Source organism: Nomascus leucogenys, chromosome 10 (genome assembly GCF_006542625.1).
Source record: "Nomascus leucogenys isolate Asia chromosome 10, Asia_NLE_v1, whole genome shotgun sequence".
Taxonomy (NCBI): domain Eukaryota; kingdom Metazoa; phylum Chordata; class Mammalia; order Primates; family Hylobatidae; genus Nomascus; species Nomascus leucogenys.
Window position 1 is genome coordinate 97972942 of NC_044390.1, and position 56469 is coordinate 98029410.

General features: G+C 46.0%; 1 protein-coding gene and 2 pseudogenes across 1 annotated transcript; 1 reads left to right on the plus strand and 2 right to left on the minus strand.

Annotated features, from left to right (window-relative positions):
* Positions 1 to 20760: 20760 nt before the first annotated feature.
* LOC115837104 lies at positions 20761 to 20859 on the minus strand (annotated as a pseudogene).
* A 2185-nt stretch (positions 20860 to 23044) lies between these two features.
* RAN (RAN, member RAS oncogene family) lies at positions 23045 to 28613 on the plus strand. The gene is made up of 7 exons (XM_003276124.3): positions 23045 to 23143; positions 23634 to 23679; positions 23887 to 23971; positions 24054 to 24179; positions 25486 to 25673; positions 26552 to 26722; positions 26822 to 28613. Exons 2-7 carry the CDS (start codon positions 23644 to 23646, stop codon positions 26864 to 26866), a joined length of 651 nt encoding a protein of 216 aa, XP_003276172.1. The 5' UTR covers positions 23045 to 23143; positions 23634 to 23643; the 3' UTR covers positions 26867 to 28613.
* An 11583-nt stretch (positions 28614 to 40196) lies between these two features.
* On the minus strand, positions 40197 to 41052 carry LOC100582660 (annotated as a pseudogene).
* Between the last annotated feature and the right edge of the window lie 15417 nt (positions 41053 to 56469).

The window sequence follows — 56469 nt, forward strand, 5'->3', positions numbered from 1 at the left end:
CAGACCCCACAGGTCAGGGACTCAGCCCACAAGACGGCCCCGCCCTTCAGATGCCAATCACAGGTCAGGGCCTCCAGTGCGTCTGACTGACTGGCCATTAATAGAAGGCTCCTACAGCCCCTCCCTCCTCAAGTTTGATAATTTGCTAGAATGGGTCACAGAACACAGGGAAGTGCTTTACTTACTATTACCAGTTTATTATACAGGCTTCAACTCAGGAACAGCCACAAGGAGAGGTGCACAGGGCCAGGTAAGGATGGGAGGGGTGTGCAGGGGGTCTCGGGACCGGACTAGGCAGCACCTCTTGGCCTGCTGAAATGCTAAATCTGAAAATGATCTTGAAGATGAATCCTTGTGTGTGTGTCTGTGTGTGTGTGTGTGTGTGTGTGTGTGTGTGTGTGTGTGACAAGGTCTCATTCTGTCACCCAGGCTGGAGTGCAGTGGTGCAATCGTGGTTCACTGCAGCCTCAACCTCCTGGGCTCAAGCGATCCTCCCACCTCAGCCTCCCAGGTAGCTGGGACTACAGGCTCATGCCACCACCCCTAGCTAATTTTGTTTTTCTGTAGAGATGGGATCTCACTGTGTTGCCCAGGCAACAATGCATTGCCCAGGCCTTCTCCCTACCAGCTGCTCCTCTCAGCGCCTCCTGGCATTCACCAACCCAGAAGCTCGCAAAGCCCCATAGTTTAGGGTTTTACGGAGAGCCCATTCCGTAGACATGATTGCTGTCATTGGCCAGTGGTGATTAATGCAATCTGCAACCACCAGAGATCAAGGGTGGAGCTGAAAGTCCCAACCCTCTAATCCCAAGGTTGGTTCCCCTGGCAACCAGTCCCCATCTGGGGGCAACCTAAGACCCTCCAGGAGTCACCTTATTAGCATAAACACTAGAAGGGGTGAAAGGTCCTCTTATGAATAACAAAAGCCGCTATTGCCCCATCACTTGGAAATTCCAAGGATTTCAGAAGCCCTGTTTTGAGAACCCAGAGGAAGACCGAATGCACGTTATTGCCCACCTGGGACACCCTCACCATCACCTCCCCTGTGCGCTTTTCCCGCTGCACTTGCGACCTCCTCAGGCTCTGCTCAACACATGGACGTCTGCTGTTTCTTACCTGCCTTCCTCCTCAAAAACCTACGGGCAGGGATTTTTGTCTGCTTTGTTCACAAATTATCTTCCATACCTAGAATGGTGCCCGGCACAGTTAAGGTTTTTTGTTTGTTTTTTGTTTTCTGGTTTTTTGGTTTTTTTTGACAAAGTCTCGCTCTGTCACCCAGACTGGAGTGCAGTGGTACGCGATCTTGGCTCACTGCAACCTCCGCCTCCCAAGTTCAAGTGTTTCTCCTGCTTCAGTCTCCTGAGTAGCTGGGATTACAGGCGCCCACCACCACACAGGCTGATTTTTGTATTTTTAGCAGAGACACGGTTTCGCCATGTTGCCCAGGCTGGTCTTGAACTCCTGACTTCAGGTAAGCCACACACCTCAGCCTCCAAAAGTGCTGGGATTACAGGTGTGAGCCACCACACCCGACACACCTGAGGTTTTTAATATTTTTTGAGTGAATGAATAAAGAAAAAGGTTACACTGCAAAATTTGCTTAGTACGTTTATCCATTCAAAAGTAAATGGGTGAGCAAATGTGGCGGGTGAGTTACAGCAAATTACAAGTCTGTGAACTTCACAGCCTTAATTTGCAGAGTGAATACTTTGGTTCCGATCACATTCATGGCTTAATTTAATGAGCGCTCACCCTGTGTGGGTATCACAGGCTGACGGGTTCTTCTTGCCTGCTGTCCTGGAGGAGCCAATGAGAACAGCAGGTGCCGCAGCAAAGAATGAGTTAATCACCAGAGGGCCAGCCACACGAGGGGAACTGGGAGAAACTTCTCAAGCTCCTCTCCCTGCGACTTGGAGGCTCAGGTTTTTAAAAGATACTTTGACAGGCAGGGGTCTGGGGAACTGGAACAACTGATTGGCTGGGTATGAAATCCCAGGGGTGTGTTCGCATAGGTGAGTCCGTTCCCAGGAGGGGAAGGGGATTCTCAGGACTAGGTGGCATCTCTTGGTCTACCAAAATGAAAAATCTGAAAATGATCTCGAAGACCAATGCTTTTTTTTTTTTTTTTTTTTTTTTTGAGACAGGGTCTTGCTCTGTGGCCCAGGCTGGAGTGCAGTGGTACGATCTTGGCTCGCTGCAACCTCTGCCTCCTGGGTTCAAACAATTCTCCTGCCTCAGCCTCCCAAGTAGCTGGGATTATAGGCACCCACCACCACGCCCGGCTAATTTTTTGTATTTTTAGTAGAGACAGGGTTTCACCATATGGCCAGGCTACTCTCAAACCCCTGACCTCAGGTGATCCGCCCACCTCAGCCTCCCAAAGTGCTAGGATTACAGGCATGAACCACTGTACCAGGCTGTCTTTGTTCTTTTTCTTTTTCTTTTTTTTTTTTTTTTTTGAGACATGGTCTTTCTCTGTTACCCAGGCTGGAGTGCAGTGGTACAATCATGGCTCACTGCAGTCTCGACCTCCTGGGCTCAAGTGATCCTCCCACTTCAGCCTCCCAAGTAGCTGGGACTACAGGCGCATGCCACTACACCTGGCTAATTTTGTTGTTTGTAGAGATGGGGTTCTCACTCTGTTGCCCAGGCTGGTCTCAAACTCCTGAACTCAAGAGATCCTCCTGCCTCAGCCTCCCAAAGTGCTGGAATTACAGGCATGAGCCACTGCATCCGGCCTAAAAGACCAGTTCTTTAGGATTCGCAATAGTAATGTCATCGATAGGAGTAGTTGGGGAAGTTACAAATTTTGTGACCCCCCCACAACCCCCGCCAGGTTATGTGATTCTGGGGCAGTCAGCAACTTCTAGGAAAAGACACCAAGCAGTCGGAGGTCATCCTTTAACTGTGCCTATTCTTTAGCAACGTCCAAGCCACTACCATAATTTTTAACTTTGCCTCATGAATGAGGCTTCAATCTCCAGACAAGAGGGGCATCAGTTTCCCTAGCCTCCAAGTTTCATAAACTAAATCCCTTTCATAGTTATCATGGCCTCTGTGCTAGAATAAGAAAAAAAAAATATTTAGCCTGTGAAGTTAGAAGCCAGATGGAGCCTGTCATGTTAGGCTTCTCTCATTGCTTATAATTCTGCAAAGGCAGTTTCTGTATACAGCCTTCTAACCCATTCAATCTCCTGTCACCCCTAGGAGGAGGCTTCTGTTTGGCAGCAATTTGGATAGAAACCCAGCAAGGTTCCTATTTTAAAATCCTGGCTGAGAGCAGTGGCTCATGCCTGCAATCCCAGCACTTTGGAGTCTGAGGTGGAAGGATCTCTTGAGGACAAGAGTTCAAGACCAGCCTGGGCAACATGGAGAAACCCGTGTCTACAAAAATGTTTTTAGTTAAAAATAAATAAATAAAATTCTGTAATTTCAAAGCATTACATTTCTCTGGACTTATGAAATAATAGGGAAAATTTAAAATTCATCCCCATTCCCCCATTCACGGTGCTAAAGAATTGAGAATATCAGTCAACCACAGCAATGTTTTTTCTGCTTGTAAGTTCAAGGCTGGCTTAGAATTCATTGTGTCTTCTCCTCATCCTGGATACAGAATGTAAATTTAAGTGGGTATAAAGCTTTAATGATATCTGAAAATCCAATCGCCTTGTTTATCATTATTATAGAATATAATAAATTCTTCTTCAAAGGTTTTAGCCTGTACATTGTTTAGTATAATGAGTTCTGAGATCCTCTCCAAAGAACCAATGTATCCATATGTTCAGCTCCCCTGTTCTTTGTTCTTCATTTTAAAGTTTAACTTCCTCGTTCTCTTCGTCTGCTTGCCCCTAGTTTCAATAAACAACCCCTGCCTAGCCTCTATCACCTGCTCTGACCTTAGTCACCCTTGTCCCCTGCTCTGACCTTAGTCATCCTTGGTGACCTGCTCTGTTCTTAGTCATCTTGAGTCACCTGTTCTGTAACCATCCTTCTCGCCAAACTATTCCCCTGCCGCTCCTACTCGTACCCCTGCTCTCTTTATTTTTATTTATTTATTTATTTATTTTGAGAGGGAGTCTCGCTCTGTCACCCAGGCTGGAGTGCAGTGGCGCGATCTCGGCTCATTGCAAGCTCCGCCTCCCGGGTTCACGCCATTCTCCTGCCTCAGCCTCTCCGAGTAGCTGGGACTACAGGCGCCCGCCACCACGCCCGGCTAATTTTTTTGTATTTTTAGTAGAGACGGGGTTTCACCGTGGTCTCAATCTCCTGACCTCGTGATCCGCCCACCTCGGTCTCCCAAAGTGCTGGGATTACAAGCATGAGCCACTGTGCCCGGCCACCCCTGCTCTCTTTAAAATAGCCACTCAGAATTAGCTTAGACTGTGCAGTCCAACCCTAGCCAATAGGAGAGCCACACAGCAGTAGGGGCTGCCTGTGTCAGGGATAAGAACCCCGTCCCCTCCCTTGCCCAGGTGTGCTCTCGCCATTGCCCCATCTGTGAGATGCACCCTTCTATAGTAGTAAATTGCCTTGCTGAGAAAATTTATGCTCTAGTACTATTTCTTTTGTGTCACCAAAAATTTATTTCTAACAATTATGCAAAGTTTAAGTTTAGAAATAAGCTATCCTAGGCTGGGCACAGTGGTTCACGCCTGTAATCCCAGCACTTTGGGAGGCCGAGGTGGGTGGATCATGAGGTCAGGAGTTCAAGACCAGCCTGGCCAAGATGGTGAAACCCTGTCTCTACTAAAAATACAAAAATTAACTGGGCACAGTGGCAGGCGCCTGCAATCCCAGCTACTCGGGAGGCTGAGGCAGGAGAATCACTTGAACCCGGGTGGCAGAGGTTGCAGTGAGTGGAGATCGCATTGCACTCCAGTCTGGGCAACAGAGTGAGACTCCATCTCAAAAAAAAAAAAAAAAGAAAAGAAAAGAAATAAGCTATCCTTTTTAAAGATGAGGCCGAATACATTATCTGGAAATGGCTTTCAAAGTACAATGTCACTTGCTGTATCAGGTTCGTATGCCTGCTGTCAGAAATGGCTGCAAAGTTAGTGGCCTAAAGCAACCCGGATTTGCCATCTTGCAGTTGGCGGGGGTCAGATGTCAGGTGCGGGCATCCGTGGAGTGAAGGGGGCTGCTTTCTGCCAGCTCCCAGAAAGAATCCATTTCCTTGCCTTTCCTGGCCTCCAGAGGTGCCCGTACGTCCTAGCTCCTGACCCATCCTCCGTCTTCAGCGCCAGCAACGCGCCACCACTTTGACCCTTCTCCATGCGTGTGTTTCTCTCACCACAGTCAGAAACAGGCTCCACTTTTGAGGAGTGAACCGATTAGACAGAGTAGAGTTGCACAATCCAGGATCATCTCCCCATCTGAAAATCTGTACCTGTCATGCAAATACAAATTCTCTCTCGCCATAGAAGGGGACATTGAGACTTTCCGGCGACCAGGGCAGGGACCTCCTTGTGGCCATTATTCGCGAACCACAATTTTCAAAGAATTATTTCATGTATCAGTTTATGTGAATGAGAAGGAAACAGTATGAAATTCTTCATACATCTTGACTTTTGTTTAACTTGTTTATTTATTTGCTTACTTATTTATAGAGGCTGGTCTCGAACTCCTGGGCTCAAGTGATCCTCCCACCTTGGCCTCCCAAAGTACTGGGATTACATGCGTGAGCCACCACACCCAGGGACTTTCCACGTTAACCAATCAAATATTTTCTATTTATTTCAAATAGAATTTAAAAATTGAAACCATGGTGTGACACCATTTTCACAACTTCTAGTGAAAGCAGAAATAGAAAACACACACTTTCAGTTGGGCATGGTGACTCATGCCTGTAATTCCAGCTACTCAGGAGTCTGAGGTGGGAGGATCCCCTGAGCCCAGGAGTTTCAGGGACACCTGGGCAACACAGTGAGACCCCACCTCTACTAAAAAAAAAAAAAAAAAAAAAAAAAAAAAGGCCAGGCACTGTGGCTCACACCTGTAACCCCAGCACTTTGGGAGGCCAAGGCAAGAGGATCACTTGAGGTCAGGAGTTCAAGACCAGCCTGGCCAACATGGCAAAACCCCATCTCTACTAAAAATACAAAAAGATTAGCCAGGCATGATGGTGGGTGCCTGTAATCCCAGCTACTTGGGAGGCTAAGGTGGGAGAATTGCTTGAACCCAGGAGGCAGAGGTTGCAGTGAGCCAAGATCGCACCACTGCACTCTAGCCTGGGCGACAGAGCAAGACTACCTCTGGAAAAAAAAAAAAAAATGCACACTTCTTTGACCTAGCAATTTCCCTTTAGGAATCTAAAGGTCCATAAAATAAAAGCCCCGGTGTGCAAACATACATGTTTAAGGATATTAACTGCTGCATTGTGTTCGTGGGAAAGCGAGCTAGAAAAGCCTGAAGGTCTATTGGTAGTGGAAGGTCTGAATAACTTGGGCTTCAGCAATGCAGTGACTCTTATGCACAGCAGAGAGTCATATCAGATGAGTCAGCAGTGCTGCGGCTTCCCCATCTCCACCCAGGTGAGGTCATGTACCAGGCTCCTGAAACACACTGTGAGGACCCACAGGGGAAGGCGGCCATCCGGCTAGCCTTCAACTCGTGCCCTAGTTCTCAACTATTCTACCAAAGTATATTCTAAATTTATATATAAGCAAATATAATATATTTACATGTGTATGTAATACACATATATTTATTTCATTTTGTTTTGTTTTTTGAGGTGGAGTCTCCCTCTGTCACCCAGGCCAGACTGCAGTGGCACGATCTCGGCTCACTGCAACCTCCTCCTCCCGGGTTCAAACGATTCTCGTGCCTCAGCCTCCTGAGTAGCTGGGACTAGAGGAACATGTCACAACACCTGGCTAATTTTTGTATTTTTAGTAGAGATGGAGTTTCACCATGTTGGCCAGGCTGGTCTCAAACTCCTGACCTCAGGTGGTCTGCCCACCTAGGCCTCCCAAAGTGCTGTGATTACAAGTGTGATCCACTGTGCCCGGCCAATATACATGTGTTTATGTATTTATTTTTATTTTTTTGAGGTGGGGTCTCGCTCTGTTGCCCGGGCTGGAGTGCAGTGGTGCAACCTTGGCTCACTGCAACTTCTGCCTCCCATGCTCAAGCGATTCTCCTGCCTCAGCCTCGCAAGTAGCTGGAATTACAGGCACGAACCACCACACCCGGCTAATTTTTGTATTTTAGTACAGACGGGGTTTCACCATGTTGGCCATGATGGTCTCAAACTCCTGACCTCAAGTGATGCACCCGCCTCGGCCTCCCAAAGTGCTGGGATTACAGGTGTGAGCCACCATGTGCCTGGCCAGTATACACATATTTCTAAAACCTGTGCTGTGGGTTGAATTGTGTCCTCTCAAAGATGTGTTGAAGTTCTTCTCCCCTGTACCCGTGAATGTGGCCTGTTTTGGAAACAGGATATTTACAAAGGTAATCGAGTTAAGATGAGGTCATCAGGGTGGGCCCTAATCTGGTGACTGGAGTCCTTCTAAGGAAAGACAGAGACAGAGATACATAGAGACAGAGACGCCTCACGTTCATAGGCCACAGGGAGACACTCAGGGAAAAGACTGCCATGTGACTGCAGTGATGTGTCTACAAGCCAAGGAGAACCAAGGGTTGCCCGCAACGCCAGAGGCTAAGAGAAAGGCACGGGACGGAGTCTCCCCTTGAGACGCCGGAGGGCCACGGCCCTGCCCACACCTCAATTTCAGGCTTCTACCCTCCTGAACTGTGAAAGAATAAATTTCTGTTATTGTAAGGTACCGGTGTGTGGTGTTTTGCTACGGCAGCCCTGGGAAGGTGATGGTACCCTGTAATTATCTTATGAATAGCACAGTTATGTTGCACTGGGTGTTGGTATGTGTTAGAAGAGTCAATTTATTAAAAGCAAGCATTCAAAATGGCCCACAATTTTTGAAACCCTAAAAATAATACTGAAAATTTAACGACACAGTGGAAAATGTAACAGGTAAAGTTTGAAACTCTGTGTCTGTGAAGTATCCTAGGCATCTCTCAACCTTTGAGAAGTTCTGTTATATTCTTATGTTTTCCTACATTTTTTTCTGTCCTCCTTAATTAGACTAGATTCTCCTAAAGTGACAGGTAACACCGAATGAAAGACGTTACTGGCTGGGTGCCATGGCTCACGCCTGTAATCCCAGCACTTTGGGAGGCCGAGGAGGTCGAATTACTTGAGGTCAGGAGTTCGAGATCGGCCTGGCCAACATGGTGAAACCCCATCTCTACTAAAAATACAAAAATTAGCCAAGTATGGTGGGATACCTGTAATCCCAGCTACTCAGGAGGCTGAGGCAAGAAAATTGCTTGAACCCAGGATGGGGAGGTTGCTGTGAACTGAGATTGTGCCACTGCACTTCAGCCTGGGTGACAAAGCGAGATTCCATCTCAAAATAAAAAATAAAAAAGACATTACTGTTGTTCCTAACAGGGGCGGTTGTCTTACTCCGTTTAGGCTGTTATAACAGAATACCATAGACTGAGTGGCTCATAAACAATAGAAACTCCTTTCTCATAGTTCTGGAGGCTGGGAAGTCCAAGATCAAGGCATCAGCACATAGGGTGTCTGCTGAGGACTGGCTGTCTGGTTCAAATATGGTGCCTTCTGGTTCATAGACTTTTCACTGCTATAGTCTCCATTGGATTTGATAAATTGAAAAAAGTGAATTATAGATTATATAATTCATAAATGTATTGTTAAATATACTTTAAAAGATTACCAAAAACAGCAATATGTGGAAATAGTCAAAGAACCCAGAAAAATACACCCAATAAGTGAATTAATAATAGAGTTCATTTAACAACAACATATACAGAAATAAAAGCACTAGCAATGAAAACACACAAAGTTGTAAATTATATTGTGCCATGCACAAAATTAAGAATTTTTTTTTTTTTTTTTGAGACAGAGTCTTGCTCCGTCACCCAGGCTGGAGTGCAGTGGTGTAATCTCGGCTCACTGCAACCTCCACCTCCCGGGTTCAAGTGATTCCCCTGCCTCAGCCTCCCGAGTAGCTAGGACTACAGCCATGCGCCACCTCACCCAGCTAATTTTTGTATTTTTAGTAGAGACGGGTTTTTACCATGTTGGCCAAGATGGTCTCGATCTCTTGACCTTGTGATCTGCCCACCGCAGCCTCCCAAAGTGCTGGGATTACAGGCATGAGCCACTGCGCCCAGCCAAAATTAAGAATTTTTAACATTCATTCATTGACGGGTTTTGCCATGTTGCCCAGGCTGGTCTCAAACTCAGGTGGTGGAATGGGCGAGGGAGCTCCCTGGGGTCCCTTTGTTAAAGGCACTGATCCTATTCATGAGGGCCCCACCCTCTTGACCTAATCACCTTTCAAAGGCCGCACCTCTTGGTACCATCACCTTCAGGGTTAGGATCAGAACAGATGAGTTTTGGGGGAGGAAACATTCAGACCACAGCAGAAGCTCCTTGCCTCACCCTAACCCCGAGCTTCCACAACAACAAAGCCAGCATGTTCTCCTCTCTGCACCTGGCTGAGCCCTCCTCCTTCTCTCCTGTGTGTGCTCACCTGCCTCAGCCAGCTGGGTTCCTTGCTGTCCTAGGACAACTTCTCCCACCTTGGGGCCTTTGCACTTGCCCCTCCCTTTTGCTGGAATTCTCTTCCTCCAAATATCTGCATGGCTCCTTTCTTTGCCTTCTGTGGGCCTCTGCTCAAACATTACCATCTTAGGGAAGGTCTCTTGGGCACCCGACCTGCACAACCACCTCCTTCCTTTGACCTTCTGTATGTTTTTTGTTTGTTTGTTTGTTTTGAGATGGAGTCTCCCTCTGTTGCCCAGGCTGGAGTGCAGTGGTGCAATCTCGGCTCACTGCAACCTCCGCCTCCTGGATTCAAGCAATTCTCCTGCCTCAGTCTCCTGAGTAGCTGGGATTACAGGTGCTCGCCACCACACCTGGGTAATTTTTGTATTTTTTAGTAGAGATGGGGGTTCCACCATGTTGGCCAGGCTGGTCTTGAACTCCTGACCTCAGATTATCCACCTGCCTCGGCCTCCCAAAGTGCTGGGATTACAGGCGTGAGCCACCGCGCCCGGCCTGTATGTTCTTTTTTATACAGAGTCTCACTCTCTGTCGCCCAGGCTAGAGTGCAGTGGCGGGATCTCAGCTCACTTCAACCTCTGCCTTGCAGGCTCAAGTGGCTCTCCTGTCTCAGCCTCCCGAGTAGTTGGGACTACAGGTACACACCACCATGCCCAGCTAATTTTTGTATATACTGTAAAGATGGAGTTTCACCAGCCCAGGCTGGTCATGAACTCCTGGCCTCAAGTGATCCACCCACCTCAGCCTCCCAAAGTGCTGGGATTACAGTTGTGAGATCGGCCTGTATTTTCTTTAACTGCTTTATTTTTCACCTTAGTAATCATCACTGTTTCATAGATGTTACTTAATTCTCAGGTTCATTTTCTGTCTGTTTTACTCAATGTCCCAGTCCCTGGAGAGTGCCTGGTACACAGCAGATGCTCAATAAATATTAGGTGGGTGAACTAATACATCTGTGCATTTTTCATCCCTCTTAGACTCAGCAGAGTTTTACAACTCAAACAATTCAGGGCTCAGGCAGATAAGCAAATACGCAGAAAAGGCTGAGCATCAGATGACAAGGGGCAAATGGCTTGAGGCCTGCGTCTGAGATTTAACAGAGAATGGCAGGCTAGCGGCAATGGCAGCTGGCAGCATTTGCCCCGTCTGTAGGGGGCAGTGGCTATATACCTCCAGAAGGTTGTAGCCACACAAGAAAGGAGGCTCAATGCCTCCCAATCTTATTATGATTTTCAAAGGAATCCAGATACCTGGATTTTATGTGAAATATCCTTTTCTTTCATATTAGTTATCTATTACTCTAACAAAGTACTCAGTACATTAACAAAGTTAATGGCTTGAAACAGCAATCAACCCTTTTTATCTCACACAGTTTCTATGTGACTTAACTGGATCCAGGTCTCACGAAATTTGCAGGTGAGATGTCAGCTAAGGCTACAGTCACCTGACGGCTGGACCAGTGCTGGAAGATTTTATTTCAGGATGGTGCGCTCGTGTGGCTGGCAGGTTTTCTGGTTTGTTTTGCTTTGTTTTTTTGAGACCAGGTCTCTCTCTGTTGCTCAGCCTGGAGGGCAGTGACAGGATCATAGCTCACCGCAGCCTGGATGTCCTGGGCTCAAGCAATACTCTGGCCTCAGCCTCCTGCACCTACAGGTGCAGGCCATCATGCTCAGCTAAATTTTTTTATTTTTATTTTTTGTAGAGACAGGGTCTCACTATGTTGCCCTGGCTGGACTCAAACTCCTGGGTTCAAGTAATTCTCCTGCTTTGGCCTCCCAAAGTGCTGGGATTACAGGGATGAGCCACCACACCTGGCTGGCTGGCAGGTTTATATAGGCTCTTTGCAGTGGACTTCAGATTTTTGTCACAAGAACCTGTCCGTAGGGCTGTGTTTGTCCTCACAATATGGTGACTGGGTCCCCACAGAGTGAGTGATTCTAGCCACAGAGCCTCTGTGACCTAGTTTCCAAAGTAACACACTGTCAATTATGACATATTCCACTTGTTATAAATAAGTTGCTAAGTCCAGCCCGCACTCAAGGAGACATTAATTAGAATCAACCTTTTCAATGGAGGGGGATCAAAGAATTTCCAGACATAAAACCATCCAATCTTAAAACGCTGTCAATGAGTTCAGATGGAGAGCATGCTGTGACTCACCCCAGCACAGGTCAGATGATGCCCTTGAAGGTTCTGTTTCGTATGGGCCACCAAAAAGTACACTCAGCACTATTTTCCCCTTTTTATGTACTTTTTATTTTTTAAATATTTATTTTAAATTTTTTTTTATTTTTAAATTAAAAAAAATTACAGGCCGGGCATGGTGGCTCATGCCTGTAATCCCAGCACTTTGGGAGGCCAAGGCGGGTGGATCATGAGGTCAGGAGTTCGAGACCAGCCTAACCAACATGGTGAAACCCCGTCTCTACTAAAAAAAAAATACAAATATTAGCTGGGCGTGGTGGCGTGCACCTGTAATCTCAGCTACTTGGGAGGCTGAGGCAGGAGCATTGCTTGAACCTGGGAGGCGGAGGTTGTGGTAAGCTGAGATCGTGCCATTGCACTCTAGCCTGGCAATAAGAGCGAAACTCCGTCTCAAAAAAAAAAAAAAAAAAATTACAGGCTGGGCACGGTGACTCATGCCTGTAATCCCAGCACTTTAGGAGGCCGAGGCGGGTGGATCACCTGAGGTCAGGAGTTCAAGACCAGCCTGGCCAACATGGTGAAAACCCGTCTCTACTAAAAATATAAAAATTAGCTGGGCATGGTGGCACATGCCTGTAGTCCTAGCTATTTCAGAGGCTGAGGCAGGAGAATCGCTTGAACCCAGGAGGCAGAGGTTGCAGTGAGCTGAGATTGTGCCACTATACACCAGCCTGGGTGACAGAGTAAGACTCTGTCTAAAAAAAAAAAAAAAGATAAAATAAACTTTTAAAAGATTATAAACAATTCTATTCAAACATTTTATTAAAAACTTAAGGGCTGGGCAAGGTGGCTCACACCTGTAATCCCAGCACTTTGGGAGGCTGAGGCGGGCGGATCACAAGGTCAGGAGATTGAGACCATCCTGGCTAACACGGTGAAACCCCGTCTCTACTAAAAACACAAAAAATTAGCCGGGCGTGGTGGCGGGCGCCTGTGGTCCCAGCTACTCGGGAGGCTGAGGCAGGAGAATGGTGTGAACCCGGGAGGCGGGGCTTGCAGTGAGCCCAGATTGCGCTATTGCACTCCAGCTTGGGCAACAGAACGAGACTCCATCTCAAAAAAAAAAAACCTTAAAAAATTATAGAGCCGAGGTCTCACTATGTTGCCCAAGCTGGTCTTGAACTCCTGAATTCAAGTGATCCTCCCACCTCAGCCTCCCAAAGTGCTGGGATTACAGGCATAAGCCACTGTGTCCAGGCTTTATTTTTAAATTAAAAAAAAAATTTTTTTTGAGTGAGGGTCACGGTCTGTCACCCAGGCTGGAGTGCAGTGTATGCAAAGATTAGACTTTGCCATGAAGTACCATTATTAACATTCAGTAGGCCTGCATATTTATTATTTTTTATTTTTTTATTTTTTTGATAGAGTGTTGCTCTGTCGCTGAGGCTGGAGTGCAGTGGCTCGATCTCAGCTCACTGCAACCTCCGCCTCCCAGGTGTCTCCTGGGTTCAAGCAATTCTCCTGCCTCAGCCTCCCGAGTAACTGGGATTACAGGCACCCGCCACCACGCCTGGCTAATTTTTTGTATTTTTGGTAGAGATGGGGTTTCGCCATGTTGGCCAGGCTGGTCTCGAACCTCTGGCCTCAGGTAATCCACCTGCCTCAGCCTCCCAAAGTGCTGGGATTACAGGCGTGAGCCACCGCGCCCGGCCTGTATGTTCTTTTTTATACAGAGTCTCACTCTCTGTCACCCAGGCTAGAGTGCAGTGGCGGGATCTCAGCTCACTTCAACCTCTGCCTTGCAGGCTCAAGTGGCTCTCCTGTCTCAGCCTCCCGAGTAGTTGGGACTACAGGTACACACCACCATGCCCAGCTAATTTTTGTATATACTGTAAAGATGGAGTTTCACCAGCCCAGGCTGGTCATGAACTCCTGGCCTCAAGTGATCCACCCACCTCAGCCTCCCAAAGTGCTGGGATTACAGTTGTGAGATCGGCCTGTATTTTCTTTAACTGCTTTATTTTTCACCTTAGTAATCATCACTGTTTCATAGATGTTACTTAATTCTCAGGTTCATTTTCTGTCTGTTTTACTCAATGTCCCAGTCCCTGGAGAGTGCCTGGTACACAGCAGATGCTCAATAAATATTAGGTGGGTGAACTAATACATCTGTGCATTTTTCATCCCTCTTAGACTCAGCAGAGTTTTACAACTCAAACAATTCAGGGCTCAGGCAGATAAGCAAATACGCAGAAAAGGCTGAGCATCAGATGACAAGGGGCAAATGGCTTGAGGCCTGCGTCTGAGATTTAACAGAGAATGGCAGGCTAGCGGCAATGGCAGCTGGCAGCATTTGCCCCGTCTGTAGGGGGCAGTGGCTATATACCTCCAGAAGGTTGTAGCCACACAAGAAAGGAGGCTCAATGCCTCCCAATCTTATTATGATTTTCAAAGGAATCCAGATACCTGGATTTTATGTGAAATATCCTTTTCTTTCATATTAGTTATCTATTACTCTAACAAAGTACTCAGTACATTAACAAAGTTAATGGCTTGAAACAGCAATCAACCCTTTTTATCTCACACAGTTTCTATGTGACTTAACTGGATCCAGGTCTCACGAAATTTGCAGGTGAGATGTCAGCTAAGGCTACAGTCACCTGACGGCTGGACCAGTGCTGGAAGATTTTATTTCAGGATGGTGCGCTCGTGTGGCTGGCAGGTTTTCTGGTTTGTTTTGCTTTGTTTTTTTGAGACCAGGTCTCTCTCTGTTGCTCAGCCTGGAGGGCAGTGACAGGATCATAGCTCACCGCAGCCTGGATGTCCTGGGCTCAAGCAATACTCTGGCCTCAGCCTCCTGCACCTACAGGTGCAGGCCATCATGCTCAGCTAAATTTTTTTATTTTTATTTTTTGTAGAGACAGGGTCTCACTATGTTGCCCTGGCTGGACTCAAACTCCTGGGTTCAAGTAATTCTCCTGCTTTGGCCTCCCAAAGTGCTGGGATTACAGGGATGAGCCACCACACCTGGCTGGCTGGCAGGTTTATATAGGCTCTTTGCAGTGGACTTCAGATTTTTGTCACAAGACCCTGTCCGTAGGGCTGTGTTTGTCCTCACAATATGGTGACTGGGTCCCCACAGAGTGAGTGATTCTAGCCACAGAGCCTCTGTGACCTAGTTTCCAAAGTAACACACTGTCAATTATGACATATTCCACTTGTTATAAATAAGTTGCTAAGTCCAGCCCGCACTCAAGGAGACATTAATTAGAATCAACCTTTTCAATGGAGGGGGATCAAGAATTTCCAGACATAAAACCATCCAATCTTAAAACGCTGTCAATGAGTTCAGATGGAGAGCATGCTGTGACTCACCCCAGCACAGGTCAGATGACGCCCTTGAAGGTTCTGTTTCGTATGGGCCACCAAAAAGTACACTCAGCACTATTTTCACCTTTTTATGTACTTTTTATTTTTTAAATATTTATTTAAAATTTTTTTTATTTTTAAATTAAAAAAAATTACAGGCCGGGCATGGTGGCTCATGCCTGTAATCCCAGCACTTTGGGAGGCCAAGGCGGGTGGATCATGAGGTCAGGAGTTCGAGACCAGCCTAACCAACATGGTGAAACCCCGTCTCTACTAAAAAAAAAATACAAATATTAGCTGGGCGTGGTGGCGTGCACCTGTAATCTCAGCTACTTGGGAGGCTGAGGCAGGAGCATTGCTTGAACCTGGGAGGCGGAGGTTGTGGTAAGCTGAGATCGTGCCATTGCACTCTAGCCTGGGCAATAAGAGCGAAACTCCGTCTCAAAAAAAAAAAAAAAAAAATTACAGGCTGGGCACGGTGACTCATGCCTGTAATCCCAGCACTTTAGGAGGCCGAGGCGGGTGGATCACCTGAGGTCAGGAGTTCAAGACCAGCCTGGCCAACATGGTGAAAACCCGTCTCTACTAAAAATATAAAATTAGCTGGGCATGGTGGCACATGCCTGTAGTCCTAGCTATTTCAGAGGCTGAGGCAGGAGAATCGCTTGAACCCAGGAGGCAGAGGTTGCAGTGAGCTGAGATTGTGCCACTATACACCAGCCTGGGTGACAGAGTAAGACTCTGTCTAAAAAAAAAAAAAAAGATAAAATAAACTTTTAAAAGATTATAAACAATTCTATTCAAATATTTTATTAAAAACTTAAGGGCTGGGCAAGGTGGCTCACACCTGTAATCCCAGCACTTTGGGAGGCTGAGGCGGGCGGATCACAAGGTCAGGAGATTGAGACCATCCTGGCTAACACGGTGAAACCCCGTCTCTACTAAAAACACAAAAAATTAGCCGGGCGTGGTGGCGGGCGCCTGTGGTCCCAGCTACTCGGGAGGCTGAGGCAGGAGAATGGTGTGAACCCGGGAGGCGGGGCTTGCAGTGAGCCCAGATTGCGCTATTGCACTCCAGCTTGGGCAACAGAACGAGACTCCATCTCAAAAAAAAAAAACCTTAAAAAATTATAGAGACGAGGTCTCACTATGTTGCCCAAGCTGGTCTTGAACTCCTGAATTCAAGTGATCCTCCCACCTCAGCCTCCCAAAGTGCTGGGATTACAGGCATAAGCCACTGTGTCCAGGCTTTATTTTTAAATTAAAAAAAAAATTTTTTTTGAGTGAGGGTCACGGTCTGTCACCCAGGCTGGAGTGCAGTGTATGCAAAGATTAGACTTTGCCATGAAGTACCATTATTAACATTCAGTAGGCCTGCATATTTATTATTTATTATTTTTTTATTTTTTTGATAGAGTGTTGCTCTGTCGCTGAGGCTGGAGTGCAGTGGCTCGATCTCAGCTCACTGCAACCTCCGCCTCCCAGGTGTCTCCTGGGTTCAAGCAATTCTCCTGCCTCAGCCTCCCGAGTAACTGGGATTACAGGCACCCGCCACCACGCCTGGCTAATTTTTTGTATTTTTGGTAGAGATGGGGTTTCGCCATGTTGGCCAGGCTGGTCTCGAACCTCTGGCCTCAGGTAATCCACCTGCCTCAGCCTCCCAAAGTGCTGGGATTACAGGCGTGAGCCACCATGCCTGGCCTATTATTTTTATTATAATCTAATGCTGCTGTGTCTCATTCCTCTTTCTGTATTCAGAAGGAGTCAAGAGTCATTCATTCACCCAGGAGGCACACACCTGTAATCCAAGCTACTTGGGAAGCTAAGACAAGAGGTTCATTTGAGCCCAGGAGTTCGAGGCTGCAGTGAGCTATGATCACGCCACTGTACTCCAGCCCGGGCAACATAGCAAGACTGTGTCTCTAAAAAACAAAAACAAAACAAAAAAAGTAATTCATTCTATATTTCATTAAATATTGTTTAAGCATACATTATATGACAGGTGCTGCGCTAGGTACTTTGAATGTCATGACATGGTATGCCACTTATTTTAGTGAAGGAAAGAAAGATTGAAAAACGAGCATGTAAATAATTAAGCAATATGTTCTCAATAGTGTGCTCTGAAGAAAAGAAAATGGGTGCTGAAGTGGAGAAAGCCTGGGGGTGGTCAGGGGCCTGAAAGGTGAGAAGGAGCCAGCCAGGCTAAGATGTGTGGAGAAGGGCATCTTGATTATTTGTTGATTTGAGACAGGGTCTTGCTCTGTTGCCCAGGCTGGAGGGCAGTGGCTCGATTATGGCTCACTGCAGCTTCCACCTCTCAGGCTGAAATGATTCTCCTGCCTCAGCCTCCCAAGTAGCTGGGATTACAGGTGTGCGCCACCATACCTAGCTAATTTTTGTATTTTTAGTAGAGACGGGGTTGCACCATATTGGCCAGGCTGGTCTTGAACTCCTAACCTCAAGTGATCTACCTGCCTTGGCCTCCCAAAGTGTTGGCATTACAGGCATGAGCCACCATGCCCAGCCAAGGTAAGACACTTTTTTTTTTTTTTTTTTTTGTATTTTTAGTAGAGACGGGGTTTCACCGTGGTCTCGATCTCCTGACCTCGTGATCCGCCCGCCTCGGCCTCCCAAAGTGCTGGCATTACAGTCATGAGCCACCATGCCCAGCCAAGGTAAGATACTTTTAAACAGAGGGACCAGTAAGTGCAAAGGCCCTGTGGCAGGAACAAATTTGGCTGGGGTAAGATACAGAAAGTCTTGTGAGGTTACAGGGAGAGAGGCAGGAGATGAGGTGGGAGAGGTAGGCATGAGCTAGAGCCCATAGTACCTCCCTGGCTACAGATTTCATGGATCTAAGTGAGACAGATAGAAAACTACTGCAGGTTTTACCAGTGGCAGAGGATGATCTGATTTTTTTTTTTTTTTTTTTTTTTTTGAGACGGAGTCTCGCTCTGTCACCCAAGCTGGAGTGCAGTGGCGCAATCTCGGCTCACTGGAAGCTCCACCTCCCGGGCTCACGCCATTCTCCTGCCTCAGCCTCCCGCGTAGCTAGGACTACAGGCGCCCACCACCATGCCTGGCTAATTTTTTGTATTTTTAGTGGAGACGGGGTTTCACCGTGTTAGCCAGGATGGTCTTGATCTCCTGACCTCGTGATCTGTCCGCCTCGGCCTCCCAAAGTGCTGGGATTACAGGCGTGAGCCACCACACCCGGCCTCTGATATGGTTTTAAAAGATCACTCTGGGTCACATGCAGTGGCTCACACCTGTTAACTCAATACTTTGAGAAGTTAAGGCAGGAAAATTGTTTGTGGCCAGAAGTTTGAGATAAGGCTGGGCAATGTAGCAAGACCCCATCTCTACAAAAAGGAAAAAAAATTGCTGGGTGTGGTGGTGCGTGCCTGTATTCCCAGCTACTCGGGGGGCTGAGGTGGGAGGATCATTTGACCCCAGGAGCTCAAGGTTGCAGTGAGTCATGATCTTGCCACTGCACTCCAACCCTGGTGACAGAGAAATACCCTGTCACTACAAAACAAACAAAATCCACCCTGTGCCTCCTGATCTGAGACACTAAGAAGGACACAACATTACTTTTGTGGTTTTCCTACCCAAACTGCATAACCTGTATCTAATCATGAGAAAGTATCAGAGAAATCCAAATGAAAGGACAATCTACAAAATAACTGGCCTCTAAAATCCTCTGCAAGGCCAGGCGCAGTGGCTCACGCCTGTAATCCCAGCACTTTAGGGGGCCCAGGTGGGTGGATCCCCTGAGGTCAGGAGTTTGAGACCAGCCTGGCTAACATGGTGAAAACCCATCTCTACAAAAAATACAAAAATTAGCCAGGTGTGGTAGCAGGCAACTGTAATCCCAGCTACGCAGGAGGCTGAAGCAGGAGAATCACTTGAACCCGGGAGGCAGAGGTTGCAGTGAGCTGAGATCGCACCACTGCACTCCAACCTGGGCGACAGAGCGAGACTCTGTCTTGGGGGAAAAAATACTCAGCCGGACGCGGTGGCTCATGCCTGTAATCCCAGCACTTTGGGAGGCTGAGGCGGGCAGATCATGAGGTCAAGAGATCGAGACCATCCTGACCAACATGGTACATGGTGAAACCCCGTCTCTACTAAAAATACAAAAATTAGGTGGGTATGGTGGCGTGCGCCTGCAGTCCCAGCTACTCAGGAGGCTGAAGCAGGAGAATCGCCAGAACTCGGGAGGCGGAGATTGCAGTGAGCCAAGATCATGCCACTGCACTCCAGCCTGGCAACAGAGCAAGACTCCGTCTCAAAAAAAAAAAAAAAAAAAAAAACTCTGCAAAAAGTGTCAAGGTCATGAAAGATAAAGAAAGGCTGAAGGACTTGCAGATGGAAAGAGACTTAAGGAGGCTGACAAGCAAACGTTCCATGCAATCCCGGACTGGATCCTAAACCAGACAAATGGCATTAGTGAGACAACTGACAGTTAAAGGTCGAGATTAGATAATCAAATTAGAGCAACGTTAACTGCCTGATTTTGGTAAGTGTACAGTGGTTATGTAACAGAATGTCCTTGGTTTTAAGAAATGCACATCAAAGGGCATCCTGTTTGCCACTTACCTCAATTCAGAGAAAAAAAGTCATATATATACACACACACCTAATTATGTCTTTATAAAATCACATATAGGCATATAGGCGAGATCAGCCGGGGCAACACAGTGAGACCTCATTGCTACAATAAAATAAATAAAAAATTAGCTGGGCCTGGTGGCACATGTCTGTAGTTCCAGCTACTCAGCAGGCTGAGGTGGGAGGATCACTTGAGCCCAGGAGTTCCAGGCTGCAGTAAGCTATGATTGGGCCACTACACTCCAGCCTGTGTGACAGAGACCCTGTCTCTAAAAAAAACCTAGAGACTAAGGAGGCCTGAGAAACAAGTTAAAAGTGTAACATGCAATCCTGGACTGGATTCTTGTAGGGGAAAAAATGCCAAAAGGTATAAACACTGATGTTCTCATCACCCAGAATTTTACAAATGGTTAATATATTGTCACCTTGCTTTGATTACCATTTTTTAAATTAATTTTCTTTCTTGTTTTTTTAGAGACATGGGTTTCGCCATGTTGCCCAGGCTGGTCCTAAACTCCTGGGCTCAAGTGATCCATCTGCCTCGGCCTCCCAAAGTGCTGGGATTACAGGTGTGAGTCACTGCACCCAGCCTGATTAGATGGAGTCTTGCTCTGTCCCCCAGGCTGGAGTGCAGTGGTGCGATCTCCACTCACTGCAAGCTCCGCCTGCCGGGTTCACGCCATTCTCCTGCCTCAGCCTCCCGAGTAGCTGGGACTACAGGCGCCCGCCACCACGCCCGGCTAATTTTTTGTATTTTTAGTAGAGACGGGGTTTCACCGTTTTAGCCAGGATGGTCTCGATCTCCTGACCTCGTGATCTGCCCACCTCAGCCTCCCAAAGTGCTGGGATTACAGGCGTGAGCCACTGCGCCCGGCCCTGATTACCATTTTTTAAAAAAAGAAATGGAACATTGCAGGTAAGGTTAAACTCTTCTATGACCTCTCTCCCCAGTTCCTGGGCGACAAGAGCGAGACTCTCTCCCCAGTTCCTGGGCGACAAGAGCGAGACTCTGTCTCAAAAAAAAAGAAAAGAAAAAAAATTGTCATCCTTGCGCGGGGGCCATGCTAATCTTCGTATCATTCCAATTTTGGTATACGTGCTGGCGAAGTGACCACTCGATTACCTATTCCAATATAATGAAACCCCGTTTCTACTAAAAATAAAAAAATAAAATAAAATAAATAGCTGAGTGTGGTGGCGCATGCCTGTAATCCCAGCTACTCAGCAAGCTGAGGCAGGAGAATCACTTGAATCTGGGAGGCAGAAGTTGCAGTGAGCCAAGATCGCACCACTGCACTCCAGCCTGAGTGACAGAGTGAGGCTCTGTCTCAAAAAAAAAAAAAAAAAAAAAAGAAATAGAACATTGCAGGTAAAGTTAAAGTCTTCTTTGACTCCTCTTCTCAGTTCCATCACACTCCTTTCTACCCTTTCTTAGAAGCAATAACCATCAGGATGTGGTATATAGATCCTTGCAGTCAATTTAAAAAAAACAAAATACATATATATCCAATAGCCAATCTGCTTTTGTTTTATGTGTATTTGTAAAAAACTTACATAAATAACATTATACTATATATACAATCCCTCTAGATAAAGTTTCATATAGTGTTAGGCTTTATGTATTAATTTTTGAAAACAGGGTCCTGCTGTGTCCCCCAGGCTGGAGTGCAATGGTGAGATCATTGCCCATTGCAGCCTGTAACTCCTGGATTTAAGGGATCCTCCTACCTCGGGCTCCCAAAGTGCTGGGATTACAGGTGGCCTAGACTTTATAAAGCTGTTATCACCTCTTTCTTCTTTTCTCAACACTATCCTTTTAACATCTCTCTAACCCTGTTGAAAGAGATGACCGTCATTCCTTTTAAATGTTACACAGCATTAAATGTTGTGCACATGCGTGAGGCATGAGTTTAACTCTGGGGCCTCTCCCTAGAAATGGAAATCCGGGGTCACAAGCAACGGGCATTTCCGTTTTACTGTTAGATTCTGCTCTCCCGCCAGCAGCGTCTGAGAGGTGCTTGGCGTTCCCCTGAGGGTTCTGGGGGAGCTCGGACTTGCGTTCCCAGCAGGCCGGTTCTCGCCTGCGTTGTGCCCCATTTGCGTCACTGGGGTTCCTAGCGGACTCGCCTGCAAGTGTGCTCAGGACTGCAGGGAGAACTTCTCGGTCACTGCGGCTCTTTCCCCATGGTGGACTCCTCTGAGGCGCCCGACGGTGCTGATTTGGGTCTTTGTCTGCATGTCGGCAGGGGTGCCCAGGAAGTCGGGTCCCTCTAGCTCAACCTTGTTTGGGCTCTTACAGCTTCAGGCCAACAGGGGGCTGGGAAGCTGAGCACTTACTCATTCCGTCCCCGTTGGTAACTAGGGCTGGAAGACGCGTCCAGACTGCAAACAATATTTCATCATTTTGTCTGTAGCATGCAGCGGCCAAGGCAGCCAACCTATGAAACGCTTTGAGAAGCGGGACGCTTTGGGAGGCCGAGGCGGGTGGATCCCGAGGCCAGCCTGGGAGACATAGTGAGATTGTCTCTCAAAAAAATTTTTAAAAAACTACCCCGGATGTGGTGCACGCCTGCAGTCCCAGCTACTCGGGAGGCTGGGGCGGGAGGATCGCTCGAGCCTGGGAGTTCGAGACCAGCCTGGGCAACATAGCGAGACTCCGTCTCTTAAAAAAAATAAGCAGCCGTTTTTCTGGGTGGGTGCATCCCTCTCTGGTTCCTCGCTCTCCAACTGGCCCTGGTCCTGGGGGCGTGAAGGCTACGATCTGGAGAGACGGGCTGACTCTGGAGGACGGGCCTAGAACCCATTCATTCATTCATTCGTTCTGCCACCCACCCGTCCTGCGCGCACGCCAGCGCCACCCTATGCCCCAGGACCTCAAGAACCCCCACCCCACGGGGCACAGACAAGGACAGGCTGGCCAGCGCCTGGAAGCCGCGTGCCTGACCGCGTCTGCCCGAGCGAGTACCGCCTCCCACCCGGGGAGGCAGCAGGGCCGCGACTGTCGGAACGCGCCCAACGTCTCCCGCCCAGGGGCGCGCCGACTCGCTTTCAGCGCATGCGCGCCCGGGAGCCCGCCCTGGGCGTCGGCGCACGTGGTCCCCCCACTGGCCGGCTTGCGTGCGCGCTCCCGGCTCGCCCTCCCACGCCGTCCACCGCGCCTCCCGCCCCACCCTAAGCGCAGCGCCCGCCGGAGCGGCCGACCCAACGGGGTTGCGTGCGTGCGCGCACGCGCGGGCCACGTGGGCGGGCGCCTCGCCGTTGCCCCGCCCCTTGCAACCCCGCCCCGCGCCTGCCCCGCCCCTTCTCGCGCGCCGGCGTCGGCTGCGTCTCCGGCGTTTGAATTGCGCTTCCGCCATCTTTCCAGCCTCAGTCGGACGGGCGCGGAGACGCTTCTGGAAGGTAGCGAGACCTGGTGGGCTGGGCTGGGCTGGGCTGGGCTGGGCCGGGCAGGGCCGGGCGGGGACAGGGGCAGGGGCGGCGGCGGCGGGATAGGGGCCGGAGCCGGGGCCAGGGCCGGGGCGGGCGGCGGGCCCAGGGGCAGCGGGCGGCTGTGAGTAGGTGGGTGGTGCGGGCCCGGCCGGGCCGGGGCAGGAGACGGGCGTGGGGTCGGCGCCAGCCCCCGCGAACCCCCGTTTCGTCCTCCGCTCGCATCCCCGTCCCGGTCCCAGTCCCGTTCCCTTCCCGACACCTCCGTCCGCCGTTCTCCGGGCCCCGCCGTCCCGGATGCCGGCCCCGCCCGCTGCCTTCCCGCTCCCAGGCCCGGCCGCCATGGCGCCGCGGGCGAGAGGCCTTTGTGGGGCGGGCACGTGGGGCGCTGGGGGCGCGGGAGCGGGGCCGCCATGGGCTGCGGGGCCGCGCGAGCGCTCGCCTCCGTCCTCTGCCTCCGCAGGAACGCCGCGATGGCTGCGCAGGGAGAGCCCCAGGTCCAGTTCAAAGTAGGTAACCCTGCGGGGCGGGAGGCGGCCGAGCCCGACCGCGTGCGACTCGCGGGTCCCTCCTCCCGGGGCCCACGATGGCTGTAATGGGGCCCCGCATCCACATTCTTTGTTTTAAGTGAGCCTGTGGTGGTTAAAGTTCCGTGACTCTGGGATCTTTAGAGGTGAAGTGTTTAGGGTTTACTTCCAAAATATGTTCTCCAACAGCTTGTATTGGTTGGTGATGGTGGTACTGGAAAAACGACCTTCGTGAAACGTCATTTGACTGGTGAATTTGAGAAGAAATATGTAGGTATGTGCTGGAAAACTTTGCTTGTGGAAATATGTGAGAAATCGGTAAATTTATCTACTCAATCGCATCGTTTCCGTTTCAGCCACCTTGGGTGTTGAGGTTCATCCCTTAGTGTTCCACACCAACAGAGGACCTATTAAGTTCAATGTATGGGACACAGCCGGCCAGGAAAAATTCGGTGGACTGAGAGATGGCTATTATATCCAAGGTAGGCATTTGTAACTTGCTGAACAGTTTTTGAGAGGTTTTGTGTACTTCAGTCTTAAAGGTTATAGAAAATCAGGTCTGTTCCAACCAATAGTGTCATTTTTGGGTTAAAAAAAGACGTGGACTTCAGGGAGTTGACCACCATTTTGGTGGCAAAGAAAATTTTATTAAAAGTTGTGTCATTTGCATGCTGTGTCATGCTAGGCATGGTTTAGAAAAAACTATGACTTACAAGTCATATTTAACACAATAATAGGCTGTTAACAGCAGTTTCACTATTTGAAAACTTAGGCTCATTTATGTATTTTGGTGTGGTGATCAATGAATGTTTCTACTGTATGAAAACAATGAACACCAGATAGTAGACCAGAAGAGATAGGAGATCTTAACAAGTGTTGTAGGAGACTAGCTGATTTCTTGTTAAATTGTTTGTGCTAAGTTGTGCAGAGTATTTTTCTCTAATAGTTTGATTTGAAAATTGCAAAGAAAATGTTCATTGTACCAAAAAGAGGAATAAAGAAAATACTCATCTCTCTTGGAACTTCATGTTGCTGATAACATATTATCTGGAATCATTCCATGCCTTTTGCTTTCCTTGAGCATGTACAAATAAACACAAGAATTTCCCCCAAAAGAATCATTTAACCAAAAAGTTGTGGTTTCTTGCCTTACTAACTGTGCCGTAGTTATTCCTGCAGGTGAATATAGAGACTTTATCTGGGTTATTTATTTATTTAATTTTTTTTTGATACAGGGTTTCGCTCTGTTGCCCAACCTGGAGTGCAGCTTCCGCCTCCTAAGCTCAAGCCATCCTCTCACCTCAGCCTCCTGAGTAGTTGGGACTACAGGCACGTGCCACTATGCCTGACTAATTTTTGTATTTTTTTGTAGAGATGGGGATTCACCATGTTGCCCATGCTGGTCTGGAACTCATGAGCTCAGGTGATCCACCCACCTCAGCCTCTCAAAGTGCTGGGATTACAGGCGTGGGCCCTATCTCAGAATATGAAAGCTTGGTTATCCAGAATCTCAGTTAGTATTAATTACTTCAGATACTTTTTTGGGATGAGGGGAGTATTAATGGTGAAGTATATCAGGGAGATTTGACAGGGTCAGCTCATCTCTCTTGGGAGGAATCGTGTATTAACATTTTTAGAATTGACAGAGACCTTGAAAGTGAGGGGAGATAGACAGGTGAGTCGGTGAGGTCTAAGACTATAACTAGTTGAATCCTAGTCTGTGGTTCTTAGCATTCTTCACTTGTGCAGTAAACTGAGTGTTCTGATTACCACAAATGTTTCTTTCAGCCCAGTGTGCCATCATAATGTTTGATGTAACATCGAGAGTTACTTACAAGAATGTGCCTAACTGGCATAGAGATCTGGTACGAGTGTGTGAAAACATCCCCATTGTGTTGTGTGGCAACAAAGTGGATATTAAAGACAGGAAAGTGAAGGCGAAATCCATTGTCTTCCACCGAAAGAAGAATCTTCAGGTGTGTAAAATTAAAACTTCCTGAGTTATTTCTCTTAGCGGAGATTATATGTAAGACCATGAAATTAACCAGTGTCTATTATATATGGAAATGATTTTTTTTTTCCTCAAGACGGAGTCTTCCTCTGTCCCCCATGCTGGAGTGCAGTGTCGCAATCTTGGCTCACTGCGACCTCTGCTTCCTGGGTTCAAGCAGTTCTCTCCTGTCTCACCTCCCCTAGTAGCTGGATTACAGGCGTGTACCACCACACCTGGCTAATTTTTGTACTTTTTTTAGTAAAGACGGGGTTTCACCATGTTGGTCAGGCTGATCTCCAACTCCTGACCTCAAGTGATCCACTGGCCTCGGCCTCCTAAAGGGCTGGGATTACAGGCGTGAGCCACTGTGCCTGGCCGGAAATAATTTTGTCTTTTTTATACTATTGTTGTGAAAGAATGATAGAGATGGGGTTTCACTGTTGGCCGGGTTGGTCAACTGAAATGTGTATTTATATGTTCTTTGTTGTTCAAGACAGGGTCTTGCCCTGTTGCCCAGACAGGAGTGCAGTGGCATGAACATAACTCACTGCAGCCCTGAACTCCTAGGCTCAAGCAGTGCTCCCACCTCAGCCTTCTGAGTAGCTGGGATCCCAGGCACTCAACACCATGCCCACCTAATTTGTTTTTTTGTAGAGATGGGGTCTTGCTCTGTTGCCCAGGCCTGATCGTGTACTGTTGACCTCAGGCAATCCCACCTCAGCCCCCAAAAGTGCTGGGATTTCAGGCCTGAGCCACCATGCCTTGCCAAGAGTCTTAACATTTTCTTATGTTGCAATGTCCTAGAAAAATCGTTATCTTAATAATGAATTTTAAAAATAATTTTACTTTTCTTTTAAACAGTACTACGACATTTCTGCCAAAAGTAACTACAACTTTGAAAAGCCTTTCCTCTGGCTTGCCAGGAAGCTCATTGGAGACCCTAACTTGGAATTTGTTGCCATGCCTGCTCTCGCCCCACCGGAAGTTGTCATGGACCCAGCTTTGGCAGCACAGTATGAGCACGACTTAGAGGTATTGTGGCCACTTTGCTGTTCAGGTTGTTCTGTTTGGCTTGTTTATTCCTGGCAGTTTTGATCTGGAGTGTTCACATTTTTTCATCTCTTCGTCTAGGTTGCTCAGACAACTGCTCTCCCGGACGAGGATGATGACCTGTGAGAATGAAGCTGGAGCCCAGCGTCAGAAGTCTAGTTTTATAGGCAGCTGTCCTGTGATGTCAGCGGTGCAGCGTGTGTGCCACCTCATTATTATCTAGCTAAGCGGAACATGTGCTTCATCTGTGGGATGCTGAAGGAGATGAGTGGGCTTCGGAGTGAATGTGGCAGTTTAAAAAATACCTTCATTGTTTGGACCTGCATATTTAGCTGTTTTGGAACGCAGTTGATTCCTTGAGTTTCAAATATAAGACTGCTACAGTCACATCACAATATTCAGTGGTGAAATCTTGTTTGTTACTGTCATTCCCATTCCTTTTCGTTTAGAATCAGAATAAAGTTGTATTTCAAATATCTAAGCAAGTGAACTCATCCCTTGTTTATAAATAGCATTTGGAAACCACTAAAGTAGGGAAGTTTTATGCCATGTTAATATTTGAATTGTCTTGCTTTTATCACTTAATTTGAAATCTATTGGGTTAATTTCTTCCTATGTTTATTTTTGTACATTTGAGCCATGTCACACAAACTGATGATGACAGGTCAGCAGTATTCTATTTGGTTAGAAGGGTTACATGGTGTAAATATTAGTGCAGTTAAACTAAAGCAGTGTTTGCTCCGCCTTCATTGGCTAGGTAGGGTCACCTAGGGAAGCACTTGCTCAAAATTTGTGACCTGTCAGAATAAAAATAATGTGGTTTGTACATATCAAATAGATATTTTAAGGGTAATATTTTTTTTTATGGCGAAAGTAATCATGTTTTAATGTAGAACTTCAAACAGGATGGAACATCAGTGGATGGCAGGAGGTTGGGAATTCTTGCTGTTAAAAATAAGTACAAATTTTGCACTTTTTTGTTTGAATGTTAGACGCTTAAAGTGTGAAGTTGATATGCAAGGAAAATGGTCCATGTTTACCCAGTTTTCAGGTACTCCCAGACTTCAAAGATGTCTTGAACATTAAGTTCCTAAGCAGTACACACTACACCATTTGGTTTTTTTTTCTCCCCCCCGGAGGATTTTTTTTGTAGGGCAGCACAGCAGAGCAGGACACAGATGAAATACTAGGAATATGCACAGTGGGGCAGTGTGGGGGCTTCTCAGTAATGGAGAACAGTTGGTGAAACCTTTTTTTTTCTAAACTAAGCATTTAATTTATATATTTTCCACATTTAAAAATGAATTAGGTCTATTAGGATAATTAGGAGTTTGATCCCATCAACACTATTCTTGTAGCAGTTAGGAATCTTAAGAGCTATTTTTTTCTCATACAATTACAACTATAGTCCTGCTTACTAGTTTTCTTTAGATGTCTGATTATCTTGAGATGATTGCTTACCTTAAAAGGTATAGAAAGGATCACTTAAATATATGGAAAATGAAATAAGGGTGAAGCTGAATAAAGTTCTACTTACTGTATTAACTGGCAACAGTTTAGTTTCTTAAGATCTGAATTGCTGTGTATGTTACGCTGTATTCAGAACCAGTTTCTAACCAGCCTGTGAGATGGGAAGTTTTTTTCCCATAATTGGGATGAAACCTTTCATTCAGATATTTTGAATTGAAGGTGTATGTGTTGTTTGTAACCTTGTGGAGATTGCAAGTGGTGTTGACATTCTGGATCTTCTATGTAACAGTTGAAATTTGGAAGTGACGTCACTTACCTGTCTAACGTGGTGTGGGAGAGAATTTACAAGTCCTTTATTGAAAGAATAATTGTTGCAAAATATATTGCTTCTACTTTGCCTGGATTTTTTGAATCATCTCTAGTATTTGCTTTAGGAAATATTGAATAGTTAGCAGAGATTATTATCTCTTGGTGGGGGGTGGGGCGGGGAAGGGGTCAGTTCTCTCCAGGTTGTACAAATGGGAAAAGTCTGCTCTCCGTTTTTTGAAATCTCGTGTCTAATGGAAGCCTTGAAAGCTTTATACGAAGTTACTGCAAACTAGTAATAGCTTATTAGAGCAAAGTCATTAAGAAAAAGCATAGTTAATGCATAGGTCTTGTGTGGATATAATGTGAAACACTGGTAAATTAGTAGTTTCAATTTACGTGAGAGCCAGGTTTAAAAAAAAAAAATGGTTTTTTTTTTTTTAAATTGTATCAATCATAAAATGTCTGGAAAAGATGAGACTCCAAAATAGCCTCCAAAGAGGACTGGTTTCCTGGCTAACTGTTCACCTGAAGGAACTCAAGTACAGCGAATTTCTGGTTTCTTTTGCAAAAACAGATCAGAAACACAAAAGATTACCTGCTGAGCAAATGGGGTGAGGGTTGGATTCAGCTTTTCATGCCAGCAAACTGACGGACATCGTCTATGATGTCTTCTGCCACACTGGGGCTATACAGGGCTATCCTGCCCAGCAGGATAACATGAGACTAAGCTCTCCCTGTGCGAGGCAGACCCTGTACTAGGACAGCACCCATCCTAACTCCTTGCAGCACCTTTTAACCCTTGAAGCCGAGGGTATGGTGGGGAGAAACCGCAGCTAACCATGGAAACCTTATCTTTAGTTAAGGGGTCAGAGTCCTATTCAAAAAACGTGATGCATCTCCCCTGCTCCACATTTCCTACAAGGTCCTGCAGGCTCTGGTCACACGTGCATCCTGAGATCACCTGTGTGCATGCTGCTTTCCAGAACTCCCCCTTCCCTCTCCTGAAGTCAGTCCTACCAGTTAATGCTTTAGCTCCTTTAGAGTTCACTCTGGTTTTTACCTTGAGTCAGATGTCCGACTACAGACATCACAAGATTGCCCTCAGCCCTAGTCAGCATGGCAAATTTGCGATTGCGACTTTCCCTTCCTAGTCTAATTGCCACAAGGGCAAGGGCCATGTCGCTGCTCTCTCATGTCCCTGGTGTTTATTAAATGTTATATGGGCACCGAGGAACAGAGAACTTGGGGGTTAGAGAGAGGGTGGGATTGATGGAGGTGGGTGGAGAGGAGCTGGGAGAACTTTATACACCATTCGGTCTGACTATTCTGAAGTCATGCTGGTATTTCCTTCCTGAGGTTTGTAGCCTACACTATCTTTTTAATTTTATTTATTTATTTATTTAATTTTATTTTTTTTAGAGTCTCGCTCTATCTCCCAGGCTGGAGTGCAGTGGTGCCGTCTCGGCTCACTGCAACCTCTGCCTCCCGGGTTCACGCGGTTCTCATGCCTCAGCCTCCCGGGTAGCTGGGACAGGCATGCGTGTACGCTGTCTTTTATCCATTTATTCTGGCTTGTTTCTTTGGTGTACAGGAGTAGAGAGAGCCAGTGTGGACAGTCGGGAAGCTTGCGGGTTGGAACTCAGTTAAAATGGTGCCGTCAGCAGGTGTTGGGGCTGTGATGCTTGAAGTTTAGTCACAGGCATTGGAAGAGGCACCTTGGATTTAGTTGGTTTTCTGTTCCCTGCCTTGAAGAAGCAAAATAGAAACCATTCCGTATACCTCGGTTTTTGGTAATGTGGACAGTTGAGTCCTTCTGTCAAGTCAGCTGTGCTCAGAGATAGACTGTGCGGTGCTGCAGTGGCTTTGCTCATGAAGCCTTCGCCTGGGGAGACAGGGAGTCGGGTTCCTGGGATGAGGCTGAGCGCCGCAGTGAGTGCGAGGACGGACAGCTGAGGCTCTGGGAGCATCGCAGGGGCCTGGTCTGAGGCCTGAGAAGGAGGGCTGTGGAGTCCAGGAAAGACCCTAAGGGGAAGCACCCCTGGAGAGCAGGAGGGAAGGTGGGGTGCGCAGGTGGAGGCTCTCAACCAGATGTGTGGGTTTTTTATAAGCCGCTTTACAGGTGTGGTATTTAGAACACAGTGGGAAGCCACAGAAGGCTCAAGCGTCATAAGATTTTGACAACAGAAGTGGGTGCCCAGGGTCCAGGGCACCCAGCCTTGCCCCCGCCAAGCCTGTGCTCCAGGAAAGGGAGGGTCGCACCGTGGCCACCACAAAGCCTCGTCGTCCAACCCCTCAGCAGACTCATCCCTTGCGTGAGTGCCACTGCGAATGCCAGGCGCGGGCCCCACCCACGCAGGTGGGCTTCTTAACGAGGCAGGAGAAAAGGATTCGGGGCTTCTCCAGTAGTCAGTAAGCGTGAGGTGTGAGCTGCGGTGCCTAAAGCCACCAATACCTGCGGTCAACGTCAGTTTCCAGTGACAAAACCATGGGTCAGGCAGGTGGCAAGTGGCTGTGACAAGGTAGCACTGTGACCGCCCCCCAGGCATGAAGGACGGGAACCGAATTGCCGGGAATAGCAGCAGAAAGCCGGGCAGGGGGAGCCCGGGGGGCAGAGCTGCAGGTCTTGGGGAGAAGCGTTTGCTTCTTGCTTCCTCCCTCCTCTGATGTCTGACCTCCTTTTCCCCCACCCAGGGAAGAAGTCGTACATGCTGGGTATTGACAGTGTGGGGATTGGAAGAGTTAAAACAGACACAGTCGGCACAGTTCCCCCACTAGAGGTAACTTGTCGACATTTTGTCATCTATCCTTTCAAATGTTTTCTAAAAAGAGAGGATTATACTATCATGCAGTTTCCTAACCATTTTTCACTTTGTGTGACGGGCTTTTCTATGTCAGTGAGTTTTACAGCACTGTTCATAATTACCTAGTGATCCAGAGCGCAGCCAGGCCGTCATTTAGTGTGACAGCCTCTGTGGTTCCTGTCAGATCGCGTTGCTGTCTAGTCCCGCTCCTCTGCATGCCGCGTAGCGGAGTGGGTTTAACTCTTGCAGGGAAGTTTATTTCCAGATGTGTAGACCATCCGTGGTCTTTTTCTTCCACGTGCTTCTCAGGCTGTTGTGTTTGTTACTTTTTTTTTTTCTCTTTTGAGTCAGAGTCACACTCTGTCACCCAGGCTGGAGTGCAGTGGTGGGATCTCAGCTCACTGCAGCCTCAACCTCCCAGCCTCAAGCAATCCTCCCACCTCAGCCTCTGGAATAGCTGGGACTACAGGTGTGTGCCACCACACCCAGCTAATTTTAAATTTTTTTTGTAGAGACGGGGTTTCACCATGTTGCCCATGCTTTGGTCTTGAACTCCTGGGCTCAAGCAATCCTCCCGCCTCGGCCTCCCAAAGTGCTGGGATTACAGGCGTGAGCCACTGTGCTGGCCATATGTTTGTTACTTTAAACTTCTGAGGGTGTGTCCTGCTTTATAAACTCCTAATAGATGGAAAACCAAACTTACTTTTAAAGTAAACTCTGTGTGTGTGTGTGTGTGTGTGTGTGTGTGTGTGTGTGTGTCTGTGTGTGTGTCTTTGTGCATGTGTCTTTGTGTATCTGTCTCTGTGTGTGTTTCTGTGTGTGTCTGTGTCTGGGTGTGTGTGTCTGTGTCTCTGGGTATGTCTGTGTGTATGTGTCTCTGAGTGTGTGTGTGAATGTGTGTGTCTCTGGTGTGTGTGTGTGTGTCTGTGCGTGTGTGTGTGTCTCTGTGCGTGTCTGTGTGTGTGTGTTTGTTGATTTTTGCCATGTGAGCTTCCACTTTGCATCCCCAGCATTGGACATGGGGAAGAGGCAGAAGTCCTAACACATACTGAATTACACACATTTTATTACATGGTTCCCTTCATGTGATTTATTCTATAAATTCACATTTATGGCCATGCCCAGTGGCTCACGCCTGTAATCCCAGCACTTTGGGAGGCTGAGGCAGGAGGATTACTTAAACCCAGGAGTTTGAGACCAGCCTGGCAACATAGTGAGACCCCATCTCTAATTTTTTAGAAGTAAAAAATATATTTTTTTATTTAAAAAATTCACATTTAATTTTTCAGAGATGTGCAAGGTCAGTGTATGCTCTTACCCCTTCTCACATATTCATATTCTGTGATGCTCCAATTTGGAGCTCAGAAAATATTGATTGACGATGTTGGATTTGGACTTATAAGAACAGGCCGGGCGTGGTGGCTCACGCCTGTAATCCCAGCACTTTGGGAGGCCAAGGCAGGTGGATCACAAGGTCAGGAGATGGAGACCATCCTGGCTAACACAGTGAAACCCCGTCTCTACTAAAAACACAAAAAATTAGCCGGGCGTGGTGGCGGGCGCCTGTAATCCCAGCTACTCGGGAGGCTGAGGCAGGAGAATGGCGTGAACCCCGGGGGGCGGAGCCTGCAGTGAGCCGAGATCGCGCCACGCGCCACTGCACTCCAGCCTGGGCGACAGCGAGACTCTGTCTCAAAAAAAAAAAAAAAAAAAAAAAAAAAAAAAAAAAATCTGGGGAAAAATAGTGTTAACCAAAGGATAATGTCATAATAGGAGGAAACTGAAAGCTTAAATTGCAAAAATAAAAAGCACATAATGGTCCAGATCCCAGGAGGCCCAAATGTGAGAATACATTAGAGATCAATCGATTAGAGATGGGGTCTCACTCTGTTGTCCAGGCTGGAGAGCCATGGTGTCGTGATCACAGCTCACTGCAGCCTCGACCTCCTGGGCTCAAGCCATCCTCCAGCCTCCCGAGTAGCTGGGACTACAGGTGTGCACTGGCACACCTGTCGTTCTTGCTTTCCTTTTTATACAGATTTCTCACCTCTAGGTACTCCTGTGAATGCCTCCTCCGTCTGTGGATCTGCGTGGTCTCCATCACTGATGTCACCTCTAGGTACTCCCGAGAGCGCCTCCTCCGTCACTGTGGATCCACGTGGTCTCCATCACTGATCTCACCTCTAGGTACTCCCGAGAGCGCCTCCTCCGTCACTGTGGATCTGCGTGGTCTCCATCACTGAGATGTGTCACGTCATTTCTGTCTTCCTGTTGTGCGTTCCTTTGGCTGCAGTGTAGAAACTGCATAAATCCACTGCCTTTCACCCCCGCGAATATCTTCCTAGGGCCACCGTAATAAATTACTACACACTGGGGGGCTTAGAACAATTTTATTCCTCAGCCTCCTGGAGGCCACACGTCTGAAATCAAGGTGTCAGCAGGGCGGTGCTCCCTGTGAAGGATCCAGCGAGAACCTGTTCCACGGTGTTCTCTTAGGTCCTGGTGTTGCCGACCGCCCTTGCTGACCCTCGGCTGACAGACACATCACTCCCATCTCTGCCTCCATCATCACAGGGCCCTCTCCGTATGTTGTGTGTCTGTCTCTGTGTCGCCTCTCCTAATAAGAACACCAGGAATACCCACCCACATGCCAGCACGGTGCTCCATGCCTGTAATCCCAGCTCTCTGGGAGGCCAAGGCAGGCAGATCACTCGAAGCCAGAAGTCTGAGACCAGCCTAGGCAAACTGGCAACACCTCCTGTCTACAAAAAACAAAAAAATTAGCCAGGTGTGGTGACCTGCACCTGTAGTCCCAGCTACTCAGGAGGCTGAGGTGGGAGGATCACTTGAGCCCTGGAGGTCGAGGCTTCAGTGAGCCATGATTGCACCACTGCACTCCTGCCTGGGTGACAAAGCAAGACCTTGTCTCAAACAAAACAAAACAAAAAAACTGAACCACACTACTCCAGTATGGCCTCATCTTAACCAATTACATCTACAATGACCCTCTTTCCAAATAAAGTCACATTTTGAGATTAAAGGGGTTTGGATGTGAACATGTCCTTTTGGGGGACACAGTTGAACCTACAGTTGTGGTGAGTGAGTGTCTCCAGGCTTTTGATCTCCAGAAGCGTGTTACTACATTCTCCTTTCCGTTTTGTGTTATACATGTGCAAGAGTTTCTCTTGGCTGGACACACACACCCATACACAGAATTGAATGGCTGGATCAAAAAGACATTTACAACACATGCTCACCAAAGGAATGTTACAAAATGTTCCCCAGTTTGTAACGTCTCTTTTCACTTAAAGTCTTCCTGATTCACAAAAGTTGTTAATTTTAATATGTTTCAACTTATTGGTACTTCTTTTAGTTCACATTTCTATGTTTAAAATATCCTTTTCTATCCCATAGTTGAAAAGATATTCACTTAAATTTTTATTTTTTTTGAGGTGGAGTTTTGCTCTGTTGCCAGGCTGGAGTGCAATGGCCCGATCTCTGCTCACCACAACCTCCGCCTCCCAGGTTCAAGCGATTCTCCTGCCTCAGCCTCCCGAGTAGCTGGGATTACAGGCATGCGCCACCACTCCCGGCTAGTTTTTGTAATTTTAGTAGAGACAGGGTTTCTTCATGTTGGTCAGGCTGGTCTCAAACTCCCAACCTCAGGTGATCCGCCCACCTTGGCCTCCCAAAGTGCTGGGATTACAGGCGTGAGCCACCGCACCCAGCCTTTCACTTACATTTTATACTAGGAATTTTTAAGTTTTGTTTTTGACAGATGAACCTTGATCCATCAGGAGTTGCTTTTTGCATATGTGTAAGATAGGGATTTTCTTTTTCTTTTCTTTTTTTGTTTGAGACAGAATTTCACTCTCACCCAGGCTGGAGTGCAGTGTCGTGATCAAGGCTCACTACAGCCTTGCCCCTGCAGTGTCAAGCAATCTTCCTGCCTCAGTCTCCCAAGTAGCTGGGACTACAGGTGTGCACCACCATGCCTGGCTAATTTTTTTTTTTTTGGTACAGGTGGGGTTTCACCATGTTGTCAGGCTGGGCTCAAGTGATCTGCTCACCCCAGCCTCCCAAAGTACTGGGATTACAGGTGTGAGCCACCATGCCCAGCTGTAGATATGGGTTTGATTTTGTCTTTTTTTTGTGGATGACCAGTTTTTCCAGTTCCAGCTAATGAATGGTTCCTTCTCCTGTGCTGATCTGACATGCCATCCATCCCACGGTCACATCCATAATATGACTGTTGCTGGCCTCCCTGTTCTCTTCCATTGGTCAGCATGCCTTTTCCTGGGCCAGTATCCACTGTCTTAATTCATTACTATAGGCTGGGCTCAGTGGCTCACGCCTGTAATCCCAGCACTTTGGGAGGCCAAGGTAGGTGGATCACTTGAGGTCAGGAGTTTGAGACCAGCCTGGCCAACGTGGTGAAACCCTGTCTCTACTAAAAATACAAAAACAAGCCGGGCATGGTGGCACATGCCTGTAATCCCAGCTACTTGGGAGGCTGAGGCAGAAGAATCACTTGAACCCGGGAGACGGAGGTTGCAGTGAGCCAAGACTATGCCATTGCTCTCCAGGCTGGGCAACAAGAAAGAAACTGTCTCAAAAAAAAAATTTACTATACTTTGATAAGTACTTATATTTGATAAACCAAGTCCTATCTCTCTGTTCTTAAGAAGAGTTTGGCTATGTTCAATGCTTCCATGAAAATTCCACAAAAATCACTGGGAATTTTGATTGAAATCACACTGAATATACAGCTATTTTTGGGAAGTTGACATATTTCCTAGGATGAATTTTGAGGAGCCAGATTGCAGGTCAAAGACTGTATGAATACAGGGACTTTGGACAGACATCGTCCAGTTGCTTTTCACTGGCTATACTAAGCTACGTATGGGCAGGAACTTGGCCGGCTCACCTTTATGTCTTGAGCTTCTAGCTCAGTGCCTGAAACACTTATCAAACCAGCAATGTCTCTTATGCCAGCTGCACCCCAACTTCTCCAGTATAATTTTGTTTTACTTTTTATTTTTATTTTTATTTTTTTTGAGATAGAGTCTCACTCTGTCACCCAGGCTGGAGTGCAGTGGCACGATCTCAGCTCACTACAACCTCCACCTCCCAGGTTCAAGCGATTCTCCTGCCTCAGCCTCCTGAATAGCTGGGACTACAGGTGTGCGCCACCATGCCCAGCTAATTTTTCTATTTTTAGTAGAGACGGGTTTCACTCTGTTGGTCAGGCTGGTCTCAAACTCCTGACCTCAGGTGATCCTCCCACCTTGACCTCCCAAAATGCTGGGATTACAGGCATGAGCCACTGCACCCGGCCTCTAGTAGAATTTTGAAATGTGTAGCTACTTTTTATCATGACTATCTCTAAACATAACCGGAAGAAAACAGCACCTTCTATTGGAATGGTGAAAATTCAGGACACGGACAACACCAAATGCTGGCGAGGTTGTGGAGCCACAGGAACGCTCCTTCATCGCTGGTGGGAATGCAGATGGTGCAGCCACTTTGGAAGACAGTTTGGCAGTGTCTTACAAAACTGAATAGTATCTTACCATATGATTCCTCCATCCTGTTCCTTGGTATTTACCCAAATGAGCTGAAAGCTTAGGTCCTCACAAAACCTCCACCTGGATGTTTATAGCTGCTTTCTTCATAAATGCCAAAGCTTGGAAGCACCCAAGATGTCCTCCAGCAGGTGAAAGAATAAGCTGTGGTGCATCCAGAAATGGAACATTATTCAGCACTGAAAAGAACTGAGCCATCAAGCCATGGAAAGACATGGGAGAAAAATGCACTTTACCTGAAAAGGCCACAATACCAACTATATGACATTCCAGAAAAGCCAAACCACGGAGACACTAAAAAGATCAGTAGTGACGGTGCGGGTAGGATGAGTGGGTGTCATGCCGAGGGTTTTTAGGGCAGTGTATAACATGATCACAGGGATACATGTCATTTCACATTTGTCAAAACCCACGAAATGTGCACCACCGGACTGAACCCCAGTGTGAACTGTGGGCGATAATGGTGTGTCACTGTAGGTTCATCCATTGTAACAAATGGACCACTCTAGGGGGATGCTGATATGGGGGAGGCTGTGCATATGTGGGGGGTAGGGTGTGTGCTAGAATTCTCTATACTTTGCACCCAATTTTGCTGTGAACCTAAAACTGCTCTAAAAAAGTCTATTTAAAGTGACTTACAAAACTTGTTTTATTGAGGTCAGGTTAAAGCCATCTCAGCAACAAGTAATGGAGTTGCCAGTCTCCAAAATAAGCCACGTGGGTGGAGAGCAAATCGTTAATAACTTCAGCATTTCTATGCATAGAACCAGGGAAGTAATGTCTTTAAATACATCTGCATCCTGAACTATCTGCCGCTAATTTAGGCACATTGACTACTGAACTATAATAGAAGCCTCTGCAGCCTTTATTCTGAGTTTACTGATCCTATTTATAGCAGAGCATCAGAAAAAAAATGTAGTACTATCTGCTGTACTAGGTGACTGTGGCAGTGATGTGTGTCTGATGTAACAGGTGACCATGATGGTGATGGTGACCATGACAGTGATGTGTGTCTGGTGTAATAGGTGACCATGATGGTGATGGGTGACCATGACAGGGATGTGTGTCTGGTGTAATAGGTGACCATGATGGTGATGGTGACCATGACAGTGATGTGTGTCTGATGTAATAGGTGACCATGATGGTGATGGGTGACTGTGGCAGTGATGTGTGTCTGATGTAATAGGTGACCATGATGGTGATGGGTGACCGTGACAGTGATGTGTGTCTGGTGTAATAGGTGACCATGATGGTGATGGGTGACTGTGGCAGTGATGTGTGTCTGATGTAACAGGTGACCATGATGGTGATGGTGACCATGACAGGGATGTGTGTCTGGTGTAATAGGTGACCATGATGGTGATGGGTGACCATGACAGGGATGTGTGTCTGATGTAATAGGTGACCATGATGGTGATGGGTGACCGTGACAGTGATGTGTGTCTGATGTAATAGGTGACCATGATGGTGATGGGTGGCCGTGGCAGTGATGTGTGTCTGATGTAATAGGTGACCATGATGGTGATGGGTGACCATGACAGGGATGTGTGTCTGATGTAATAGGTGACCATGATGGTGATGGTGACCATGACAGGGATGTGTGTCTGATGTAATAGGTGACCATGATGGTGATGGGTGACCATGACAGGGATGTGTGTCTGCTGTAATAGGTGACCATGATGGTGATGGGTGACCATGACAGTGATGTGTGTCTGATGTAATAGGTGACCATGATGGTGATGGTGACCGTGACAGTGATGTGTGTCTGATGTAATAGGTGACCATGATGGTGATGGGTGACCATGACAGGGATGTGTGTCTGGTGTAATAGGTGACCATGATGGTGATGGTGACCATGGCAGTGATGTGTGTCTGGTGTAATAGGTGACCATGATGGTGATGGGTGCCATGACAGGGATGTGTGTCTGATGTAATAGGTGACCATGATGGTGATGGGTGACCATGACAGGGATGTGTGTCTGGTGTAATAGGTGACCATGATGGTGATGGTGACCGTGGCAGTGATGTGTGTCTGGTGTAATAGGTGACCATGATGGTGATGGTGACTGTGACAGGGATGTGTGTCTGGTGTAATAGGTGACCATGATGGTGATGGGTGACCGTGACAGGGATGTGTGTCTGGTGTAATAGGTGATCATGATAGTGATAGATGATCATGATAGTGATGTGTGTCTGGTGTAATAGTCGACCGTGATGGGTAGGTGATGGTGACAGTGATGTGGTCTGGTTTAATAGGTGACCGTGATGGTGATAGGTGACCGTGACAATGACGTATGTCTGATGTAATAGTTGACCGTGATGGTTACAGGAGAAAGTTGTACTGTCTGTTTCCATGGGAACATCTGTAGAGCATGTTTAGCTAATGTTTCTCTTAATGCACATTGGAACCACACCACGCTGTTTTCCCTGCCCCCACATGACGGCACAGTGCCCGGCACACATGACTTACTCAATAAAACATTGAATTTTTTAAAAAATTAAGCATTTTAAGTGTACGATCCAGTGATGTTTAGTGCAGCCACAGTGCTGTGCGAACACAACTATCTAATTCCAGGACATTTGCTTCGCCCCCAAAGGAAACTCCATACTCATTGGTAATCACTCCTGTGGCCCCCTTTCTTCTGCCCCTGGCAACCATGAATCTGCTTTCTGTTTTTATGGACTGGCTTATTCTAGACATTTCATAGAAATGGATTCTTGCAATGTGTGGCCTTTTGTGTCTGGCTCCTTTCATCAGCATCATGTTTTCAAGGTTCATTCACGTTGTAGATGAATCAGTACTTCATTTCTTTTTTTATTTTTAATTTTTTTTATTTTTAATTTTTTGCAGACAGGGGTCTCGCTGTGTTGCCTGATGAACTCCTGGCCTCAAGCAGTCCTCCCACCTTGGCCTCGCCAAGTGCTGGGATTATGGATGTGAGCCACTGCACACTTTTTTAATTTTTAATTTTTTTTTGTAACCAGGAGGTGAAACAATTTTATTTCACAGTTGTCTTTAAAACTACATAGATACCTTTTCTTCATATACAAACATTAGTACAGATACCTATACTTTTTAGAAAATGATTATACAGACACTCTCAAAGAAAAATGTATTCTGTGATACGGTTTCAGTGAGGTTGCTTGAAAAAACCCACATCTGGACTGATTCCTAAAACATAGCATTCCACCACTCTGCAACTTTTGGTTCAAAGTACAGATTATTGTCATCAGTGTGTGGTGCCTGCTTTCTAAAATATTTGATAATACATACATAGGTTGGCTTATCACCTAATGTTCCATTGGTTTATCAGCCTTTTCTGCAGGTTTGTCAGCAGGTTGAGCAGCTGTGCCTTTCTCTGTGGCCTTTCTTCAAGACCTTCAGGAATGGAGACACATCATCATCATCATAGATTGTAAACTCCAAGTCTTTACCAACAATTCCAATGGAAACATTCTTTATAGTTAGGTCCCGTTCTGCAGGAAGTGTCTCTCTCTCTTTTTTTTTTTTTTGAGACGGAGTCTCGCTCTGTTGCCCAGGCTGGAGTGCAGTGGTGTGATCTCGGCTCACTGCAACCTCTGCTCCCTGGGTTCAAGCAATTCTCCTGCCTCAGCACCCCCTAGTAGCTGGGATTACAGGCACATGCTACCACGCCCAGCTAATACTTTTTGTATTTTTAGTAGAGATGGGGTTTCACCATGTTGGCCAGGCTGGTCTCGAACGCCTGACCTCAGATGATCCACCTGCCTTGGCCTCCCAAAGTGCTGGAATTACAGGCGTGAGCCACCGCACCCCATCGGAAGTGTCTCTTTTAAGGCACGCAGACCATGTTTAGCCAGTTCCTTTAAATTGCACTCCATAAATTCAGATATACGTCTCTCCAAGTAAGTACGAGCTGACTGAAAACAGGCTCCAATGGACATTAGCTCTGCGGTCAAAATAGTTACCAGATAGACAGATTTGGAAAATGTGAGGACCCATAGCATCATAACCAGCAATAAGCAGCCCAGCGCCATATGGTCTCTGGCCATATCGCAGTGTTGGCATCTGGGTTTTGTTTCCAATTAGAGGTACAAGACGAGACACAGGAAGTGGTCTATCAAATACAAATCTGGAATCCAAACACTCCTGGTGCATAAAATTACACAAGAGTCAGCCCAGGCTGGTCTCGAACTCTCAAGCTCAAGCAGTCCACCCACCTTGGCTTCCCGAAGTGCTGGGTTTACAGGTGTGAGCCACCGCGCCTGGCCCAGTTCTACTTTTAATACTCTCTCCATATGCCTCCTTTGAATCCTTTCTGAAATTGATATGTAAGGAAATTCAGTAAAGTGCACAGATTTTTTTTCTTCATTTTGATAGAAGTGTCTGGTGTACTAAGTGATCGTGATAGTGATGTGTGTCTAGTGCAATAGTCGACCGTGATGGTGGTAGGTGATGGTGACAGTGATGGTAATAGGTGACCGTGACAATGACGTATGTCTGATGTAATAGTTGACTGTGATGGTTACAGGAGAAAGTTGTACTGTCTGTTTCCACAGGAACATCTGTAGAGCATGTTTAGCTAATGTTTCTCCTAGTGCACACTGGAAGCACGCCATGCTGTTTTCCCTGCCCCCACCTGACAGCACAGTGCCCGGCACATGTACATGTACTGTATTAACATTGTCGGAACACGTAGCTGTGACATGACATCACTCTCTCCCCTACAGGCATTCGTCCTAATTCTGCAAGGAGATGTATATTCCCTGCTAACCAGCAGTCCCTGATGTCTCTCCAGTCATTTAGATGGTCTGAAGCAACATGGGCTTAGCCATCTGGGATTAATTTTCCTAGATATTGTGCCCTTTCAATACCTAATTTCAAGTCTTTTTTCATTTCAGGAAACAGTTCTCAAAGTATACTTTTTTTTTTTTGAGACAGAGTCTCACTCTGTCCCCAGGCTGGAGTGCAGTGGGGTGATCTCAGCTCACTGCAAACTCTGCCTCCCAGGTTCAAGTGATTCTCCTGCCTCAGCCTCCCGAGTAGCTGGGATTACAGGCATGCACCACCACGCCTGGCTAATTTGTGTGTGGTGTGTGTGTGTGTGTGTGTGTGTGTGTGTTTTTCAGTAGAGATGGGGTTTCACTATGTTGGCCAGTCTGGTCTCGAACTCCTGACCTCAAGGGATCCACCTGCCTTGGCCCCCCAGAGTGCTGGGATTACAGGTGTGAGCCGCCATGCCAGGCCCAAATATACATTTTAACATTATTTTGTATTACTGCCTTGGTTTTCCTCTTCAGCAACTCCTATTAAATTTATATTAGATCTTTTTTTCTGATCTTCTATACTTATTCCTAATTTTGAATTGGTTTCATCTTGTCATGTATTTTTAATTTCAATTTTATTCAGATATAATTGAAATACACTAAAACACAGGTATTGATGGTGTAACCTTTGTTTTTGAGGTGCATGTGGAGTTTCACATCCATAACACTCAAGGTAGCAGCTATTTCTATGACCCCCAAAAGCTTCTAGTGTCCATCTGTATCCATTCCTACCTCCACCCCATCCCCTGGATGTGTTTTATCATCTGTTTTTCATCCCCAGGATCTGGTCTCTGTCATTATATGCTAGTTTTCATGTTCCAAAAATTTATACAAATAGAATCATATAGTGTATTCTATTTTTCTTTTCTTTCTTTCTTTTCTTTTCTTTTCTTTTTTTTTTGTTTTTTGAGACAAAATCTCACTGTCACCTAGGCTGGAGTGCAGTGGCGTGATCTCGGCTCATTGCAATGTCCACCTCCCAGGTTCAAGCCATTCTCCTGCCTCAGCCTCCAGAGTAGCTGGGACTACAGGCGCCCACCACCACAACCGGCTAATTTTTTTATTTTTAGTACAGACAGGGTTTTGCCATGTTGCCCAGACTGGTCTTGAACTCCCGACCTCAGGCGATCCGCCCGCCTCAGCCTCCCAAAGTGCTGGGATTACAGGCGTGAGCCATTGTGCCCGGCTATGATTCTGTCTGGCTTCTTTCACTCTGTGTACTTCTGAGGTTCAACTGTGCTATCACTTGTGTCAGTAGCTTGCTTTTTTAATTGCTGAATAACATCCCACCGTATGGATACATCACCCTTCCTTTGTCCATGAAGTACCCGCCCACGTCATTTCATGGGTATTTCAGTTGTTTCCAGCTTTTGGCTATTAGAAATACAGCTGTGAGGGATATTTGTATACCAGTCCTTATGTGGGCATGTATTTTTTTCCTCTGGAGCAAGTCTGAAGTGATTGGGTCATATGGTAGTGCATATTTACTGTTTTAAGAAAGAAAGTCATATTTTTTTCTAGGATTTATACCATTTTATGTTGCCACCAGCCGTGTGTGAGACAATGCCTGTTGTTTACAAGTGTGTGGTGGTGTCTTACTGTGGTTTTAATTTGTGTTTCCCTGATGATGGAGGGAAACATTTCTTCTTCTTCCTTCTTCTTCTTTTTTTTTACTTGTTGTTGTTGTTGTTGTTGTTTGAGATGAGTCTTGTTCTGTCACCTGGGCTAGATAGAGTCCAGTGGTAGGATCTCGGCTCACTGCAACCTCCGCCTCCCGGGTTCAAGTGATTCTGCTGCCTCAACTTCCCAAGTAGCTGGATTACTGGCACATGCCACAGTGCCTGGCTAATTTTTGTATTTTTAGTAGAGCTGGGGTTTCGCCGTGTTGGCCAGGCTGGTCTCAAACTCCTGACCTCAGGTGATCTGCCCGCCTTGGCCTCCCAAAGTGCTGGGATTACAGGCGTGAGCCACCATGCCTGTCATGGGGCACATTTTTGCATGTGCTTATTGGTTATTTATAAATATTATTCTATGAAATGTCTGTTGCCTATTTTTTAAAAAGTGGGTTATTTGTTTTCTGGTTATTGGCTTTTAAGAGTTCTCCCATGTTCTGGATGTAAGTCTTTTGTCTGGCATGTGTGGTGCAAATGTTTTCTTCAATGGATGGCTTGCCTTTTTATTTTTAAAAATGGGTTATTTCAAAGAGCAAGATATTTTATTTTATTTTATTTATTTTATTTTATTTTTTTATTTTATTGTTTATTTTTTGAGACCGAGTCTTGCTCTGTTGCCTAGGCTGGAGTGCAGTGACATGATCTTGGCTCACTGCAATCTCTGCCATCCCGGTTCAAGCAATTCTTGTGCCTCAGCCTCCCAAGAAGCTGGGACCACAGGCGGGCACCACCATGCCCAGCTAATTTTTGTATTTTTAGTAGAGTCAGGGTTTCACCATGTTGGCCAGGCTGGTCTTGAACTCCCGACCTCAAGTGATCCTCCCACCTTGGCCTCCCAAAGTGCTGGGATGACAGGCGTGAGCCACTGCGCCCAGCCAGAGCAAGATATTTTAATTTTGATGAAGTCTAGTTAATTTTTTTCTCTTGTGGTCTATGCCATATCAGTAAGATTTTCTTCCCGTTCTAGAGACTCATAGTTTTGGATTTTACATATACCTCTGTGATATATTTTGGATTAAACTTGTATATGGCGTGAGGTGTTAAGAGTCATTTTTGTTCCCCACATGAGTATCCAGTTGATACTGCACCATTCATTGAAAAGAATTTCTTTTCTGTGTTAAATTACCTGGATATCTTGTTGAATCAATTGACAAAACGTGTGGGTCTGTTCCTAAACTTGCAGATTCTGTGTCATTGATCTCTGTGACTATCTTTCTGACAAGATATTTTGATTTATGTAGTTTTGTTGTTGTCGTTTGTTTGTTTGTTTGTTTGTTTGAGATAGGGCCTCCCTTTGTCTCCCAGGCTGGAATGCAGTGGCACAATCTTGGCTTACTGCAGCCTTGATCTTTCAGGCTCACGTGATCGTACCACATCAGCCTCCCAAATAGCTGGGACTACAGGTGTGTACCACCACACAAGGCTAATTTTTGTATATTTTGGCCTCCCAAAGTGCTGGGATTGCAAGTGTGAGCCACCACACTTGGCCTTTATTTATGTAATTTTAAGCCTTGAAGTCAGGTAGGTTAAGTATTTCGGTTTTTTTTTTTTTTTTATGACTGATTTTAGTTGGGCACAGTGGATAATGCCTGTAACCCCAGCAACTCAGGAGGCTGAGGTGGGAGGATCACTTGAGGCCAGGTGTTTGAGACCAGCCTGGGTAACATAGGGAGACCCCACCACTACTAAAAATAATTAAAAATTTGGTTGGGGGTGGTGGCTCATGCCTGTAATCCCATCACTTTGGGAGGCCAATGTGGGCAGATCACTTGAGCTCACAAGTTCCAGACCAGCCTGTGGGCAACATGGCGAAATGCTGTTTCTACAAAAAAATATAAAAATTAACCAGGCATGGTCGTGGGTGCCTATAGTCCCAGCTACTTGGGAGGCTGAGGTGGGAGGATGGCATGAGCCTGGGAGGCGGAGGTTGCAGTGAGTCGAGATTGCGTCACCACTCCAGCCTGGGTGATACAGCCAGATCTTGTCTCGAAAAATAAATAAATAAAAATAAATGATGGATTTGAGTCCCACCCCTAGGCCTTATGGAACCTTAATTCCTGCCTTACTCCAAATACAACCACACTGGGAGTTAAGGCTCCAACATAGGAATCTTGGTGACAGAGACATTCAGTGCGTAGCAGCTGCTCAGAGGTACAGACGCCCTGGCACCTGCAGGGCTCCCTGGACTCCTCACAGCAGCCTCCCACTTTGCTCTTGACCTCCGCGGAGAAGCTTGTTGACTTGTTGCGATTCTGCTTTCAGGAACTGCAGATGCCCTGTTGCCTTTTTATGCCTTTCTTACCAAGATGCTGGTGCTGAAAATTCCACCTGCAAAATTTCATTCCAAAACGTTGTATCCAGCTTTTAAACTACAGTTTCATAGGAATACAGGATCTGAAAGATGAGGTTAAATTACACTACACAAAATCAGCAAAATCCAGAATGTGTGGAACTCAACAGAACAGCGATTTTCCTAGAAAAACTACAACAAAGACCAAGGGGTGGAATTGTAAAATTGTAGCTTAAAAGAGACTTAAGAGCCTGGTGAATTGAAGGCCATCTCTGGATCTAGTTTGGATCTTGATTTTAACAGTGAAGAAAAATATTTGCTAGATAAATAAATTTGAGGACTCTATATTTGATGATTCTAAGGAATTGTTAATTTTTTGTGTGATAATAAGTTTTTAAAAGGTCTACTTTGGTATATGTATGAAAATGTCTGTAATAAAAAAACTCATTGACCAGCCTGGGCACCATGGTGAGACCCAGTCTCTACAAAAAATGCAAAAGTTAGCTTGGTGTGGTTTTGTGTGTCTATAGTCCCAGCTACTTGGGAGGCTGAGGTGGGAGGATCACCTGAGCCCAGGAGGCAGAGGTTGCAGTGAGCTATAGTTGCACCACTGCACTCCAGCCTGAGTGACAGAGTGAGACCCTGTCTCAAAACAAACAAACTAACAAAGAAACAAAAAATAACAGCAACAAAAACTCATTGAAAAAAGTTTCACAGCAGTCATTGATTATTAATAGATCCACCATTTTATCTATCAATCAATGACTGCAATCATTGATGATTAATAGATCCACTATTTAATCTATTAATCAATGATTGTGATGTGTTACTTGCTTATCCAAATTACACCTGCATTTGTCAGGTGTGATTGTCTTGTGCAGAATGGCTTTTCTTCATCAACCATTTGGTTATCCTAAAATACAGTTCATGTAGAACACACAGAATTAATACTTGATTTTTTTCCTTATCAATTTTCTGGATACTGATTTGGTGACCTGGTCACTTGCTGAAGCAGCTGATGAGTATTTCCCTTTGCAGTCTCATGTGGGCGTAGATCTTTTTGTGTTTGGTGTGGTTCCACATATTGCAGTCATTATTTTCTTTTTCTTTTTCTTTTTTCTTTTTCTCTTTTCTTTTCTTTTCTTCTCTTTCTTTTTTTTTTTTTGAGATGGAGTCTCGCTCTGTTGCCCAGGCTGGAGTGCAGTGGCGAGGTCTCGGCTCACTGCAACTTCCATCTCTCGGGCTCAAGCGATTCTCATGCCTCAGCTTCCCAAATAGCTAGAATTACAGGCTTGCACCACCACACCCAGCTAATTTTTTTGTATTTTTAGTGGAGATGGGGTTTCACCATGTTGGCCAGGCTGGTCTTGAACTCCTGATCTCAAGTGATCCGCCCGCCTCCTCGGCCTCCCAAAGTGCTGGGATTACAGGCATGAGCCACCATGCCTGGTCATTATTTTCTTTTTTGATGGTCAAATTACACTATCTTTGGCATCATTGCAGTATGACACTTTTCCTGTTTAATAACGTTTTTGCTTTCAGTCATGACAAAATGTCCTGGGATCATCGTACATATTTCTGGCTCAGACTAAGTATCATTGTTTCCCCAGCAAGCCCTGACTCTTGTTAACGAGAAATGCTCTGCAGAGACCTGGGTCTAGGGGCTCAAGGTGTTTGCTGTTACCAGTTTGTCATTGCTACTCGACTGGGGGACAGAGGTAGGAAACATTTTTTTTTGAAAGGGAAAAATATTAATAAATCCCTGGATCTTTTGAATTCATTTTTACAACACCATAGGTATTACATCGCGTCATGTTATATTCCAGGGTATGTTCAATTAGACCCTCGTGAAAAACATGTGGGTGATTTCCAGTCTTTTGTAATGAAAGCTGATATGGTGTAGCTCTGTGTCCCCACCCAAATCTCACCTTGACTTGTAATAATTCCTATGGGTCAAGGGCAGGACCAGGTAGACGTAATTGAATCACAAGGGCAGTTTCCCCCATGCTGTTCTCGTGATAATGAGTGAGTCTCACAAGACCTGATGGTTTTCTAAGTGTCTGGCATTTCCCCCTTCGCTCGGCACTCATTCTCTCTCCTGCCGCCCTGTGAAGAGGTGCCTTCCGTCATGATTGTAAGTTTCCTGAGGCCTTCCCGGCCATGCAGAACTGTGAGTCAATTAAACCTCGTTTCTTTATAAATTACCCAGTCTTGGGTATTTCTTCATAGCAGCATGAGAACGGATGAATACAGAGTCTTGTGCACTTATAATTTCATATAGCTGTGCCAGAGCATCTTTGTGGCAGAAGTGAGACTGGGGTCAAAGGGTAAATGCATATTCAATTTGGCTAAATACTGCCAAATTCTTCCCTTTAGGGGTCATAACCATTTTCATTCCCACCAGCAATGTATTCTGTTCTGGCCAAGGTCATTTAAAAAAATTTATACAACTTAAAACTTTTCAGGACCAGATGGAATGACTCACGCCTATAATTCCAGCACTTTAGGAGACAGAGCTGGGAAAATCTCTTGAGGCCAGAAGTTCGAGGCTGGCCTGGGCAACAAAGCAAGGCCTTGTCTCTAAAATTTAAAAAAAAAATCATGAAAGCGTGGATTTCCATTTTCTCTCAAGAAATGAGATATCTGGCCATGCCTGTTTCCATGTGGAGTTCAGCAGATCACTAGGACTCTGGCTTCTGGAAAATGTGGACCTGCTTGCTCATACTTGGTGTAGGCGCTAGTTGACAGGCATTTGAATTTGTGAGTTCTTGTTATAAGCTGGACTTTGCCGTTTACCTGTGAATGAGACACACATGTCTCTGCTCTAATGGTGCTTACGTGTGTGTGTATGCATTCATGTGTATGTGTGTGCATGCATGTGTGTGTGTGCATGCATGTGTGTCCACATGTGTGAATACAGAGGGGGCTTAGCATGCCTTATAACATGTTTATATAACATAGAAATTGTCAGCCTGGGCAACATGGTGAAACCACGTCTCTACTAAAAATACAAAAATTAGCCAGGCATGGTGGCAATCACCTGTAATCCCAGCTACTTAGGAGGCTGAGGTGGGAGGATTGCTTGAGCCCTGGAGGTCGAGGCTGCAGTGAGCCATGATTGCACCACTGCAGTTCGGCCTGGGCAACAGAGTGAGACTCTGTCTCAAAAAAAAAAAAAAAAAAAGAAGTCAACGTATGGTTAAATTTGTAATGCCTTCCTCAGAATTTTATAAATTATTTTCATTGTAGAGAAATTGGGTCGAATTTGAAATAGTGGGAGTAGTTGCTCTTCATCTTAATGAGGCCAGCACAGAAGGAAAGGCGGGAGTGTGTGGGGTCTATGGCCTGGCCTTGAAGGCTGAGGGCACCTGGAATTTTGTGTCTAACAACCGAGGATTACTGCAGGGGCTGAGGAGGGCAGGGCCAATGGTGCTCATTGGAGGCAACATCACTGCTGAGATGTTGAGAAAGATGGAAATTGTGCTGGCTCGGGATTCTCCTATGATTAAATCACCCAATATTTAATCCTATTAAATCCTCACAGTGCTCTAGTTTAATAAAGCTCTTTAATATATGTCATAGGAAGGCCTTGTTATCTGAAGATAATTGGTATTAAAAGTAGCCAATTGAAAAGAGTCTACTTAACACAAGGATGGGAATCTTATAGTGACAATGTGACAAGTTTTGGATTTGATGCTATGGATTTCATAATTGAAATTATATGCTGATTCTTGGAACAAAGCAAAAAATGAACTGCGTTCATTTGGGAGGAACGTAATTTGTATGGTAGAATTATAGTTTATTCTTCAATTCGCACTTGGTTTTCACAGCATAATCATAAGAACGTATTTCTATGAAAGTACTTCAGGGCTTCATCAGCTTCCTGGAGGCCCTTCCTTCGTCTTCCGTCCTCAGAATATTCTCTTATGGACATCGATTGTCCTCGGGATAGTTAGGCAATTCTCCCAAGGGACCTTCTGTTTTTCTCTTTCTTTCTTTTGAGACAGGGTCTCACTCTGAGGCCCAGGCTGGAGTGCAGTGGCGCGACCTCACCTCACGCAACCTCCGCCTCCTGGGCTCAAGCCATCCTCCCACCTCAGCCTCCCAAGTAGCTGGGATTACAGGGGCTCGCCACCACACCTGGCTAATTTCTGTAGTTTTTGTAGAAGCGGGATTTCGCCATGTGGCCCGGGCTGGTCTTGAACTCCTGAGCTGAAGGAATCCACCTGCCTTGGCCTCCCAAAATGCTAGGATTACAGGCATGTGCCACCACACCTGGCCCCAAGTGATCTTCTGTTGCAGGATTTGCAATGTCTCTTTTAACTGATTTAACTCCAATTCCATTCATCAGAGAGGGCCGAGATGACCAAGGCCAGGGATTTTGACTCCCTGACTTGGATAATAGGTGCCAACATGAGGCAGGGGGAGAGGTTGGGGAGCCGTTTTGTAGGTGATCAACAGTGAATGACGTCAGTTGTTGATGACTTTCGCCTCCTCTTGCAACCTCGATGAGGATATTTGGATAATGAGAAGCTGTTGTGCTTCATTGGATTCTTATGATAATCCTGATAACCAGCCGAGGTCCCACAGCCAGGACATGCAGAATGTCGTCCACCCTGTACCTATGAGCCTCTGTGACACCATTAGGCCCAGCACTGCTGTAGGTACTGTGAAAAGAGGGATATTTTTAGGTCAATCAACAATGTTAGCGTATGCATATATTTAAAAAGTCTTAAATTATTATTATTGGCCGGGCACGGTGGCTCCCGCCTATAATCCCAGCACTTTGGGAGGCCAAGGCGGGTGGATCACCTGAGGTCAGGAGTTCAAGACCAGCCTGGCCAACATGGCGAAACCCCATCTCCACTAAAGACACACACACACACACACACACACACACACAAAATTAGCCGGGTGTGGTGGTGGGCACCTGTAATCCCAGCTACTAGAGAGGCTGAAATCCACCACGTCTGGCCACTTTCTTTTTGTATTTTTGTAGAGACAGGGTTTCATCATATTGGCTGTTGTTAAACTCCTGACCTCAGGTGATCTGCCTGCCTCAGCCTCCCAAAGTGCTGGGAATACAGGCGTGAGCCACTGCGCCCAGCTAGGAAAAGAAAATTACTATTTTTTTTTTTTATTGCACGAGTGGATGTTAATTATAAAAATATTCAGACAGTATATAGAAATACCACAGCCATCCACAGTCCCGCCCTCTGAGACAAGCTTCTGTGCGTTATGGCGCAAGTCATTGTATGTGACCGGTTTCTCACAGACTTTTAAAAAGCACAGTCATTTTATTTTCCTTCCATCAGCCTGGTGGTCTATCCTTCTCCGTTGTCACACTGCGTATGTGTGCTTGTGTGTGTTGTGTGTGTGTGCACAGATTTGATGGTGTATTAGGGTTCTTCAGAGGGACAGAACCAACAGGATGTATGTATACATGAAAGGATCTTATTAGGGAAAATTGGCTCACTCGATCACAAGACAAGGTCCCAGGATAGGCCGTCTGCAAGCTGGGCGAGAGAGATGCCAGCAGTGGCTCAGTCCAAGTCCAAAAGCCTCAAACCAAGAAAGCCGACAGTGCCACCTTCTATCTGTGGCAGAAGGCTCGAGACCTTCCAGAAGCCACTGGTGCAAGTCCCAGAGTCCAAAGGCAGGAGAACCTGGAGGCTGACGTCCAAGGGCAGAAGGAGAGGCAGGAAGCATCCAGCACAGGAGAGAGAAGGAAGCCAGGAGACCCAGCAAGCCAGGCCATCCCATCTTCCTCTTGCCTTGTTCCAGCTGTGCTGGCAGCCCATTGGGTGGTGCCCATCCACATTGAGGGTACGTTTCCTCTCCCAGTCCACCGACTCAAATGTCCATCTCCTCTGGCAACATCCTCACACCCAAGAACCATACTTCACCAGCCATCTAGGCCTCCTTCAGTCCAAAGAAGTTGACATCTAATATTTGCCATCACAGATGAATTTTAATACTTTGGATTATTTGAACAGGGAACATTTAGACACTCACATGATCCACAGCCCACGAAGTGCTGACAGGCTCACCGGTGGGAAGTCTCTCCCTATCCGTGCAATCTTTGTCTCACCCCGATAGACACTGGTTGGTGTTGGTTTCCTAGATGTCCTGTCATAATTTGTTTATGCCCAAACACAAAAGAATATAGACTCTTATTCTTCCACCAGTTATAAAAGCAAACAAAAGCTAGTTTGTTTAGACAATATGCGTTTGGCTTTTTCACATAAGAGCATATCTTGGAGATAATTTCACAGTGAGTATTGAGATCTCTCTAAGTAGTTGTATACCATCGAGGCTGGATGGATGCATCAAAATTTAATAACCAGCCCCCTATTGAGGACATTTGGGTTGGTTATCATATTTCATTATTACAAACACTGCTGTGAATATATTCTTGCACATTTGTTATTTTGCATATGTGCAAATATATCTGCAGGATCAACCCCTAGAAGTGGAATTGTTGGGTCACAGATGAACGTCGGTAGCTGTTTCTTTTTTTTTTTTTTTTGAGGCGGAGTCTCGCTCTGTGGCCCAGGCTGGAGTGCAGTGGCGCAATCTCGGCTCACTGCAAGCTCCGCCTCCCGGGTTCACGCCATTCTCCTGCCTCAGCCTCTCCGAGTAGCTGGGACTACAGGCGCCCGCCACTACGCCCGACTAATTTTTTTGTATTTTTAGTAGAGACAAGGTTTCACCGTGGTCTCGATCTCCTGACCTCGTGATCCGCCCGCCTCGGCCTCCCAAAGTGCTGGGATTACAAGCGTGAGCCGCTGCGCCCACATTCCCATTGGCAGGGTGGGAGAGCTCTCATTCTCCCATAGCTTTGATACCAGCCTGTGTTAGTAAACTTTTGGAACTCTGCCATTCTGATAAGTGAAAACTGTAATTCCGTGTGGCTTTAATTTGCATTTATCTTATCACTGGTGAGATTTAACCTCTTCACTTGTGTAACGGCTATTCCTAGTTCTTTGTAAATTGCATGCCCGTAGCCTTCCTTTCTCTATTTTCTTTGTTAGTTGTCTTTCCTTTTTGAAAATCCATTTCTAGGAGCTCTTTATTATGAAGAACATCGTTTGTAATGAGATGCAAACATTTTTCCCCAGTTCATCATTTACCTTTTGCTTTTGCATTTTTATTTATTTTAATTTTTTTTGAGACAGAATCTTGCACTGTCATCCAGGCTGGAATGCAGTGTCGTGATCTCAGCTCACTGCAACCTCCGCCTCCTGGTTCAAGAGATTCTCGTGCCTCAGCCTCCCGAGTAGCTGGGGTTACAGGTGCACTCCACCATGCCCGGCTAATTTTTGTATTTTTAGTACAGATGGGGTTTCATCATGTTGGCCAGGCTGGTCTCAAACTCCTGACCTCAAGTGATCCACCTGCCTTGGCCTCCCAAAGTGCTGGGATTCCAGGCCTGAGCCACTGCACCCGGCCTGCTTTTCTTTTTCAAGATAGTTATACCTATGTTTCAACACCATTACTGAAGAGTTACCCATAATTTCTCTGAGATGTCAAACATACATATTATATTCTCATTTGTACTGAGGCATGTTCCTGTGCTTTTGATAGCATTACAATGATCTATTTTTGTGTCAATGCCACAAGGTTTAATTATTGTGACTTCATAATCCATCCTGTTCATATATAGATATGAAAATATATATATATATATATATATATATACACTTTTTTTTCTGGCTACTCTTGCTTGTTTATTTTTCCTCATAATCTAGTTCCAACAAAACAGAACCCAATGCAAGAAAAGAATCTAGTTATAGTATTTGTGTTAGCAACACTTCATATTTATAAATTAACATAGAGACAAGGACATCTTTATTATATTGAGTTCTTGTTCAGGGCTGAGTTGTGCGCCTTCATACCCTGAAACTCACGTGTTGAAGCCTTAACTCCTGGTACTAAGAATGTGATTGTGTTTGGAGACAGTCCTTAAAAAGATGATTAAGTTAAAACGAGGCCCTTAGGGTGGGTCCTATTCTAATCTGACTTATGTCCTTACAAGAAGAGGAGAGTCAGACATGCAAGGAGATACCAGGGATGGACGAACACAGAGAAAAAAACCACATGAGGACACAGGCAAGAAGGCGGCCGTCTGCAAGCCAAGGAGAGAGCCCCTAGGAGAAACCTGCCCTGCTGGCACCTTGGCCTTGAACCTGCAAGCTCCACAACTGCGAGAGAATACATTTTACACATTTTGTTGTTTAAGGCAAAAGGTCTGGGGAACTTTATTATGGCAGCCCTAGCTGACTAATACAGTCCTCTCTCCAAGAATATAATATTTCTTTCTATTTCTTCATAATAAAAAGTTAATACATTAAGGGTTTTCTTCACTCAGTTCTTGTAGAGTTCTTAAGCTTATTTTGAGGTATTTAAAATTTTTTTTTGGTGGGATGCTTTTTTAAGTATATAGAGTCATTTTTTCTTATGCCTTTTAAGCGATACTTCTTTGTATATATGAAAGTTCATTAAATTTGCCTTTGTAGTGTCTTTCCATTGTTTGTTTTACAAAAAATGGGACTCATCTACTCGCCCACACTTAACTTTTTTTACTTAGCAATAAGTAACAAATTCAAGTCAACAAATTCCCCCCAACTCTCATATACCCACCATGTAGAATCTACCACTGACATTTTACTATGCTTGTTTTGTCACTCATCTATCTGTCTGTCTGTCTATCTATCTTTTTTTGTTTTCTTTTTTTTGAGACAGAGTTTCGTTCTTGTTGCCCAGACTGGCACAGCCTCTGCTCATTGCAACCTCTGCCTCCTGGGTTCAAGCGATTCTCCTGCCTCAGCCTCCCAAGTAGCTGGGATTACAGGCACCCACCACTATGTCAGGCTAATTTTTGTATTTTTAGTAGAGACAGGGTTTCGCCATGTTGGCCAGGCTGGTCTTCAACTCTTGACCTCAGGTGATTCACCCACCTTGTCCTCCCAAAGTGCTGGGATTACAGATGTGAGCCACCATGCCTGGCCCTATCTGTCTGTCTGTCTGTCTGTCTGTCTATCTATCTATCTATCTATCTATATCTATCTATCATCTATCTTTATATCTATATCTATCTATTCCTTTCTCTTTCCATAAACCCATTCTTTTTAATGGGAGCATAATATTTGCTCTTTATAAAGTACTACAGTTTGTTAAACTGATAGTTTGTTACTCCATTTCTAGTCTTTCCTCCTAACTACAAATATTTCTGCAATATATATTCTTACTTATGTGTTGATGCTTTTATTTCTGTAAGATAGATTCCCAGATGGAATGGAAATAATTTAATAGATATTGCCAGGTTGCTCTCCCAAATGGATAACTCACATTTCTAGGCTTGATTAAGAACACCTTCTTTCTTCTTTGCATCCTTTCAGCTAATATCACTCTTTTACATTTTGAAGATTTACTGGGTATAAAATGATATTGCATTATTATTTGAATTCGTACTTCCCTGACTCCAAGGAAGTGGGAGCATCCTTCATTTGTATAAAGACCATTTTACTTTGCATGTTTCTTCTTTGTACTTTTTGATTCTTTAAAAAAGTAGGTTTTTGGCCGGGCATGGTGGCTCATGCCTATAATCCCAGCAATTTGGAAGGCTGAGGTTGGAGGATAGCTTGAGCCCAGGAGTTTGAGACCAGCCTGGGCAACATGGCGAAACCCTGTCTCTAAAATTAAAAGAAGAAAAAAGAAAAAAAATTAGGTTGTTTGTCTTTTGGTCATTATTTGGTATTGATTTGTAAGATAATGTTTGGCATTTCGTATGCTGTGCAAATATTTTCTTTCTTTCTTTCTTTCTTTTTTTTTGAGATGGAGTCTTGCTCTGTCGCCCAGGCTGGAGTGCAGTGGTGTGAACTTGGCTCACTGCAACCTCCGTCTCCTGGGTTCAAGCGATTCTCCTGCCTCAGCCTCCTGAGTAGCTGGGATTACAGGCACCCGCCACCACGCCCAGCTAATTTTTGTATTTTTTAGTAGAGATGGGGTTTCGCCATGTTGGCCAGACTGGTCTTGAACTCCTGACCTCAGGTGATCCACCCGCCTCAGCCTCCCAAAGTGCTGGGATTACAGGCATGAGCCATTGCACCTGGTCTAATATTTTCTTAATTTTTCATTTGTCTACTGATATTTTTGACATCTTTTTGGTCATGCAATTACAATTATGGCTGAATATTTTTTATCTTTTTATCACAGCTTCTGGATTTCTGTTGGCCCTAAATAGGTTCCTCCAATATAAGTCGTATGGATAGTCTTGTAAATGATTTTAAGATTTTCATTTTATTTGTTTGCATGAACGTGTTACTCTTTCTGGAAAGTATTCTGTGTCTAGGGATCCAGGTCCAGTTCGTGTTTCCCTCTCCCACACTGATGACATGTTTGCTGCAGCAGCATTTATTAAGTAGCCCCTCCGCCCACCTCCCCCCGTGGCAGTGACACCCGTGCCCTGTGCTAATCCTCAGGCAGCAGGGCTCCATTCTGGGGGTCTGTGCTACCCTCAATTTCTCCAGCCCTAGATTCCCAGGATTCCGAGTGGATTCTGACTGTGTTGTCCTCTGGTATGCAATCCCCCTTTATTTCCCACCATTTCCTTGGCTATTCTTGAACTTTTTTTTTTTTTTTTTTTTTTTTAGACAAGTCTTGCTCTGTTGCTCAGGCTGGAGTGCAGAGGTGTGGTCTTGGCTCACTGCAGCCTCTACCTCCAGGGTTCAAGAGATTCTCCTGCCGCAGCCACTCAGGTAGCTAGGACTACAGGCATGCACCACCGCCATGC

Bases quoted from the DNA above. Each gene is read 5' to 3' on its own strand.
- RAN (XM_003276124.3), top strand. From the start codon at position 23,644: ATGGCTGCGCAGGGAGAGCCCCAGGTCCAGTTCAAA. The intron at 23,972-24,053 runs GTATGTGCTGGA...TTTCCGTTTCAG, and splicing joins ATTTGAGAAGAAATATGTAG to CCACCTTGGGTGTTGAGGTT. The intron at 26,723-26,821 runs GTATTGTGGCCA...CTCTTCGTCTAG, and splicing joins AGTATGAGCACGACTTAGAG to GTTGCTCAGACAACTGCTCT.